Source organism: Oncorhynchus mykiss, chromosome 7, assembly GCF_057628025.1.
Source record: "Oncorhynchus mykiss isolate SJ-2025 chromosome 7, ASM5762802v1, whole genome shotgun sequence".
NCBI classification, from domain to species: domain Eukaryota; kingdom Metazoa; phylum Chordata; class Actinopteri; order Salmoniformes; family Salmonidae; genus Oncorhynchus; species Oncorhynchus mykiss.
In genome coordinates, this window is record NC_143028.1 from 76,524,501 (window position 1) to 76,596,589 (window position 72,089).

Sequence of the window (72,089 nt, forward strand, 5' to 3'; positions counted from 1 at the left end):
GTGAAAGGAAAGGACAGAAAGACACAACATGACAATACATGACAGTACCCCCCCACTCACCGAGCGCCTCCTGGCGCACTCGAGGAGGAAACCTGGCGGCAACGGAGGAAATCCTCGATCAGCGCACGGTCCAGCACATCCCGAGAGGGAACCCAACTCCTCTCCTCAGGACCATACCCCTCCCAATCAACGAGGTACTGGTGACCACGGCCCCGAGGACGCATGTCCAAAATCCTGCGGACCCTGTAGATGGGTGCGCCCTCGACAAGGATGGGGGGGGGGGGGGGGAAGACGAGCGGGGGCGCGAAGAACGGGCTTAATACAAGAGACATGGAAGACCGGGTGGACGCGACGAAGGTATCGCGGAAGAAGAAGTTGAACTGCGACAGGATTAATGACCCGAGAAATACGGAACGGACCAATGAACCGCGGGGTCAACTTGCGAGAAGCCGTCTTAAGGGGAAGGTTCTGAGTGGAGAGCCAAACTCTCTGACCGCGACAATATCTAGGACTCTTAGTTCTACGCTTATTAGCAGCCCTCACAGTCTGCGTCCTATAACGGCAAAGTGCAGACCTGACCCTCTTCCAGGTGCGCTCGCAACGTTGGACAAAAGCCTGAGCGGAGGGGACGCTGGACTCGGCGAACTGAGATGAGAACAGCGGAGGCTGGTACCCGAGGCTACTCTGAAAAGGAGATAGCCCGGTCGCAGACGAAGGAAGCGAGTTGTGGGCGTATTCTGCCCAGGGGAGCTGTTCTGACCAAGACGCAGGGTTGCGAAAAGAAAGACTGCGTAAGATGCGACCAATAGTCTGATTGGCCCGTTCTGCTTGACCGTTAGACTGGGGGTGAAAGCCGGAAGAGAGACTGACGGAAGCCCCAATCAAACGGCAAAACTCCCTCCAAAATTGAGACGTGAATTGCGGACCTCTGTCCGAAACGACGTCTGACGGAAGGCCATGAATTCTGAAAACATTCTCGATGATGATTTGTGCCGTCTCTTTAGCAGAAGGAAGCTTAGCAAGGGGAATGAAATGAGCCGCCTTAGAGAACCTATCGACAACCGTAAGAATAACAGTCTTCCCCGCTGACGAAGGCAGTCCGGTGACAAAATCTAAGGCGATGTGAGACCACGGTCGAGAGGGAATGGGAAGCGGCCTGAGACGGCCGGCAGGAGGGGAGTTACCGGACTTAGTCTGCGCGCAGACCGAACAAGCAGCCACGAAACGACGCGTGTCATGCTCCCGGGTGGGCCACCAAAAACGCTGGCGAATGGAAGCAAGCGTACCCCGAACGCCAGGGTGGCCGGCTAACTTGGCAGAGTGAGCCCACTGAAGAACGGCCAGACGAGTAGGAACGGGAACGAAAAGAAGGTTCCTAGGACAAGCGCGCGGCGACGGAGTGTGAGTGAGCGCTTGCTTTACCTGCCTCTCAATTCCCCAGACAGTCAACCCGACAACACGCCCCTCAGGGAGAATCCCCTCGGGGTCAGTGGAGGCTACTGAAGAACTGAAGAGACGAGATAAAGCATCAGGCTTGGTGTTCTTAGAGCCCGGACGATAAGAAATCACGAACTCGAAACGAGCGAAAAACAGCGCCCAACGCGCCTGACGCGCATTAAGTCGTTTGGCAGAACGGATGTACTCAAGGTTCCTATGGTCAGTCCAAACGACAAAAGGAACGGTCGCCCCCTCCAACCACTGTCGCCATTCGCCTAGGGCTAACCGGATGGCGAGCAGTTCGCGGTTTCCCACATCATAGTTACGTTCCGACGGGGACAGGCGATGAGAAAAATACGCGCATGGGTGGACCTTGTCGTCAGAGAGGGAGCGCTGAGAAAGAATGGCTCCCACGCCCACCTCTGACGCGTCAACCTCGACAACGAACTGTCTAGAGACGTCAGGTGTAACAAGGATAGGAGCGGATGTAAAACGATTCTTGAGGAGATCAAAAGCTCCCTGGGCGGAAACGGACCACTTAAAGCACGTCTTGACAGAAGTAAGGGCTGTGAGAGAAGCTGCCACCTGACCGAAATTACGGATGAAACGACGATAGAAGTTCGCGAAGCCGAGAAAGCGCTGCAGCTCGACGCGTGACTTAGGGGCGGGCCAATCAATGACAGCTTGGACCTTAGCGGGATCCATCTTAATGCCTTCAGCGGAAATAACAGAACCGAGAAATGTGACGGAGGAGGCATGAAAAGTGCACTTCTCAGCCTTCACAAAAAGACAATTCTCTAAAAGGCGCTGGAGGACGCGTCGAACGTGCTGAAGATGAATCTGGAGTGACGGTGAAAAAATCAGGATATCGTCAAGGTAAACGAAAACAAAGATGTTCAGCATGTCTCTCAGGACATCATTGACTAATGCCTGAAAGACAGCTGGAGCGTTAGCGAGGCCGAAAGGAAGAACCCGGTATTCAAAGTGCCCTAACGGAGTGTTAAACGCCGTCTTCCACTCGTCCCCCTCCCTGATGCGCACGAGATGGTAAGCGTTACGAAGGTCCAACTTAGTGAAAAACCTGGCTCCCTGCAGGATCTCGAAGGCTGAAGACATAAGAGGAAGCGGATAACGATTCTTAACTGTTATGTCATTCAGCCCTCGATAATCTATGCAGGGGCGCAGAGACCCGTCCTTCTTCTTGACAAAAAAAAACCCCGCTCCGGCGGGAGAGGAGGAGGGGACTATGGTACCGGCGTCAAGAGCTACAGACAAATAATCCTCGAGAGCCTTACGTTCGGGAGCCGACAGAGAGTATAGTCTACCCCGGGGGGGAGTGGTTCCCGGAAGGAGATCAATACTACAATCATACGACCGGTGTGGAGGAAGAGAGGTGGCCCTGGACCGACTGAACACCGTGCGCAGATCGTGATATTCCTCCGGCACCCCTGTCAAATCACCAGGCTCCTCCTGTGAAGAAGAGACAGAGGAAACAGGAGGGATAGCAGACATTAAACATTTCACATGACAAGAGACGTTCCAGGAGAGGATAGAATTACTAGACCAATTAATGGAAGGATTATGACAAACTAGCCAGGGATGGCCCAAAACAACAGGTGTAAAAGGTGAACGAAAAATCAAAAAAGAAATGGTTTCGCTATGATTACCAGAAACAGTGAGGGTTAAAGGTAGCGTCTCACGCTGAATCCTGGGGAGAGGACTACCATCCAGGGCGAACAAGGCCGTGGACTCCCTTAACTGTCTGAGAGGAATGACATGTTCCCGAGCCCAGGTCTCGTCCATAAAACAGCCCTCCGCCCCAGAGTCTATTAAGGCACTGCAGGAAGCTGACGAACCGGTCCAGCGTAGATGGACCGACAAGGTAGTGCAGGATCTTGAAGGAGAGACAGGAGTAGTAGCGCTCACCAGTAGCCCTCCGCTTACTGATGAGCTCTGGCTTTTACTGGACATGAAGTGACAAAATGACCAGCAGAACCGCAATAGAGACAGAGGCGGTTGGTGATTCTCCGTTCCCTCTCCTTAGTCGAGATGCGGATACCTCCCAGCTGCATAGGCTCAGCTCCCGAGCCGGCAGAGGAAGATGGTAGTGATGCGGAGAGGGGGGCAACGGAGAACGCGAGCTCCTTTCCACGAGCTCGGTGACGAAGATCAACCCGTCGCTCAATGCGAATAGCGAGTTCAATCAAGGAATCCACGCTGGAAGGAACCTCCCGGGAGAGAATCTCATCCTTTACCTCTGCGCGGAGACCCTCCAGAAGACGAGCGAGCAAAGCCGGCTCGTTCCAGCCACTGGAGGCAGCAAGAGTGCGAAACTCAATAGAGTAGTCTGTTATGGATCGATTGCCTTGACATAGGGAAGACAGGGCCCTGGAAGCCTCCTCCCCAAAAACAGATCGATCAAAAACCCGTATCATCTCCTCCTTAAAGTCCTGATACTGGTTAGTACACTCAGCCCTTGCCTCCCAGATTGCCGTGCCCCACTCACGAGCCCGTCCAGTAAGGAGAGATATGACGTAGGCGACACGAGCAGTGCTCCTGGCGTAAGTGTTGGGCTGGAGAGAAAACACAATATCACACTGGGTGAGGAACGAGCGGCATTCAGTGGGCTCCCCAGAGTAACACGGCGGGTTATTGATTCTGGGCTCCGGAGATTCGAAAGCCCTGGAAGTGGCCGGTGGATCGAGGCGGAGATGGTGAACCTGTTCTGTGAGGTTGGAGACTTGGGTGGCCAGGGTCTCAACGGCATGTCGAGCAGCAGACAATTCCTGCTCGTGTCTGCCTAGCATCGCTCCCTGGATCTCGACGGCTGAGTGGAGAGGATCCGAAGTCGCTGGGTCCATTCTTGGTCGGATTCTTCTGTTACGGTGAGTGAATGAGGACCCAAAAGCGAACTAACTTAAACAGAGCTTCTTTAATAACCAAACATAGGTAGGCTCAGATAGACCGGCAGATTCCGACAGGACAGGACAAGGTTACAGCAAACATGACGATAGTCTGGCTCAGGCATGAAACACAACAAACAAGAATCCGACAAGGACAGGAACAAAAACAGAGAGAGAAATAGGGGACTAATCAGAGGGAAAAAGGGAACAGGTGGGAAACGGGGTGACGAGGTAGTCAGGAGGAGACAAGGAACAGCTGGGGGAAAGCGGGGGAGAAAAGGTAACCTAATACGACCAGCAGAGGGAGACAGGGTGAAAGGAAAGGACAGAAAGACACAACATGACAATACATGACAACGATAACATGAATAGTGATGATGCTCTTATTCAGGTTTATAGATCCCATGAGTCATGACTACAAGATAACAGGAATAGTGATGCTGCTCTTATTCAGGTTTATAGATCCCATGAGTCATGACTACAAGATAACAGGAATAGTGATGCTGCTATTATTCAGGTTTATAGATCCCATGAGTCATGACTACAAGATAACAGGAATAGTGATGCTGCTATTATTCAGGTTTATAGATCCCATGAGTCATGACTACAAGATAACAGGAATAGTGATGTGGCTCTTATTCAGGTTTATAGATCCCATGAGTCATGACTACAAGATAACAGGAATAGTGATGCTGCTCTTATTCAGGTTTATAGATCCCATGAGTCATGACTACAAGATAACAGGAATAGTGATGTGGCTCTTATTCAGGTTTATAGATCCCATGAGTCATGACTACAAGATAACAGGAATAGTGATGCTGCTCTTATTCAGGTTTATTTCAGCAGTAGGTCAGGAAATGCATAGGTAACATTTAGAAAGTAATCATTAACCTCAAACAAACAAGAGAGAGGCATCAAATCCAAAGGAACTGAACAATATTAAGTAATGCTATAGATGGATAGAAAGTAGTGTAGAAATCTACAAAAAAACACTATAAGGCAACAACAAATTCAATCGTTTTAAGACAAATTATTGGAAAAAACATTTCATTGTAATAAAGGTGTAACTTGTCAGTAGAATGCCTTAACAGTATATTTAAACGTTCAGCTTCCCGATCAAATCTAAAAAAATGTCAAGCAGACAACCTAAGAAAATTTAAAACAATGACAAATGCAAAAACCTAAGAAATAAATTGAGAAACCTATCCAACCAAAAAACATAGAGACCCAGAAAACCTGAGTCTACGTCTTCACTAAAACAATACAGAAGTACACTATGGAAAAAGAAGGAACAGCACGTCAGAAATCAGCTCAATGTAAATGAAGAATCCATAGAATCCATATAATCTATAGAATCCATAGAATCCATAGAATCCATATAATCTATAGAATCCATAGAATCCATAGAATCCATAGAATCCATCTATAACAAAGAACAAACGTCAAAAACAGAAACATGATTAATTATACATCTTAGAATCAGCTATTAAAGACTACAAGAACCCACTGGATTATCAAATTACATTGAATTGAACTACAGGACAAAATACAAACCCACAATTAAATAAAATATACAGACCACAAATTCCAATTGGCTATAGTTAAACTCTTGAACATTATCCTCAGCTCTGGCATCTTCCCCAATATTTGGAACCAAGGACTGATCACCCCAATCCACAAGAGTGGAGACAAATTTGACACCAATAACTACCGTGGAATATGCGTCAACAGCAACCTTGAGAAAATCCTCTACATTATGATTAATAGCAGACTTGTACGTTTCCTCAGGGAAACAATGTACTGATGTACTGAGCAAAGGTCAAATTGTCTACCAAATTACTGTACAACAGACTACATATTCACGCTGCATACCCTAATTGACATACAAACAAACCAAAACAAAGGGCTAGGTCTTCTCATGCTTTGTTGATTTCAAAAAGGTTTTTGACTCAATTTGGCATGAGGGTCTGCTATACAAACTGATGGAAAGCGGTGTTGGGGGAAAACATACGATATGGTAATAATCCACAAACAACAAGTGTGCAGCTTGAGCCCTACCATCTTAAACCTACAGTATATCTCAACAAGTTGGCGACGGCACTAGGACAGTCTGCAGCACCCGGCCTCACTCTACTAGAATCTGAAGTCAAATGTCTACTGTTTGCTGATGATCTGGTGCTTCTGTCCCCAGCCAAGGAGGGCCTACAGCAGCACCTAGACATTCTGCACAGATTCTGTCAGACCTGGGCCCTGACAGTAAATCTCAGTAAGACCAAAATAATGGTGTTCCAAAAAGGTCCCGTTGCCAGGACCACGAATACAAATTCCATCTAGACACCATTTCCCTAGAGCAGGAATTCCCAAACTGCGTCAGGAGTACTCCAAATGGAAACATGATTCCCATTTTACATTTTTTTTTTATTTTTTATTCTTCACATTTTCAATCAGTCCATTTATTGGGACAATGCTGGGGGGGGGAGGCACAAAAAAATATATACAGACAATTCCTTCATCAAACAACACTGTTTCACAACGCATCAGTGACATGGCAGGAGATGTTTTGAAACAATTACTGCTTTGCATACAAGCCAGTGAATTATACAAACCACTGGAAACCAGGACAGGATTTTTTTTGAGTACTAGACAGCTTTGTGACATCAAATGGACTTTGGTAATCAAGATGTGTTGGTATCTGTAATGATGGAGCAAAAGCCATGACAGGGAGACATCGTGGAGTGGTAACGCGTGTGCAAGCAGTTGCTCCCGACAACATTTGGGTACACTGCAGCATCCACCGAGAGGCTCTTGGGTACACTGCAGCATCCACCGAGAGGCTCTTGGGTACACTGCAGCATCCACCGAGAGGCTCTTGGGTACACTGCAGCATCCACCGAGAGGCTCTTGGGTACACTGCAGCATCCACCGAGAGGCTCTTGGGTACACTGCAGCATCCACCGAGAGGCTCTTGCTGCCAAGGGAATGCCTGACAGTTTGAAAGATGTTTTGGACACTACAGTGAAAATGGTTAACTTTGCAAGGCCTGAACTCTTGTGCATTTTCTGCACTATGCCATGATATGAGCAGCGACCATTTAACACTTTTACAACATACAGAAGTGTGCTGGTTATCAAGGGGCAAAGTATTGAAGCGTTTTTTTTTAAATTGAGAGACGAGCTTAAAGTTTTCTTTGCTGACCATAATTTTCACTTGTCTGACCGCTTGTATGATGACGAGTTTCTCACACTTTCTGGACTATCTGGGTGATGTTTATTCTCGCCTGAATGATCTGCAACTAGGATTACAGGGACTCTCTGCAACTATATTCAATGTGCGGAACAAAATTGAGGCTGTGATTAAGAAGTTGGAGCTCGTCTCTGTCTGCATTAACAAGGACAACACACAGGTCTTTCCATCATTGTATTATTTTTTTGTGTGCAAATTAACTCAAGTTTACGGACAATGTCAAATGTGATATAGCGAAGCACCCAAGTGAGGAGGGTGCGCAATTACGCAGGTACTTTCCTGAAAAGGACGACACAAACAGTTGGAGTCATTATTCCTTTCATGCCCTGCCTCCAGTCCACTTACCAATATCTGAACAAGAGAGCCTCATTGATATTGCCACAAGCGGTTCTGTGAAAATTGAATTTAAATCAGAAGCCCCTGCCAGATTTCTGGATTGGGCTGCACTTAGAGTATCGGCAGGTAGCATAGTGGTTAGAACGTTGGGCCAGTAACCGAAAGGTTGCTAGATCGAATCCGTGGGCTGACAAGGTACAAATATGTCGCTCTGCCCCTGACAATTGTAGTTAACCCACTGTTCCTAGGCCATCGTTGTAAATAAGAATTTGTTCTTAACTGACTTGCCTAGTTAAATAAATAAAAAATCATGCCTTGGCAAATTGTGCTGTTAAGACACTGATTCCCTTTGTAACCACGTACCTATGAGTGGATTCTAGTCCCTCACAAGCATGAAAACTAAATACAGGCACAGACTGTGTGGGAAATGATTTAAGACTGAGATTCTCTCCAGTACAACCCAACATTGCAGAGTTATGTGCATCCTTTCAAGCACACCCTTCTCATTAACCTGTGGTGAGTTATTCACAATTTACGATGAACAAATTAAGTTTTAAATGTAAGATGGCTAAATAAAGAGCAAAATGATGTATTATAATATATTATTATAAGTGCCCTTCCCATGAGGCACATTTGTCACTTCCCATGAGCCGGGTTGTGACAAAAAGTCACACTCATTCTTATGTTTAATAAATGTATTGTATAGTGTGTGTGTGGCAGGCTTACAATGATGGCAAAAAAACAACATTTGAGAGTGCGCTGACCCTGGCCAGAGGGGGTACGCAGCTGGAGGTTCAATGTTTGAAGGGGTACGGGACTATAACAAGTTTGGGAACCACTGCCCTAGAACACACAAAAAACTATACCTACCTCAGCCTAAACATCAGCGCCACAGGTAACTTCCACAAGGCGGTGAACGATCTGATAGACAAGGTAAGAAGGGCCTTCTACGCCAACAAAAATAACATACAATTCGACATCCCAATTAGGATCTGGCTAAGAATACCTGAATCGGTTATGGAACCCATACCCCTTTATGATTGTGAGATCCGGGGTCCACTCACCAACCAAGAATTCACAAAATGGAACAAACATCAATTTTGCAAAAACATCCTCTATGTACAAAGTAAAACACCAAATAATGCATCCAAATCCAGAAAATAGCCGTTAAATTCTACAACCACCTAAAAGGAAGCGATTCCCAAACCTTCCATAACAAACCCATCTCCTACAGAGAGATGAACCTGGAGAAGAGTCCCCCAAGCAAGCTGGTCCTGGGGCTCTGTTCACAATCCCAAATAGACCCCACCTAGCCCTGGGACAACAACAGCAACAGAATTAGACCCAACCAAATCATGAGAAAACAAAAAGATAATTACTTTACACATTGGAAAGCATTTACCAAAAAAACAGAGCAAACTAGAATGCTATTTGGCCCTAAACAGAGAGTATACAGTGGCAGAATACCTGACCACTGTGACTGACCCAAACTTAAGGAAAGCTTTGACCATGTACAGACTCAGTGAGCATAGCCTTGCTATTGAGAAAGGCCGCCGCAGGCAGACATGGCTCTCAAGAGAAGACAGGCTATGTGCACACTGCCCACAAAATGAGGTGGAAACTGAGCTGCACTTCCTAACCTCCTGCCCAATGTATGACCATATTAGAGACACATATTTCCCTCAAATTACACAGATCCACAAAGAATTAGAAACAAATCCAATTTTGATAAACTCCCATATCTACGGGGTGAAATTCCATAGTGTGCCATCACAGCAGCAAGATGTGTGACCTGTTGCCACAAGAAAAGGGCAACCAGTGAAGAACAAACACCATTGTAAATACAACCCATATTTATGCTTTATATATTTATTTATTTTTTGTGTACTTTAACCATTTGTTCATTGTTACAACACTATATATATATATATAATATGACATTTGTAATGTCTTTATTGTTTTTAAAGTTCTGTATGTGTAATGTTTACTGTTAATTTTTATTGTTTATTTCACTTTTGTATATTATCTACCTCACTTGCTTTGGCAATGTTAACACGTTTCCCATGCCAATAAAGCCCCTTGAATTGAATTGAGTGGAGATGGAGGAAGAGGGAGAGAGCGTTGGAGAGAGAGAGAGAGAGAGAGAGAGAGAGAGAGAGAGAGAGAGAGAGAGAGAGAGAGAGAGAGAGAGAGAGAGGGAGAGGGAGAGAGCGTTGGAGAGAGAGAGAGAGAGAGAGAGAGAGAGAGATGAGTGATGAGTGATCTACATGGACTAACCCTCTAATGAGTGATCTACATGGACTAACACTGACTCTCTAATAAGTGATCTACATGGACTAACCCTCTAATAAGTGATCTACATGGACTAACACTGACTCTCTAATAAGTGATCTACATGGACTAACTAGCGTTAGCGCAATGACTGGAAGTCTATGGGTATGTGCTAGCATGCTAGTAGACTAGCATTAATAATTGACTTCCAGTCAATGCTAGTTAGCAATTGGCTCACGAGACTACCTCGTAACTTCTTTCATACTGGACGCAGAGACATAAAAATGGTGTCCATGTAGTTCATCTGCGTCTGGGGAAATAGATAAAGGGCTTAATTCCCCAAAATCCTGAAGTATCCCTTTAACCAGAACACAAGAACGAATGGGCGTGATGTCACAGAGGATGGCTACATGACACATACACATGTGCACTTTCAGTAGTCTTTCAGTAGTAACATGTAGTCTGTAACCCTTTGACAGCTCTTTGGTCTTGGCCATAGTGGAGTTTGGAGTGTGACTGTTTGAGGTTGTGGACAGGTGTCTTTTATACTGATAAAAAGTTAAAACAGGTGCCATTAATACAGGTAACGAGTGGAGGACAGAGGAGCCTCTTAAAGAAGAAGTTACAGGTCTGTGAGAGCCAGAAATCTTGCTTGTTTGTAGGTGACCAAATACTTATTTTCCACCATAATTTGCAAATAAATTCATTAAAAATCCTACAATGTGATTTTCATGATTTTTGTTTCTGATTTTGTCTGTCATTGTTGAAGTGTACCTAGGATGAAAATCACAGGCCTCTCTCATCTTTTTAAGTGGGAGAACTTGCACATATGGTGGCTGACTAAATACTTTTTTGCCCCACTGTGTATGTATGTATGTATATATATATATATATATATATATATATATATATATATATAACCTCTTTTATGAGCACACAAGAAAGAATGGAGAAGAAAATAATTGTGTATTTATAAAATGCATGTTATTAGCAATCTTACATATAATAAAATCTTATTTGTTATTTGTCACATGCTTCGTAAACAGCAGGTGTGGCCAATTGTAATCAGTGAGACATGACAATCCCAAGCTGTGGTTTTATAGTACAGACTCACTTCGGGGGGCTGCAATGCCCTCAAGGTAGTCTGGGCAAAAAATAACACACACACACACACACAGAAACACACACACACACACCGACTGCAACATTAAACTGTTGGTTTGGAAAGCTCAATATCATAACCATGAGTATGGAGACAGACTAGACACAGAGGAACGAAATACACCTACTACACCTACCAGTGGTGGCTCCTCAGCGGGGGAAAGGGGAGGACCATCCTCCTCAGTGAATTTGGCTATGACTATCCAACACTGGAGCTCTTCTAAGTCAAGGTAAGGTTTTGGTTTAATTAATTTAATGGCTCTGGGGCCCACCGGTGTAACTGCTAAACTGCTTGCTGAATTTACACTGTACTGCATGATGGTAGCGGGTTCACTAACGTGTTAGTTCTAGTAGCTATATTGACTAGCTACAGTTGAAGTTGGAAGTTTACATACACATTAGCCAAATACATTTAAACTCAGTTTTTCACAATTCCTGACATTTAATCCTAGTAAAAATTCCCTGTCTTTAGGTCAGTTAGGATCACCACTTTATTTTAAGAATGTGAAATGTTAGAAAAATAGTAGAGAGAATCATTTATTTAAGCTTTTATTTCTTTCATCACATTCCCAGTGGTTCAGAAGTTTACATACAATCAATTAGTATTTTGTAGCATTGCCTTTAAGTTGTTTGACTTGGTCAAATGTTTTGGGTAGCCTTCCACAAGCTTCCCACAATAAGTTAGGTGAAATTTGGCCCAATCCTCCTGACAGAACTGGTGTAACTGAGTCAGGTTTGTAGGCCTCCTTGCTGGCATATGCTTTTTCAGTTCTGCCCACAAATGTTCTATGGGATTGAGGTCAGGGCTTTGTGATGGCCACTCCAAAACCTTGACTTTGTTGTCCTTAAGCAATTGTGCCACAACTTTGGAAGTGTGCTTGGGGACATTGTCCATTTGGAAGACCAATTTGCGACCAAGCTTTAACTGATGTCTTGAGATGTTGCTTCAGTATATCCACGTAATTTTCCTCCCTCATGATGTCAACTGTTTTGTGAAGTGCACCAGTCCCTCCTGCAGCAAAGCACCCCCACAACATGATGCTGCCACCCCCGTGCTTCACGGTTAGGATGCTGCCACCCCCGTGCTTCACGGTTGGAATGGTGTTCTTCGGGTTATAAGCATCCCCCATTTTCCTCCAAACATAACGATTGTCATTATTGCCAAACAGTTATATTTTTTGTTTCATCAGACCAGAGGATATTTCTCCAAAAAGTATGATCTTTGTCCGAATGTGCAGTAGATTTCTTTAGATTTTCCCATAAATGTCAAGCAAAGAGGCACTGAGTTTGAAGGTAGGCCTTGAAATACATCCACAGGTACACCTCCAATTGACTCAAATTATGTCAATTAGCCTATCAGAAGCTTCTAATGCCATGACATCATTTTCTGGAATTCTCCAAGCTGTTTAAAGGCGCAGTCAACTAAGTGGATGTAAACTTCTGATCCACTGGAATTGTGATACAGTGAATTATAAGTGAAATAATATGTCTGTAAACAATTGTTGGAATAATGACTTGTGTCATGCACAAAGTAGATGTCCTAACCGACTTGCCAAAACTGTAGTTTGTTAACAAGAAATCTGTGGAGTGGTTGAAAAATTAGTTTTAATGACTCCAACCTAAGTGTATGGAAACTTCCGAATTCAACTGTATGACGTTAGCTAATAAGGTGACAATGACGTAGGCTGTGTGTAACGGTTAGCGGTTATGGTATTAAGGTTTGGCTTGGAAAGTTTTTTTTGCCTGGTCACAGACAGCTGATGTGTTGTGCACTGAAGGGAAAAGGTCAGAGGAGGAGAATGCATAGATGCGAGAAGGAATTATAAGAGCAAAGTGATCATGCTGTTTGTATGTGGCTGCTATGAAAATGAACTGTATTTACGTGTGAACATTCCACCGATTCTGTTGAAAAAAAAAAAAAAAACATTTAACAGAAGGAAATGGAACGGAGAAAAACATACCTGAATTTGTCCAATAGAAACCATCGTTTGCACCGGTTGGACCAATGATTACACCCTAGACGAGCTAGATGCCGGCAAGAGTGTGCAAGGAGGTATTGAATGTGTCACTGTCTTTTAACTTGATTACTCACGTCTCTGTCGACCTGTGCATGCACCTAAGTTGTAAACTTTCATTCACAGGCTAGGTTGTATCAACCTCATGATGGTCGTAGAGACAATGTTAGTAGTTATTATGTAGTGACCTAAGCCAATCACTGTTACATTGAACTGGGTGAATGGAATATGAATGACAGTCATCCAATATGCTGTAATAGAAATAAGGCCATTCTCATGAAAAAAATAAACATTGTCCTTCCTCGTCTTAAATGGCAGCGACTGCCACTGCCACCTAATACACAGACTAAACTCAATACTGTCATTAAAACCTAAAACTGTGTTGACGAGACAGCGCAATTATGTTAATGTTCCCTGTACGGCTGAATGTACCCCAATAATTACAACAGCATACACTCATGAGTTTATGAACACGATTAGCCTAATCATTATTCGTTCATTCACACAACATGTTCATTCAGAGATTATATTTCTAATGGCATTAAGTAGCATATATAGAGAGCTTGATAAACAAACAAAAGGGAAATGGGTAACAGCTTTATTTTCACATTAAAACACTCAACTGACTCTTGGGTTCAGTCCCAAATGGCACCCTAATCCCCTAATATAGTGCACTACTTTTGACCAGGGCCCAGAGTGGGATAGGGTGCTATTTGGGATGCAGGATTTCCAACCTACCTGGGACACTTGACATTTTGGTTGGTAAGTAGGTGAGAGAAAATAGCAGGTACTTCTGTTGTAATTTGGACAGAGGAACGATTTGATGAGCTGGTGAGACAGCCAGTGAGACAGCCAATGAGACAGACGATGAGACAGCCAATGACACAGCCAATGAGACAGCCAATGAGACAGCCAATGAGACAGCCAATGAGACAGCCAATAAGACAGCCAATGAGACAGCCAATGTCTAACATCAAGCTGTATCTCCAAAATGTCTGCCACTAAAGGTGAAACCTTGGATTTTTCTGGTGTCATCGTATCTAATGTCTAGCTGGGCTAGTTGTCTAGCTTCAGTCATTGTAGTATATCCCACTACCACATTACCAATGCTACTACACTAATACTACAGAACAGGAATAGTGATGTGGCTCTTATTCAGGTTTATAGATCCCATGAGTCATGACTACAAGATAACAGGAATAGTGATGCTGCTCTTATTCAGGTTTATAGATCCCATGAGTCATGACTACAAGATAACAGGAATAGTGATGCTGCTCTTATTCAGGTTTATTTCAGCAGTAGGTCAGGAAACACATCGGTAATATTTAGAAAGTAATCATTAACCTCAAACAAAGACAGAGGTTGTTTATTATCTACTTCACTTGCTTTGGCAATGTTAACATATGTTTCCCATGCCAATAAAGCCTTTGAATTTACTTGAGAGAGCAATAGAGAAATACAGCGAGAGAGAGAGAGCAAGAGAGGGAGAGAAATAGAGCGAGGGAGAGAAATAGAGCGAAAGAGCGAGCGAGAGAGCGAGCGAGAGAGCGAGCGAGAGAGAGAGCGAGAGAGCGAGAGAAAGAGAAATAGAGAGAGACAGAGAAATAGAGAGAGAGAGAGAGAAATAGAGAGAGAGAGAGAGACAGACAGAGAAAAAGAGAGCGAGACAGACACAGACAGACAGACAGACAGACAGACAGACAGACAGACACAGACAGTCAGACAGTCAGACAGATAGACAGAGAAAAAGAGAGCGAGAGAGCGAGAGACAGACAGACAGACAGACAGAGAAAAAGAGAGCGAGAGAGCGAGACAGACAGACAGACAGACAGACAGACAGTCAGACAGTCAGACAGAGAAAAAGAGCGAGACAGACAGACAGAGACAGACAGACAGACAGTTCTGGTCTCTATTGGACCTGTAAGATGTATCACTGCTGCAGTCATCTTTATTTGGCTAATTATCACCTAGATGAACAGATTATCAGCAGAATAAACACTGTTGCTGTAACACGAGCTTCTAGAAGAGTATTACGTGTTCTGCATGCATCGACATCACTGGAAGGAGAAGTGCTTGGAGGAATAATCTGCCATGAAGATCTGACCTTAACATCAGTTTGTAGCGGTATTGTTAGAGAGGTGAAGGTGACAGGCAGGGAAAGGAAAAGAGTTTAAGATAGAGGACCAACTTTTGGCGCATTTCGCAAACAAGTTTACGTCTGTTTGCTCAGTTTTATAGCCAGGCGCACCACCCAGGTTTACCAAGATGGTTCTGGCTCAGTGGAAGATAACCGAAAATTATCCATCCGTCCAAAACTGAAAAGAAACCACCAGAATCATGAGACATGAAGAAACGTATCAGCTCTTTCAAAATGGCACACACTTCCCTTTATAGCGCCCTACTTTTGACCAGGGCCTATCGGGCTCTGTTCAAAAGTGAGTGCACTTTGTAGGGAATAGTATGCCAGTTAGGAGCCAAACAAGATAACTCCGGGTTAATAGAGTTTGCTTCACACTCCAATGAAGTACACCTCTCCTTTAAGACCCTTCATCTCTGATAACAGACAGGAAGAAACGCCTTGAAAAGATGCTCTCTGGTCAAGCTCTACGCTGACAATCCTCCAGGAGAGAGAGAAAGAGAGAGAGAGAGAGCGAGAGAGAGAGAGAGAGAGAAAGAGATAATGTGTGCTCCTCTGGCCTAAAGATAAGATCGGGACACCTTCAGACAGTCCCCCTCTCTGCTCTGATTAGAAAGTACACTTAAAACACACACACATACACACACTCATATTCTCTCTCTCTCTCTCTCTCTCTCTCTCTCTCCCACACACACACACGGACACCCACACTCACCCTCTTAAAAATGAAAGCCCTATTTGATCCAGTTCTGCTGATTTATGGGACATGTCCACTTATTTGATAACGAATAAAACCCTCTACTTTTCTCACAATATCATTCTCCACACAGAGACAGAAACCAACCACTCAATCTCAACAGCACCTCATTGACCAATGACTGATATAAAAAATAAAATATAATGCATTTAACCTTTATTTAATTATGTTTACCAACCATTCTGATTTACTTTGACACACAGGCAGTACGCGAACACCGCTAACTAGCTAGCCGTTTCACATCCGTTACATCAGCACCACCGCTAACTAGCTAGCCGTTTCACATCTGTTACATCAGCACCACCGCTAACTAGCTAGCCGTTTCACATCCGTTACATTAGCACCACCGCTAACTAGCTAGCCGTTTCACATCCGTTACATCAGCACCACCGCTAACTAGCTAGCCGTTTCACATCCGTTACATAGGTACCAGGCTTACCTCACTTGAACTAGCTGGGTTCCATTTATTCTTCCCATGATGATATTTATACAGAGACAAAAGAGGCTGGCGAAAGCTCTCATGCTCAAAATCCCACCTCTGACACCAATGTAGCAAAGTCCAAAGGCATCCAAATATGTGGCACATACACGCAACAGTGTTGCTAAAGGATATCTCCAACAATCCATACGATTAGGCACTTGAATCTCTACTCTAACCAGATGTTCCTCACACACTTATCTCAAATGAAGTGGTGGACCAAAATTAGGACCATGCATTACAATCTGGTCTCAGAGCATTTCGTATTATTCTGTATGTACAGTGCCTTGCGAAAGTATTCGGCCCCCTTGAACTTTGCGACCTTTTGCCACATTTCAGGCTTCAAACATAAAGATATAAAACTGTATTTTTTTTGTGAAGAATCAACAACAAGTGGGACACAATCATGAAGTGGAACGACATTTATTGGATATTTCAAACTTTTTTAACAAATCAAAAACTGAAAAATTGGGCGTGCAAAATTATTCAGCCCCTTTACTTTCAGTGCAGCAAACTCTCTCCAGAAGTTCAGTGAGGATCTCTGAATGATCCAATGTTGAACTAAATGACTAATGATGATAAATACAATCCACTTGTGTGTAATCAAGTCTCCGTATAAATGCACCTGCACTGTGATAGTCTCAGAGGTCCGTCAAAAGCGCAGAGAGCATCATGAAGAACAAGGAACACACCAGGCAGGTCCGAGATACTGTTGTGAAGAAGTTTAAAGCCGGATTTGGATACAAAAAGATTTCCCAAGCTTTAAACATCCCAAGGAGCACTGTGCAAGCGATAATATTGAAATGGAAGGAGTATCAGACCACTGCAAATCTACCAAGACCTGGCCGTCCCTCTAAACTTTCAGCTCATACAAGGAGAAGACTGATCAGAGATGCAGCCAAGAGGCCCATGATCACTCTGGATGAACTGCAGAGATCTACAGCTGAGGTGGGAGACTCTGTCCATAGGACAACAATCAGTCGTATATTGCACAAATCTGGCCTTTATGGAAGAGTGGCAAGAAGAAAGCCATTTCTTAAAGATATCCATAAAAAGTGTTGTTTAAAGTTTGCCACAAGCCACCTGGGAGACACACCAAACATGTGGAAGAAGGTGCTCTGGTCAGATGAAACCAAAATTGAACTTTTTGGCAACAATGCAAAACGTTATGTTTGGCGTAAAAGCAACACAGCTGAACACACCATCCCCACTGTCAAACACGGTGGTGGCAGCATCATGGTTTGGGCCTGCTTTTCTTCAGCAGGGACAGGGAAGATGGTTAAAATTGATGGGAAGATGGATGGAGCCAAATACAGGACCATTCTGGAAGAAAACCTGATGGAGTCTGCAAAAGACCTGAGACTGGGACGGAGATTTGTCTTCCAACAAGACAATGATCCAAAACATAAAGCAAAATCTACAATGGAATGGTTCAAAAATAAACATATCCAGGTGTTAGAATGGCCAAGTCAAAGTCCAGACCTGAATCCAATCGAGAATCTGTGGAAAGAACTGAAAACTGCTGTTCACAAATCCTCTCCATCCAACCTCACTGAGCTCGAGCTGTTTTGCAAGGAGGAATGGGAAAAAAATTCAGTCTCTCGATGTGCAAAACTGATAGAGACATACCCCAAGCGACTTACAGCTGTAATCGCAGCAAAAGGTGGCACTACAAAGTATTAACTTAAGGGGGCTGAATAATTTTGCACACCCAATTTTTCAGTTTTTGATTTGTTAAAAAAGTTTGAAATATCCAATAAATGTCGTTCCACTTCATGATTGTGTCCCCCTTGTTGTTGATTCTTCACAAAAAAATACAGTTTTATATCTTTATGTTTGAAACCTGAAATGTGGCAAAAGGTCGCAAAGTTCAAAGGGGCCGAATACTTTCGCAAGGCACTGTAAATACATATGACATGTTACTAACTTGCTAAAAATTGTAAATATATGTTATGAATTTTCAAAACGTACAATATGTTATGAATTACAATTTGCTGTGGCTAACGTTAGCTATGTGGCTAGGTGGCGAACACTTAGGTTAGGAGTTACGTTAAAGGGTTTTAAGGTTAGTAAGAACATGTCAAGTAGTAGCAAGGTATTGGAAATGTGTATGTAGTTGAAATGTTGCTAATTAGTTAAAATGCTAAAGTTGTCAATGATGAGATTCGAACATACAAACATTGGGTCGGTAGAGCTTCACCACCAACCAACCCTCCTTTCGTTTTTATCTTTAAGTAACAGTCTGTCTCATGTAACCACACCAAACGTAACATTTACTAATTTGAGTATCCCGGATTTACGTTTAGTATGTTACATCTAGTCTATGAGACCAGGTTGTGGATAATGACAAGTTACACATCCTAAAAAGAGTCATTTATTCTGCAAAGTCGATTGGACACACACACCACACAAACCTGACCCAAACCTGATAACGGAACTACACAATCTGTGAACCCAAGGCTAGGCTACAGAAGCTGTCATAATCAATAAGAATCCTAATCAATAAAATACGGTCCAGGCATCGGCCTGCTTGTGACAAACACAACTGTAGCGCGGAAGAAAATCACAATGACACGTGCTTAAAGCAGCGCTTAGCTCTGTGTCAAGAAACTGAGAAGTGGCTCTTTTACGTACAGCTTTATGTCAACCAGGTTCGACATCAAACTACACAGCCCCTGATTCCATTTAGATATTGTGTATAATATCTAGGATGAGAGGATCAAGGAAATGTCACACTCACACACTGAACATCACCTCAAGTGAAACAGACTATTTTCTTTAGATAATAAAAAACCTTTGTCATACCTTCTTCATGCATTCTCTGCAGACATAAAGTCAGGCTTCTTCTCCAACCCGGCATGTCGGTACAGATGACTCCGGTCTGTGAAAAGGATGATGATGTTGTAGTAAGGCAAACAAACGATGTTGACGGAGGAGAATGGTCATAAACTGGTACTTCTCTTCTGTTTAGCCTATAGACAGCAGCGTGCGATGCAATAAGCGTCCTATTCATTCCCTCTGCGGCACTTCAATGGAAAAAAAAACAAGTGCGAGTGAGTCCCGGGAAGTGTTAGAAAACGATTTTTTCATTTATTTATTTTTCGACCGTTGGACGTTGGTAGATTTTGGAGAGGTAGTCCGTTACTCGTTGCACAAACACACACCGCTTGGGAAGCAGAGAGACTGAGAGCATGACTCAAAGGTTACGCTCTCTCGGTCACTAATGTGTTTGGCAAAGTGTATGATTCGCGCTGCTGCCTGCATGCCTCGGAACGGGAACACTCCGGAACAGAGTCGCTGCCGGTAGGCTATTCGGTTTGACATCTCACTGGCATCAGCAGTGCGTAGAGGCAGAATCCACACACACAAACACAGTGAGACACGCACTCGTACACACACACGTATAGGCCTCTATAGCTATGATAACCTGTTTAGCAGTGTCCCATCTTCAAATATGACTTCAGTAGCATTTCCATCACTTTTCTCTCAGAGAACAGGACGATACGGGTGATGATGAAGTTGATTTAGTGTACCAGAGACATGACTCACTCTAAAGGTCCTGGGGAAAGTAAAGCAAAATGATCATGTTCTTGCAGAGTAGTCTACCCCCTGTGGATAGGCCATCTGCAGGTGGCCTCAGGGGTACTAGTGCCCCACATTAAAGAAACAATATTCTAAACCAACACATAGTACCAGTGTGGGAAGCCCAAACACAAATAGGAATGAAAGTGAGTTATGCTTATGAATGTGTTATGAATTGGTCATAAAGTCTTTATGTAGGTAGTACATCATAATTCCATTCTCCTGGCCAACCACCACACACCTCTCACTCACACATGCGCTATTGGTCATCAACCAATCATTGCATGCCTACTCGGTACCCTTCAATAGTCTTTCCTTAAATGCGGTCATATCTACTTCCCAGAGAACATAAGACAAGTTCCCTCCCTGGCACTCTGTACTGTCTCTTCATTCTCATCACACCCCATGCCCGTGTCTGCTTCTGCTGCTTGGAGCGCAGCCACCAGGTGTTTCCTTCTCATCACACCCCATGCCAGTGTCTGCTTCTGCTGCTTGGAGCACAGCCGCCAGGTGTTTCATTCTCATCACACCCCATGCCAGTGTCTGCTTCTGCTGCTTGGAGCACAGCCGCCAGGTGTTTCATTCTCATCACACCCCATGCCAGTGTCTGCTTCTGCTGCTTGGAGCACAGCCGCCAGGTGTTTCATTCTCATCACACCCCATGCCAGTGTCTGCTTCTGCTGCTTGGAGCACAGCCGCCAGGTGTTTCATTCTCATCACACCCCATGCCAGTGTCTGCTTCTGCTGCTTGGAGCGCAGCCACCAGGTGTTTCATTCTCATCACACCCCATGCCAGTGTCTGCTTCTGCTGCTTGGAGCACAGCCACCAGGTGTTTCCTTCTCATCACACCCCATGCCAGTGTCTGCTTCTGCTGCTTGGAGCACAGCCGCCAGGTGTTTCATTCTCATCACACCCCATGCCAGTGTCTGCTTCTGCTGCTTGGAGCACAGCCGCCAGGTGTTTCCTTCTCATCACACCCCATGCCAGTGTCTGCTTCTGCTGCTTGGAGCGCAGCCACCAGGTGTTTCCTTCTCATCACACCCCATGCCAGTGTCTGCTTCTGCTGCTTGGAGCGCAGCCGCCAGGTGTTTCCTTCTCATCACACCCCATGCCAGTATCTGCTTCTGCTGCTTGGAGCGCAGCCGCCAGGTGTTTCCTTCTCCCTCTCTTCGGGTTTACCTTGAGGTTTTCCCACAGGTCGATGTTGCTGGCCTTGACTGACCATATGATGCAGGGCTGGATGGACAACTCCTGTCCTCGGGCCTAATTGGCGTCACGGTTTCCCCAGCCCAAGCTAACACACCTGATTAAACTAATCATATTCTAAACTGGAGACCATGATTTGTTGATTATTAGCGTCAGGTCTGTGAGCAGCAGCATCACCAAACAGACACCTGAGGACTGGGGTTGCCCCTCCCTGACCGATCCCGAGGACTGGAGTTGCCCCTCCCTGACCGATCCCGAGGACTGGAGTTGCCCCTCCCTGACCGATCCCGAGGCCTGGAGTTGCCCCTCCCTGACCGATCCCGAGGACTGGAGTTGCCCCTCCTGACTGATCCCGAGGACTGGAGTTGCCCCTCCCTGACCGATCCCGAGGACTGGAGTTGCCCCTCCCTGACCGATCCCGAGGACTGGAGTTGCCCCTCCCTGACCGATCCCGAGGACTGGAGTTGCCCCTCTCTGACCGATCCCGAGGACTGGAGTTGCCCCTCCCTGACCGATCCCGAGGACTGGAGTTGCCCCTCCCTGACCGATCTCGAGGACTGGAGTTGCCCCTCCCTGACCGATCCCGAGGACTGGAGTTGCCCCTCCCTGACCGATCCCGAGGACTGGAGTTGCCCCTCCCTGACCGATCCCGAGGACTGGAGTTGCCCCTCCCTGACCGATCCCGAGGACTGGAGTTGCCCCTCCCTGACCGATCCCGAGGACTGGAGTTGCCCCTCCCTGACCGATCCCGAGGACTGGAGTTGCCCCTCCCTGACCGATCCCGAGGACTGGAGTTGCCCCTCCCTGACAGATCCCGAGGACTGGAGTTGCCCCTCCCTGACCGATCCCGAGGACTGGAGTTGCCCCTCCCTGACTGATCCCGAGGACTGGAGTTGCCCCTCTCTGACCGATCCCGAGGACTGGAGTTGCCCCTCCCTGACTGATCCCGAGGACTGGAGTTGCCCCTCCCTGACCGATCCCGAGGACTGGAGTTGCCCCTCCCTGACTGATCCCGAGGACTGGAGTTGCCCCTCCCTGACCGATCCCGAGGACTGGAGTTGCCCCTCCCTGACCGATCCCGAGGACTGGAGTTGCCCCTCCCTGACCGATCCCGAGGACTGGAGTTGCCCCTCCCTGACCGATCCCGAGGACTGGAGTTGCCCCTCCCTGACTGATCCCGAGGACTGGAGTTGCCCCTCCTGACTGATCCCGAGGACTGGAGTTGCCCCTCCCTGACCGATCCCGAGGACTGGAGTTGCCCCTCCCTGACCGATCCCGAGGACTGGAGTTGCCCCTCCCTGACCAATCCCGAGGACTGGAGTTGCCCCTCCCTGACCGATCCCGAGGACTGGAGTTGCCCCTCTCTGACCGATCCCGAGGACTGGAGTTGCCCCTCCCTGACTGATCCCGAGGGACTGGAGTTGCCCCTCCCTGACCGATCCCGAGGACTGGAGTTGCCCCTCCCTGACCGATCCCGAGGACTGGAGTTGCCCCTCCCTGACCGATCCCGAGGACTGGAGTTGCCCCTCCCTGACCGATCCCGAGGACTGGAGTTGCCCCTCCCTGACTGATCCCGAGGACTGGAGTTGCCCCTCCCTGACTGATCCCGAGGACTGGAGTTGCCCCTCCCTGACCGATCCCGAGGACTGGAGTTGCCCCTCCCTGACTGATCCCGAGGACTGGAGTTGCCACTCCCTGACCGATCCCGAGGACTGGAGTTGCCCCTCCCTGACCGATCCCGAGGACTGGAGTTGCCCCTCCCTGACCGATCCCGAGGACTGGAGTTGCCCCTCCCTGACTGATCCCGAGGACTGGAGTTGCCCCTCCCTGACTGATCCCGAGGACTGGAGTTGCCCCTCCCTGACCGATCCCGAGGACTGGAGTTGCCCCTCCCTGACTGATCCCGAGGACTGGAGTTGCCCCTCCCTGACAGATCGATCATAGAAGAAATATCTGAGCTTTTGGGGAAACAACTTTTCCTTGAAGTTCTTTTTAATTATTTGAAATATGAAAACATAACATTCTTGTTTCTAACAATCAATTGGAAGAAAATATTTCACAAAAACAGTTTCAAATTTGACAGAACATTGTTTTGTAATCTATGGATGTTTTGAGCAGGTTTTAATTAAGGTTTTAATTAAGGTTTTAATTAAGGTAGTTTCCCTCAATGGTAACCATTTAAATCTGGATCATCGTAAACTGAACGATGAAACCTCAATCGGTCTTTAGAGAAATTTCATCATGAAATATGGTCTTAAAGTCTGTTAGAGAAAGAGAGAGAGGGGCCACTATAGAGTTTAACAGGTGGTAGTTAGCCCAGATCTGGGACTAGGATAGATGGTAGAAGTGTCTCTGGAGTAGTAGCCCATTCATTCTCTGTGGGGGTAGGAGGAGGAGTGGAATGTCCTTCTGTGCCTGGATCACTGCTCGTTCGTCGCTCCGTCTGCGATGGACGATACGGCTCCCTGGCCTTTGTTGACGTCGCTGATACAGGCCCACTGGCCGTCTGCCGACTCCTTCCACAACGTCACCTGGAGACAGCCGACAACAATATAAATCAGAAAACAACACTGGCAGTCTTTCCAACTCCATCCACAACGTCACCTGGACAAGAAGGACAGGGAACCAAGGGGATCATTTGTGACGGAACTGATGTATAAACTCGCTGTACTTTCAGACGCTTTGCATAAAGTATCTGCTAAGTGGTATAAATGATACGTTGCTGAGGATCAAGTTTATTCAGCTGCCTAGTAAAAGAGTCACCACTGACCGTGTGTGTGCGCGTGTGTGTGTGTCCGTGTATGAATGTGTGTACTGACCTTGTGTGTGCGCGTGTGTGTGTGTGTGCACGTGTATGTATGTATGTGTGTGTGTGTGTGCGTGTATATGTGTGTGTGCGTGTATGTGTGTACTGACCGTGTGTGTGCGTGTAATGTGTGTGCGTATGCGTGTGTGCGTGTAATGTGTATGCATGTGTATGTGTGTACTGACTGTGTGTGTGCGTGTAATATGTATGTATGTGTATGTGTGTGCGTGTACTGACCTTGTTATCCCCCCCGGACACGGCCAGGATGTTTCCAGTGACGGACCAGCTGACATGCCACACCACGTCGTTGAACTTGTGGAGGAGTTTAGCCGTCCACGTGTTGCCCGAAGGGTCGTCACACGTCCAGATGAAGACCCTGCCGTCCTGCACGCAGACAGCAAAAGAGATTTTGTGTTCGGTGTTTTTGTTCTGAGGTAAAGGTCATAAATACTCACTGGCAGACCAGAAAATGACAAACTGTGCCAACACACTTTAAAAAGATGATAACAGTCCAATTTCAATTCACGAGTGCCTTTTACTTTCAATGAGAATGAAAACATCCCAATTGTTAAATAAACTGACACTTTTAGAATTATTTGAATTCCAACAATCAAAATGGAATTGACCATGAGCAGTTTGTTGGTTATATGAAATGAGCCAAAATCACAAACAATGTAGGATCCTGTGGACCCCAGGAACAATAGCTGGTTCATTCCACCAATAGGTGCCTTTTGGACAGGCAAACCTTTAAGAAATTAACGTTCAACTCTCTCTTCTTTCAACATTCAATTGCCTGGAGGATATGTTTAGCCTACGGAAAAACACATTTTCCCATCTCAGGCATTAAAATCCTATGAACTAAGAGCATTTTATCTGCATTTTCAGGTCTCTCCAGAGATGTTAGATCAGGTTCAAGTCCGGGCTCTGGCTGGGCCACTCAAGGACATTGCGAGACTTGTCCCCGAAACCACTCCTGCGTTGTCTTAGTTCGACAACGACCCTAAGCACACAGCTGTCTATCGCCCCCGTTACAGACAATTATGTACAATGCATTCGGAAAGTATTCAGACCCCTTGACTTTCCACATTGTTACATTACAGCCTTATTCTAAAACATTTTTCCCCCTCAATCTACACACAATAATACCCCCATCATGACAAAGCAAAAACAGGTTTAAATTTTTTATAAAATAAACGAATATCACATATACATAAGTATTCAGACCCGTTACTCAGTACTTTGTTGAAGCCCCTTTGGCAGCAATATCATTAGATTAGAGCCTCAAGTGTTCTTGGTTATGATGCTACAAGCTTGGCACACCTGTATTTGGGGAGTTTCTCACAATCTTCTCAAGCTCTGTCAGGTTGGATGGGGAGCATCGCTGCGCAGCTATTTTCAGGTCTCTCCAGAGATGTTCGATCAGGTTCAAGTCCGGGCTCTGGCTGGGCCACTCAAGGACATTGCGAGACTTGTCCCCGAAACCACTCCTGCGTTGTCTTAGCTGTGTGCTTAGGGTCGTTGTCGAATTGGAAGGTGAACCTTCGCCCCAGTCTGAGGTCCTGAGAGCTCTGGAGCAGGTTTTCATCAAGGATCTCTATGTACTTTGCTCCATTCATCTTTCCCTCAACCCGACTAGTCTCCCAGTCCCTGCAGCTGAAAAACATCCACATAGCTGCCACCACCATTCTTCACCGTAGGGATGGTGCCGGGTTTCTGCCAAACGTGATGCTTTGCATTCAGGCCAAAGAGTTCAATCTTGGGTTTCATCAGACCAGAGAATCTTGTTTCACATGGTTGAGAAACAATGGTTGTCCTTCTGGAAGGTCCTCCCATCTCCATAGAGGAACTCTCGAGCTCTGTCAGTGACCATCGGGTTCTTGGTCACCTCCACGACCAAGGCCCTTCTGCCCCGATTGCTCAGCATTTTGGCTGGGCGGCCAGCTCTAGGAAAATTCGTTGGTTCCAAACTTCTTCCATTTAAGAATGATGGTGGCCACTGTGTTCTTGGGGACCTTCAATGCTGCAGAAATGTTTTGGTACCCTTCCCAAAATCTGTGCCGACACACAATCCTGTCTCGGAGCTCTACGGACAATTCCTTCGACCTCATCTTAGTTTTTTCTCTGACATGCACAGTCTACTGTGGGATCTTATAAAGACAGGTGTGTGCCTTTCCAAATCAAGTCCAATCAATAGAATGTACCACAGGTGGACTCCAATCAAGTTGTAGAAACATCAAGGATCATCAATGGAAACAGGATGCACCTGAGCTCAATTTCAAGTCTCATAGCAATGGGTCTGAATAATTATGTAAATAAAGGTATTTCTGCTTTTATCTTGAATACATTTGCAAAAAAAATCTAAAAACCTGTTTTCGCTTTGTCATTATGGGGATGTGGATTGATGAGAATCAATTTTAGAATAAGGCTGTAACTTAACAAAACGGGGGAAAAGTCAAGGGGTCTGAATACTTTCTGAATGCAGTGCAACTGTCTACCAACTTAAATAAAAGCATGTTTGAGATTAATCTAATATTTTCTCATTGATAAAGTATCCTTGTACAAATAAACGTCATATCAAACCTAAAACCTCAACCCTGTTAGAGGCCCAACTAACTTCATCTGTGAAGATCAGCCATTACTCCTCATGTGGTCCCATGCTCTTCACCACACGGTGTTCATGAAATTAGGAATTACACATATGTTCCACACAAAATGAAAGTTAAATTTGATTTAAGGTTTCCTAACATTAACTGAGCGAACAGGGTTGACATGTTGAGCTTTACCACAGTCAAAGATGATGAAACAATTATAAAATTAGAGCACCATGCTGTTCAGAGGACCCAAACAACGCTGTGAATCATTTCATCTGGTGGAATGGCCCATTATTTGAAAGGGGTTAATTGTTTAACCACACTTGGGTAGGGGACAGTATTTTGACATCATGATGAAAAGCGTGCACATAGTAAACTGCCTGATACTCAGGCCCAGAAGCTAGGATGTGCATAACAATTGTAGATTTGGATAGAAAACACTTTAAAGTTTATAAAACTGTTAACATTATGTCTATGTGTATAACAGAACTGCTATGGCAGGCAAAACCCAGAGGACAATCCCCCCCCCCCCCACCCCCAAAAAAATCATTGGCTATCACTTTTATTATAAGGCCAAGTCATCCCAGATAGCAGTTCCTAGGGCTTCCATCTATAAAAAAATAGTTTTAGGCTGGTTTTTGGAAAAATGAGTCAGAAATTGTAGTTTTTCTAAGTGGCTCCCATTTTGTCTGTAGTGTTTCCAAGCACGTGGTAGAGAGCGCGTTCTTTGGTATTTTTCTCAGGTAAAGACAATAATGATTTTCCGCCTTAAATTTTATTGTTTAGGGTACCTATGGTTTTTTTGTTGAATTTTTACCCCTTTTTCTCCCCAATTTCGTGGTATCCAATTGTTTAGTAGCTACTATTTTGTCTCATCGCTACAACTCCCGTACGGGCTCGGGAGAGACGAAGGTTGAAAGTCATGCGTCCTCCGATACACAACCCAACCAAGCCGCACTGCTTCTTAACACAGCGCGCATCCAACCCGGAAGCCAGCCGCACCAATGTGTCGGAGGAAACACCGTGCACCCGTGCAACCTTGGTTAGCGTGCACTACGCTGGTGAGCGATGAGACAAGGATATCCCTACCGGCCAAGCCCTCCATAACCCGGACGACGGACCTCCCGGTCGCGGCCGGGAGACAGAGCCTGGGCGCGAAGCCAGGGTCTCTGGTGGCACAGCTGGCGCTGCAGTACAGCACCCTTAACCACTGCACCACCCGGGAGGCCCAGGGTACCTAAAGGTTTGATTATAAATGTTGTTTGACTTGTTTGGAAAAGTTTATTAGTAACGTTTGGGATTAATTTTGTATGTATTTTGATGGAGGGAAACTGAGTGGATTACTGACTGAAGCACGCCAGCTAAACTGAGTTTTTATGGATATAAAAAAGGACATTATCGAACAAAAGGACCATTTGTGATGTAACTGGGACCTTTTGGAGTGCCAACAGAAGATGATCAAAGGTAAGGCATTTTTTATAGAGGTATTTCTGACTTTCGTGTCACACCTGCCTGGTTGAAATATGTTTTTCATGTGTTTGTATGCGGCGCCCTGTTCTCAGATAAATCGCATGGTGTGCTTTCGCCGTAAAGCCTTTTTGAAATCTAACACAGCGGCTGGACTAACAAGAAGTTAAGCTTTATTTTGATGTATTACACTTGTGACTTTATGAAAGTTTATTATTTATAATACTGTAGTTTGAATTTCGCGCTTTGCAATTTCACCGGTTGTTGAATTTCACCGGCTGTTGCAATTTTTGACCGGACGCTACAGTCCTACCACACCATAAGAAGATAAGTTTGACATTAAAACGAGGGACAAACAAAGGCATTTGCTAATCACATTCATATAAATAGTGATCTTCAGAAACGATTCAAAGCAGAAAAATAACTAGGCCTTTACAACGATGGTGAAACTTGGGAGACATTTTTAGATAAAAGTGTGTTCAAATCTTCCTGGAAGTGACACAGGGTTGAAGGAGGGAAATGTCAAAATGCTGAATTTTAGCATTTTAAAAAGCCTTCATTCATACATGAATAAAATGAATTTATTGAATTCTGTGTGGTCTATATTAAAGTGCACTTCATTTTTTTTTTTTTCAATATGGTTGCATAATTTATACTTAACATTTTTGTGGAACGACCACACTTCTGCTTGTTCAACAACTAATTGGGATCCAAATAAAAGATCTTAATTTGAGACAGTTTGCTAAAGTAGAAAAAAAAAATCCTGCAGCAACAGGAAATGTGAATTACTATGTTGATTAAAATTCACAAGACCTATTTGTAGGGGAAGATACATTTTTAAGAAAGGGAAAATGAAGTCTGAAATGTAAAAGTGGAAATTACAAACATCCAAAAAAAACATTTTAAACCTCAAATACACTACACATTTATTCCATGAAAGTTAACCTGCAACAGGGTAAGCAAATAAAATATCCTACATCTGTAAAAGCCATTCAATGTTTTTTTTCCTCTAACGGTAGGTTACCTGAGAGCAGCTGGCGATGGTGCTGGTGGGTAGTCCTATGGAGGGAGCCCAGCCTACATCTCTGACCCAATCACTGTGAGCCTCCAGCTTCTGGTCCTCCTTCCATTGGCCATCCTCCTCTCTAAGAAAGAAGACGTACAAACCTGTCTGGAAGCCATTTTATTCAAACTCCTCACTTGCCATAGGAACCTATTTGGTAACACCTTACATAAAAGTTGTTCACACAGTTATAACTATATCAAGTTGTTATTACAAAGAGAAAAGATGTTACTGCAAGTAAGTAAATGGTAAATATTTGGAGTGATTTCATGGAACTATACGTCACTGTACCCCTTGACTTGTGTTGATTTTTTCTCTCACCCATCTACACACATAATAACAAAGTGAAAACATGTTCTTAGAAATGTTTGCACATTTATTTAAAATGAAATATAGAAATATCTAATTTACATAGAGTACCAGTCAAAAGCTTGACCTACTCATTCAAGGATTTCTCATTATAGAATAGTGAAGACATCAAAACTATGAAATAACACATGGAATCATGTAGTACCCAAAAAGTGTTAAATCAAAATATATTTTATATTTGAGATTCTTCAAAGTAGCCACCCTTTGCCTTGATGATAGCTTTGCACACTTGGCATTCTCTCAACCAGCTTCATGAGATAGTCACTTGGAATGCATTTCTATTAACAGGTGTGGAATTTTTTTCAAATCAAATTGTCACATGCACTGAATATGCTTACTTTCTTTCCTTCTTACTGCGTTTGAGTCAATCTGTTGTGTTATGACAAGGTAGGGAGGTATAGAAGGTAGGGCTCCCAAGTGGCACAGCGGTCTAAGGCACTGCATCTCAGTGCAAGAGGTGTCACTACAGTCCCTGGTCCGAATCCATGCAGTAACACATCCGACCGTGATTGGGAGTCCCATAGGGTGGAGCACAATTGGCCCAGCGTCGTCCAGGTTTGGCCGGGGTAGGCCGTCATTGTAAATAAGAATTTGTTCTTAACTGACTTTCCTAGTTAAATAAAAAAATTAAAAATACAGAAGATAGCATAGTATTTGATAAATACCATGTCATTATTCTGGCATGAACAGCTCAAATAAGCAAAGAGAAATGACAGTCCATCATTACTCTAAGACATGCAGGTCAGTCAATACAGAAAATTAAGAACGTTGAAAGTTTCTTCAAGCCAGTCGCAAAAACCACCAAGCACTATGACGAAACTGGCTCTCGTGAGGACCGCCAGAGGAAAGGAAGAACCAGAGTTACCTCTGCTGCAGAGGATAAGTTCATTAGAGTTACCAGCCTCAGAGATTGCAGCCAAAATAAATGCTTCACAGAGTTCAAGTAACAGACACATCTCAACATCAAATGTTCAGAGGAGAATCAGTGTGAATCAGGCCTTCATGGTCGAATTGCTGCAAATAAACCACTACTAAAGGACACCGACAATAAGAGGAGACTTGCTTGAACCAAGAAACACGAGTAAGGGACATTAGACCGTTGGACATCTGCCCTTTGGTCTGATGAGTCCAAATTTGAGATTTTTGGTTCCAACCGCTGTCTTTGTGAGACGCAGAGAAGGTGAACAGATGATCTCTGCATGTGTGGTTCGAACCATTAAGCATGTAGGAGGTGGTGTGATGGTGCTTTGCTGGTGACACTGATTTATTTAGAATTCAAGGCACACTTAACCAGCATGGCTACCACAGCATTCTGTAATGATACACCATCCCATCTGGTTTGTGCTTAGTGGGACGATCATTTGTTTTTCAACAGGACAATGACCCAACACACCTCCAGGCTGTGTATGGGCTATTTTACCAAGGAGAGTGATGGAGTGCTGCATCAGATGACCTGGCCTCCACAATCACCCGATTGAGATGGTTTGGGATGAGTTGGACTACAGAGTGAAGGACAAGCAGCCAACAAGTGCTCAGCATACGTGGGAACTCCTTCAAGACTGCTGGAAAAGCATTCCAGGTGAAGCTGGTTAAGAGAATGCCAAGAGAGTGCAAAGCTGGCATCAAGGCAAATGATGGCTACTTTGAAGAATCTAAAATACATTCCGATTTATAACTTTTTTTGATTACTACATGATTCCATGTGTGTTATTTCATAGTTGTGAGGTCTTCACTATTATTCTACATGTTAGAAAGGAGTAAAAAAAAAGAAATATAGAAAAACCCTTGAATGAGTAGGTGTCCAAACTTTTGTCTGTAACCAAGTATTCATACCCATTTGCTATGACATTTCAAGTTGAGCTCAGGTGCATCCTGTTTCCTTTGATCATCCTTGAGCTGTCATTACAACTTGATTGGAGTCCACCTGTGGCCAATTCAGTTGTTTGGACACGATTTAAAAAGTAAACACACCTGTCTATATAAAGTCCCACAGTTGACAGGGCATGTCAGAGCAGAACCTATACCCTGAAGTCCAAGGAACTGTCAATAGATCTCAGAGACAGAATTGTGATGAGGCATATATCTGGGGAAGGGTAAAAACATATCTGGGGAAGGGTATGAAACAATCTGTGTGTGTAGAAAGTGTCCAAGAGCAGTGGTCTCCATCATTGGGAAAAATACAGAACTACCCAGACTGTGCCTAGAGCTGGCTGTCCAACCAAACTGAGCAATCGGTCAATAAGGACATGACCAAGAACCCAATGACCTGCCAGAAGAGAGAAGTCTCTACAGCAATTCACCATTCTGAGCTTAATGGCAGAGTGGCCATGCAGAAGATAAGACACCCTCCAAACGTTTGCTACTTACTTCCAGAGTTTGACCAGGTTGTCGCAGCCTCCTGAGACAAACCTCTTGATGAAGTTGGGTTTCTGACCCGAGGGCTGGTCTATCAGACTACCTGGCACCACAGATGGAGCCCAGCTCACTGCGTTACAGCCAATCTAACAGGACAGAGGAGAAGGTTACAAAACACAGTCACATGTACAGACCAAGGACATGAATTCATATATACTCAATTAGGACTATGACAACTTACCACAGAAGGACTGTCACAACAGACAGTCGATTTAATGTTAGTCTTTAGGTTTACTCATATTAACCCAGCCCTTAGAGAAAATACTTAATGTTGGTTTACAAATGAAAGTGAAAACAGTAGTTCATTACTCACTGTGTGTGCATTGCTGATCTTCTTAATGTCCCACTGTTGATCCCCAGAGCAGGTGACCAATGAGATGGCTCCATCCGAGCTGCCACAGGCCAGGATCAGACCAAAGTCATAGGGACCCCAGCACACTGAATTCACTGAAGCCACAAGGAAGCCAGGAAGTACTCATTAATATACACTAAAAACACAGAGCTTTTGGCAACGCCTAATTGCAGTGTTATTCATCCCCGGTTCTGAATAGGGCTTTGATCGGAAGTGAAACTAAACACGTTGCATACCCAGTGGGTCCCAAGCACCAGGTTTAAAGAACTCCATTTGAACATTTTCAATAAGATCATTGAAAATATTCAAACCATATATACCCAACTCTATGAACTCACTGTACAGTATGTCGCTCTGGATAAGAACATCTGCGAAATGACGTAAAATATGAATTGAATTTGTGAGTGATTTACCTGAAGAGTCATGTCCAGTGTACTCGTACATCTTATCCCAGGTTCCGTTCTCTTCCTTCCATATGATCACCTTCCTGTCATAGGAACAGGAGGCCAGGATGTTGCCGTACATGGGGTGAGCCCAGGCCACCTGCCACACAGGACCCTCATGGCTGCAGAGAGAGGAGATCGAGGCAGACAGTAAAAAGAGTGTCTGGATACAGCACTTCACAGGTAATGGAGAGGGGAGATGAAACAGGGACATGGCAGTTCAATCTGTGTGGGCTGGAAAATAAGTGTTGCATGTCGATCATTGCAATATCTGTGGTGCTGCTCATGGCAACTTCCTTTCGATGAGTCAACCTTTAAAGCTCTAATCAAGCAGAGACACATCTTACCCTCTCAGATCTGCCACTAGGATTTGTCCTCCGTTTTTAACATCGAAGATCTTGACAGACCTGTCAGAAGAGCAGGTGGCCAGTCTGGTGCCATAATAATCCATCTGGGCATCATGCTTAAAACACAAGAGCATGTCATAAGAGGTCAAAGGTTGCAATTATTACGTTAGATTAGTCAAAATAGAGTGAGTTAGATAGCTACTAAAATTCGATTAAATCGGGGATAAATAAAGTACATTCAGTTGATATATAGTAATTTGCTACAGCTGGTTGAATTTACGGGACATTGAATTAACAATCCATTCAAACTCAAATCAGCTAGATAAATGACAGTAGCTAGCTAACGTTAGCTAGTAGCTGTCACAAGAAAACTACTTACGATCATGTCCTCGTGGGAGGTGTCCACCGTGTTGATGACGGAAACCTATAATTCATGAAACACAAGAAGTTAGAGATTTGATAGAACGCCAGTCTAAAAAGCTAACGTTGCGTTAGTTAGCTAAATCTAACTTTGCTAGTTACAAACTAGCTAACGTTAGCTAGCTACTTAACTGGCTAGATAGAAGCTTGAACTAATCGCAGAGATGCCGTTAATGCATAAAACAGCATTACACGATCTTGTAACATACATTACTCTTTAATAGTCTATTTAGTAGTAAACAATAAGTAACTACAACCTAATAAAAATACACGTATTCAGCTTAGCAACTTGACACGTTAGCTATCTAACGTTAACAGTTACCTTGCTAACCGGCTAACAACTGCAGTCAGAAATACCAGAAATGATGTTACTTACCATGATTGAAGATTATCGTAATGACTTTGTACCTAAACAGAGAAATTGCACTGCCAGACGTGTAACCCTGTTATCAATATATTTCGGTTTTACGATGTATCAAGAACGACGTGGCAACAACTTCACAACCACTGAAAAAAACAACTTCCGTGTGCGTGCACCAAGGTTCCGGTTGAAACAAGCATTTCGCTTACAAATTGTACCGTGAAAGATAAGTTCCTATGTGATGAGCATTAGTTCCACCTGGTGGCAGTAGAAGCGACAAATTAATTTTACTCATAACACAATGGTGCCTATTTATAAAGCACCGTGCAAGTGTCATGTTTCCAAGTTTGTTCTTGGCCTAAGTTATATTCCAACTAGGGGCTCCCGGGTGGCACAGTGACACTGCATTTCAGTGCAAGAGTCGTCATTGCAGTACCTGGTTCAAATCCAGGCTGCATCACATCTGGCTGTGATTGGGAGTCCCATAGGACGGCACACAGTTGGTCCAGGTTTGACCGGGATAGGCTGTCATTGTAAATAAGGATTTCTTCTGAACTGAATTGCCTAGTTTAAAAGATATTGCCATGTTCTCTGACTGAAACTTCTGCTCCACTATTTCAGAGTTTTTATCCATAACTTTTATCATATTTAAATTGACTGTAACTGGTAGTCAAGGTGTCGAATATCTCATAAAACATCTCCAATCAATTGGAGAAAATGACATCACTGACAAAGATTTTCGGTAAGAAAGCAGACTGCTTTGCAATGCAAGTTTGAGTGTGGAATGACACAGTAATAATGTATCAACAATGACTGTCATTTATTCCTTTGTCGGTCACTAAGTATGTTTGCCTACTTTTATGATAATTTATCAGTGGCTTTAAAAGTAGTCCAGAACCTTTCTCACCTATTATGGTAATAAAATAATAGAATGTAATAGAATAATAAAATAATAGAATGTAATAGAATAATAGAATAATAGAATGTAATAGAATAATAGAATGTAATAGAATAATAGAATAATAGAATGTAATAGAATAATAGAATAATAGAATGTAATAGAATAATAGAATGTAATAGAATAATAGAATGTAATAGAATAATAAAATAATAGAATGTAATAGAATAATAGAATAATAGAATGTAATAGAATAATAGAATGTAATAGAATAATAGAATGTAATAGAATAATAGAATGTAATAGAATAATAGAATAATAGAATGCAATAGAATAATAGAAAGTAATGTCATAATATAATAATAGAATGTGATAGAATCATAGAATGTAATGTCATAATATAATAATAGAATGTAATGTCATAATATAATAATAGAATGTAATGTCATAATATAATAATAGAATGTAATAGAATCATAGAATGTAATGTCATAATATAATAATAGAATGTAATAGAATCATAGAATGTAATGTCATAATATAATAATAGAATGTGATAGAATCATAGAATGTAATGTCATAATATAATAACAGAATGTAATAGAATGATAGAATGGAATGGAATAATATAATTATAGAATGCCATGTAATAAAAGACTATTAGAATGTAATGTCATAATATAATAATAGAATGTAATGTCATAATATAATAACAGGATGTAATAGAATCATAGAATGTAATGTCATAATATAATAACAGAATGTAATAGAATGATAGAATGGAATGGAATAATATAATTATAGAATGCCATGTAATAAAAGACTATTAGAATGTAATGTCATAATATAATAATAGAATGTAATGTCATAATATAATAACAGAATGTAATAGAATCATAGAATGTAATGTCATAATATAATAACAGAATGTAATAGAATGATAGAATGGAATGGAATAATATAATTATAGAATGCCATGTAATAAAAGACTATTAGAATGTAATAGACTATTAGAATGTAATAGACTATTAGAATGTAATAGACTATTAGAATGTAATAGAATAATATGTCATAGAATAATAGAATGTAACAGCATAATGTAATAATAGAATGTAATAGAATCATAGAATGTAATGTAACAATATAATTATACAATGTAATGTAATAATATACTATTAGAATGTAATAGAATAATATGTCATAGAATAATACAATGTAATAGCATAATATTATAATATATGTTAGTGTCAATGTTTTAGATTCACAATCTCTCTGTTGTTGCCCAGGGAACAGAGGGAAATGATGTACAGTAACTAACTACCTCTGGTGCAATACAGATGTTGTGAATGGACCCTGACATATACATTAACAAGGTCTGACATGCAATATGTTTGATGTCGCAGACATGAGTATGATCACTGTTAATAGGACAGTGGGCGTTGGGTTGATTATTCAGTTTGACACAGCGAGTTGTTGCAGTTAGGCAATGATTCTCCCAATACTGATACTAGGCTATACAAACTGCTTTGAAGTTGAATGATATTTCATTTCAGTTGGGATATCATGCTGAAGAGCTATGTGGTAAGAGCATTACCACATCACACACACACGGGGGGGGGGGGGGGGGCTCCCGAGTGGCGCAGCGTTCTAAGGCACTGCATCTCAGTGCTAAAGGCGTCATTACAGACCCCGGTTTAGTTCCAGGCTGTATCTCAACTGCGACGTTAGGCTTTGGCTGGTGTTGGCCATCATTGTAAATAAGAATTTGTTCTTAACTGACTTGCCTAGTTAAATAAAGGTTAAGTACAATTTTGAAAGTATTTTGTTAAAAAAAAAAAATGAATCTCCCATCCTGTTGTATGGAATTGCACCAGCAGAGGGCATAATTGTATCAGTCAATCCATAGCCATACATAGAGAATATTACACTGAACAAAAAAGTGTTGGTCCCATGTTTCAAGAGCTGAAATAACATTTCCCCAAAATGTTCCATATGCACAAAAATCTTATTTATCTCAAATGCTGTGCAAAAACGTGTTTACATCCCTATTAGTGAGCAATTCTCCTTTGCTAAAATAATCCATCCACCTGACAAGGTGTGGCATATCAAAAAGCTGATTATCAGTGTGATCATTACAAAGGTGCACCTTGTGCTGGGGACAATAAAATGCCACTAAAATAGTTTTTCCACGCAACATAATGCCACAGATGTCTCAAGTTTTGAGGGAGTGTTCAATTGGCATGCTGACTGCAGGAATGTCCATCAGAGATGCTGCCCAATAATTTTATGTTAATTTCTTAAACCAACGTTGTTTCAGAGAATTTGGCAGTACGTCCAACCATAACCGCAGACCACGTTTAAGGTACCGTGTGGGTGAGCGGTTTGCTGATGTCAACATTGTGAACAGAGTTCCCAATGGTGCCGGTGGGGTTATGGTATGGGCAGGTATAAGGCAATGGACAACGAAAAAAAATGCGATTGGAATACACAGAAATACTCTGACGAGATCCTGATGCCCATTGTGAGGTATCTGTGACCAACATATACATACATATGTGTATTCCCAGTCATGTGAAATCCATAGATTCGGACCTACTGGATTCATTTCCATTGACTGCTTTCCTCATATGAGGAAATCTCAGAAATTGTTGCATGTTGCGTTTCTGTTTAGTGTATGAAGGATGTTTGTTGTTCCCAGTGAACACCTAGAGAAGATCATGGTGCTGAAGTTCTGCAGTGTGGAGGAGGATGAACTCAGGGACTAGTGCTTCCAGACCTTTGACGCTTTTCACAGCAGGTAAAACTCTCTAGTGAAAGTCTCTCTGTCTCTCTCTCTCGCTCTCTTGTGTGTCTGTCTCTCTCGATATCTCTTTCGATCACTCTCTGTCTTAAGATTTCAACCATTACTTGTTGCCCAGAGGCCCGCACTCATGTGAGATTTGGTTCTGGGTTGCTGAGATTAGACATAATTGAACTACAGAACCGTAACTACAGAGCCATAACTACAGACCTATAACTACAGTCATAACTACAGTCACAACTACAGACCTATAACTACAGAGCCATAACTACAGTCATAACTAGTCACAACTACAGACCTATAACTACAGTCATAACTACAGACCTATAACTACAGACCTATAACTACAGACCTATAACTACAGAGCCATAACTACAGACCTATAACTACAGTCATAACTACAGAGCCATAACTACAGACCTATAACTACAGTCATAACTACAGAGCCATAACTACAGACCTATACAGTCACAACTACAGACCTATAACTACAGTCATAACTACAGAGCCATAACTACAGACCTATACAGTCACAACTACAGACCTATAACTACAGTCATAACTACAGAGCCATAACTACAGACCTATAACTACAGTCATAACTACAGTCACAACTACAGACCTATAACTACAGTCATAACTACAGTCATAACTACAGACCTATAACTACAGAGCCATAACTACAGACCTATAACTACAGTCATAACTACAGTCACAACTACAGACCTATAACTACAGTCACAACTACAGACCTATAACTACAGAGCCATAACTACAGACCTATAACTACAGTCATAACTACAGAGCCATAACTACAGACCTATAACTACAGTCATAACTACAGACCTATATTTTATACCTTACCTGTTCTTTTTTTCATAATAGATGCCCTAAGGAGATGTCCCCTCAGTGATCAAGCTGTGTCTGAGGTACATCACCTATGACCTCCACTAGAACTACGATGTGGATGAGAACGGGGATGAGCATGGATTCACAGGCCAGAGAGTTTAAGGAACCAAGGTGTTGTTGTGAATGTCTTTATTTCCAAAGATATACAGTAGCAAAGCCACATTTTTTCTCAAGTGATTGCAGCAACAACTTTATAAAACAGTGATATACACTGTTTATTTGTTTATTTAATTGTTCACGTACACTGTTAAAATGTGCAATGTTTAAAAATATGAAACCAAGCTGCCATCATTTTGTAGGAGTTCGAATGTGCTTTCCAAAGATTTTTGCTTTTCACACGCTGCCCTGCCCCCTGTAGTCAGGTGACGAGTACAGTGACGATATGAGCTGGAAGGAGCGGAGAGACCTGCTCGTGGAGCTATGGTACAGTGGCTCCAGCCCTGCTGCCTCGGTTTAAAGGGAGGGAGGAGAACGTCAAGACGGATATATTCGTCGCCTCTGTCGCTTTCTTTAAACAGACCAGGCCCTCTGAGGGACTCATCGCAGCAGAACCCGGAGGCAAAGAAGACCCAGCTATCACTCTGCTTAAGAAGACCCAGCTATCACTCTGCTTAAGAAGAACCAGCTATCACTCTGCTTAAGAAGAACCAGCTATCACTCTGTTTAAGAAGAACCAGCTATCACTCTGTTTAAGAAGAACCAGCTATCACTCTGCTTAAGAAGAACCAGCTATCACTCTGCTTAAGAAGAACCAGCTATCACTCTGCTTAAGAAGAACCAGCTATCACTCTGTTTAAGAAGAACCAGCTATCACTCTGTTTAAGAAGAACCAGCTACCACTCTGCTTAAGAAGAACCAGCTACCACTCTGCTTAAGAAACAGCTATCACTCTGCTTAAGAAGACCCAACTATCACTCTGCTTAAGAAGAAACAGCTATCACTCTGTTTAAGAAGAACCAGCTATCACTCTGCTTAAGAAGAACCAGCTATCACTCTGCTTAAGAAGAACCAGCTATCACTCTGCTTAAGAAGAACCAGCTATCACTCTGTTTAAGAAGAACCAGCTATCACTCTGTTTAAGAAGAACCAGCTATCACTCTGTTTAAGAAGAACCAGCTACCACTCTGCTTAAGAAACAGCTATCACTCTGCTTAAGAAGACCCAACTATCACTCTGCTTAAGAAGAAACAGCTATCACTCTGTTTAAGAAGACCCAGCTATCACTCTGCTTAAGAAGAAACAGCTATCACTCTGCTTAAGAAGAACCAGCTACCACTCTGCTTAAGAAACAGCTATCACTCTGCGTAAGAAGACCCAGCTATCACTCTGCTTAAGAAGAAACAGCTATCACTCTGCTTAAGAAGAACCAGCTATCACTCTGCTTAAGAAACAGCTATCACTCTGCGTAAGAAGACCCAGCTATCACTCTGCTTAAGAAGGTAGCTTGTTGTTTTTGCTGCTGTTAAACCATTTTTTATCCAGGCTAGTCTCATTGAGATAAAAATGCATTTTAAAGTGAGTCCTAATCAAAGACAACAGCCGGGCTTGTCCTTGTAAGTTTTATCTGAACTTTCCCTCAGTGGTGGGATTTTCAAAAGATTTGTTTGTTTTTTCCCCAGGTCCCCACAGTAGTGAAGGCTCTCCACAAGCAGCTGAAAGAGAAGAGCATGGAGTCTAGACAGGGCTGGCCAACGTACTGCATACAACATACCAGTCTCACATCAGGTAACTTCACTTAGATATTAATTTACTGCATTCTGGCAGGTAGCCTAGTGGTTAGAGTGTTGGGCCAGGAACCAAAAGGTTGCTAGATTGAATGACAAGGTAAAAATCTGTCTTTCTGCCCCTGAACAAGGTAGTTAACCCACTGTTCCTAGGCTGTCATTGTAAATAAGAATTTGTTCTTAACTGACTTGCCAACTTAAAGGTAAAATTGTTTATTTCTTGGGCCAGCGGTTTTTCCTAGACAAACTCTGGGCCTACTGTAGTGATAGGCTACAACAATTGTTAATTTCTTCTCTGTACTTAAATCAGGACTACTTCCTGTCCCTAGATAGTTACCCACAGTAACTTAAAAAGAAAATAGTGTTGCAATGTCTATTGGTACAATGCCAAGAAGTCAACTTGACATTCATATTAACCTCTCGCTTTATCATTTACTCAGAGAAGTCTACCTCGTCCAACATGAAGATCAATGCCCTCTATGTCCTAATGTGCATCCACCCTCCTTACGTCTTCCAGCCTCACATGAAGGTAATTCTGCCCACGGTGATGCAGCGTGTGGAGGACCCCTTCTATAAGATCACCTCAGAGACCCTACTGGTCACTCAGCAGATGGTTAAGATCAGACACCCATTAGGTGTTAAGAAGCCCAGAGGTTAGAGAGGTGGACCAGGAAAAGAAAGGTTGTGGTTCACCTCAGGTGAGGAGAAAGTGGAGACTGAATTGGCAACTGGATAGCTGCTGGTGTCAGATCATTACTGACCCTACCATGGTGCCCTTGAGCAAGGCACTTAACCCCCAGAACAGCTCTCCATCCATGGATGCTGCGCTGTATCCGACCCTCTCAAAGTGTTTGTCCCGATTTCTGTTATAGCCAAATGGACAATAAAGTATCAATTATCTTCTATTCTAGACAAACTACCTGCTTCTTCATTTGACGTCAAGCCCTACGTGAAGGACTTGTTCGCTGGCACCCTGAAGAGGCTGCAGTCAAAGACCATGAAGTGAAGAAGAGGGCAATTTCTTGTATGGGTCATGTGTCACCTAGGATACCTAGATTTTCCTGGAGGCTGAAGAACAAGATCACCAGGTAGGCAGGGTAGAGGCGGACCCTCAGTATCCAAGGTAACATCTTCTGCTGATGTACCTTGACCCCTGAACTGCTCCATCCCTTCAACACTGTGCCGCTTCCCTGGATGGAGAGCTATTTTGGGGGGTTAAGTGCCTTGCTCAAGGGCACCAAGGTAGTATCTTCTCTACTCTTCCCAGGTTGACAGCGGTGAAGACCCTGACTCTCATCGCTGCAATGCCCCTTAGGATTGACTTCCGACCTTTAATCACGAGGGCATCCCCATCCTGGGCTCCTTCCTCGAAGAACCAACGAGCCTTCAAGCTAACCGGTCTCAACATGACCATGACGAGCAACAGCCTGAAGCCACCCATGATCGAGGCCGTGCTCAACGAGCTACCTTGCTTTGATCGAGGAGAGCAATAAGCACATATCCCAGGTGGCAGTGATACTCCTCACCTGTATGGCTAAGGTGTGTCCCTCCTCCCTGTCCCAAGATCGGGAACACTGTCCTACCTGGTGTGTTTCATCTGGTTCATTCCCCAGTTGCTCCAATGAGGGTTTCGCTCTGTCATCCTAGAGTTCTTCCAAGCACTGGTGGTCACTAAGGCTGGGAACAACGACCTCCTGAAAGCTCTCACAGGCCCCTTTCACAGATCGGGGAAGGCTACAGACCCTTACACCCTGGACTTTTCCTGGTTAAATAAAACAGACAGTCCTACTACTCTGTAACCAGGTAGTTGTAGTTTTGGATAGATGCCTTTGCATGGCTGTCATAGGCCATACTCACTGCCTCAGAAATGATTCCTATTCTGCCTTGAAAGTTGATAGTTGGAAACATGCCTTTGACATATATATATGTATGATATTCAAAGGACTTTGAAAAATATATTTAGTGCCACTTGTTACCTTGAAAATCACTGTTGAGTTGAAAACGTGCCTTCTTGACATTCAGGTAATACTTTGTTAAAAATGACTTTTCAAAGCCGGTGGTATTCGCCGCCATTTTGTAGAGCTGTGATGTCGATACAGTATTCCCAACAAATACATTGCAAATAAACAAATGTTCAGTTAATTTGTTAACTGTGCACCATCTAGTGTGTGAAACTTAAGACTTTCATCAATACCCTAAAGCATTGATGAACGGGCAAACAAGATGGTAAATACTATTTACACGTATAGATCATTTATTGAACGAACAATAAACAGATAACAGGTGGGTCAGGGTCACTCGTGTTCCTCGCTGCGTAGCCTGGCGTTGGGGTTGGTGATCTTAATAGCAAGCTGAGCTGCCCTCTCCACGATCAACTTCCTGTTCTTTGACGACACATTGTGGGCTATCTCTGCAGCATGGGTCCTGTGGAGAACAAGGGAAAGGTTATAGTAACAGACATAAGAGGGGAAACAAGGAAACGACTGTCATCAGGGTTAGGGTCAATTACGTTTTAATTCAGGAAGTATACAAAAATTATAATGGTTCAAATGCTTTTTAACAAAGATACTGTATATAAATGATAAGATGGTCTCGTCTCCTCCCTAACCATGGGAGTCGTTGTCCCGAAGGCGGGAAGGCAAGGCGGTCTGCTTATCATGGACAGATTGAGTCAGATGACCCAGCAGAGGGGCAGAGGCGGAGTCAGATGACCCAGAGGAGGAGTCAGACGCTACTCTATCTCCAGGGGAATAGATACCCACGCAGGACACCACTTTACACCCATAGCCTGGTCAAGCAGACAGACCCACATAGCCTGGTCAAGCAGACAGACCCACATAGCCTGGTCAAGCAGACAGACCCACATAGCCTGGTCAAGCAGAGATTGCTACGTTCACATTTTGATTCAGGATATGAGCTATTGAGAGATCAGGCTGGTTCTACCAGGCTAGGACACAAACAAGGATCTATTGAGAGATCAGGCTGGTTCTACCAGGCTAGGACACAAACAAGGATCTATTGAGAGATCAGGCTGGTTCTACCAGGCTAGGACACACAAACAAGGATCTATTGAGAGATCAGGCTGGTTCTACCAGGCTAGGACACACAAACAAGGATCTATAGAGAGATCAGGCTGGTTCTACCAGGCTAGGACACAAACAAGGATCTATAGAGATCAGGCTGGTTCTACCAGGCTAGGACACACAAACAAGGATCTATAGAGATCAGGCTGGTTCCACCAGGCTAGGACACGCAAACAAGGATCTATAGAGATCAGGCTGGTTCCACCAGGCTAGGACACACAAACAAGGATCTATAGAGATCAGGCTGGTTCCACCAGGCTAGGACACACAAACAAGGATCTATAGAGATCAGGCTGGTTCCACCAGGCTAGGACACACAAACAAGGATCTATAGAGATCAGGCTGGTTCTACCAGGCTAGGACACACAAACAAGGATCTATAGAGATCAGGCTGGTTCCACCAGGCTAGGACACACAAACAAGGATCTATAGAGAGATCAGGCTGGTTCCACCAGGCTAGGACACACAAACAAGGATCTATAGAGAGATCAGGCTGGTTCCACCAGGCTAGGACACACAAACAAGGATCTATAGAGATCAGGCTGGTTCCACCAGGCTAGGACACACAAACAAGGATCTATAGAGAGATCAGGCTGGTTCCACCAGGCTAGGACACACAAACAAGGATCTATAGAGATCAGGCTGGTTCCACCAGGCTAGGACACACAAACAAGGATCTATAGAGATCAGGCTGGTTCTACCAGGCTAGGACACACAAACAAGGATCTATAGAGATCAGGCTGGTTCTACCAGGCTAGGACACACAAACAAGGATCTATAGAGATCAGGCTGGTTCTACCAGGCTAGGACACACAAACAAGGATCTATAGAGATCAGGCTGGTTCTACCAGGCTAGGACACAAACAAGGATCCAGATTAAAGTCCGGAGCGTCGCATGACATGAACATTGTTTTTTTGAGACACAGCCTATGAACTCGTTGTGTCCTACAAACTAACATTTTGTTTATTATAAAAGCTAAAATGTTAAAACGAATACCAGTCATTGAAATTACAAAGTCATGTGGAACAAAAGGTATCGACATTGTGTAAAAGCACTAGTTTTCCTCTGAGATGCGTTACATTGAAATAAAAATGGTACACTGTCTCTAAAAATAAATCAGGTCTGTGATGATGACATGCAAAAGAGATGTCATTCATTCATTGGTCTCCTGAAGAAGCTATCCCTTTTCTGTGACCCCAAATGTTTGGCTATACTGGTACAGTTACCAGGTTGTTAGCTAGCTAGCCAATGAGGTACGATGACTGAACAAAGTGTAAACAAAGGGTTAACACTGCGAGTCATTTTAGAACCATGTTGCATATGGATTATGAATGCAAAATGCGCTCCCAGCGATTCGCTACAGGAAGATAAAAATGTTGCACCGGTAATATAGGTCAGTAATACGGGTCTGATCTTTTGGGCTAGAAGCAAGCAAGCTCTTTTTGCTGTAGTAATGGTGCTACCATGATGCTAACAAATCTGCACTCGCTTTTTTTCCCTCTAGGGAACTCTGAAACACTGCTACAGCGAAGCTTGACCATTACAATTATTATCTGGGAGAATTCTCTCCTTGGCACACAATGCACAAACAAACAAACTAAGATAACATTTTAGTAAAATCTGTTGTCGCACTTTTAGAGCCCTGCCATATGAAATATTGCACGTGAATGAACACATACAATCCAAACGAAACACTGTAAATGGACGGGAAAAAACAGGGAAAGTCCAAAAAAAAGATGTAATTCACATGAAATATTGACTCAAGTCAACCAAAACAAACATAACATTGCACCATATGCTGCATCATGAGCCTGACATCTGGGCTGTGTTCAATAGGAAAACGTTGTGAAACATTACCAATAAGTCACGACTAAAGCCAACATGACTCCTCATTCTACATGTAGGAGACACGTTTGTTCCGTACATAGCAGGCATCTAATTGAACATTCCTCAAGTTTACGCCATCTGAACGCAGCACCAGGCCAGATACAGCCAGCAGTGGCCTGTCCTACGTTACAGAGCGTTCAGATAGTATGTTCTACTCTTGGGTATTTCTGTCTCATGCAGAATAGGGAATCATATCATGTCAGGTCTATTCATTACATTTCTATCTGCAAAACAACATTTCACCTGTTGGATTCTATCTTGAAATATACTTATTTATGTTACCATACTGATTACTTTAGATGCATAAGGAATGTATATATTAGGGGTCAAGGAAGGGTCAAGAGGAACTTGGTGTGTGGGAAGTGTTATGGAAAATGAATGATTGAGAGAAAAAAAAGTACAGAAAGTTAATATTCTGTTCAAATATATTATTGTAGAATGTGAATGCCTCTCTCCTTAGGAACAAAGGGCAAGAGTTTCAGTTATTGGTGAGGCAGGCCAGTGGCTGCAGAACCAGGACCATGAGGGATGTGGAACTCAACTCCAGACAAGGTCAAAAGATGGATAAGATATTGCTTGGAAGGGGGGGGGGGGGGGGGGGGGCACGTCGAAGAACATCTCACACATACATCCTCGCTTCCAGGCCCATGAGGTTCCTAGAGACAGACAGGGCCGTGACAATACCAGCAAGAAGAACCTACTGTGTTTCTGTCTAACACCAGAGAAGGATTGGTTATCTTAGACATGCAAGGAGGTGACTCCTCCTGGTCAGAAGGCATAAAGACGTGCTTGTGTGATGTCATGTATGTTGTCTTTGCAACTGTATGACCCAGTGGGGTGGAGGAAAAAAAAAGACTAGGGATAAAAAAAGCTCAAACCAAGTTATGAGTTTTTACTCTGTTTGTTCAGAACCTAAAATGTCACTAAAATAGACACCTGTGGTTGGGATCTTACTTGTTGCTCATCATGAGGACCTCCAGCTCCTTGATGTTGTGCACCAGGAACTTCCTGAAGCCGGAGGGCAGCATGTGTTTGGTCTTCTTGTTGCTGCCGTAGCCGATGTTGGGCATCAGCATCTGGCCCTTGAAGCGCCGCCGCACCCTGTTGTCGATTCCTCTGGGTTTACGCCAGTTTTGCTACAAAAGGAGAAGATAGATACGGATTAAGGCCGTATGCTTTAAATAAAGGAACCAGCTATTACATTTAACTAAGGCTGCGTTCACACAGACAGCACCATTCTTGGCAAAAAAAAAGATGCTCCCGATTGGTCAAAAGATGGAAACTGAAGGGAGTCGTCATCAGATTATGTTTTGTTATTTTTTTTACCTTTATTTAATTAGACAAGTCCGTTAAGAACAAATTCTTATTTTCAATGACGGCCTAGGAACAGTGGGTTAACTGCCTGAAGAACCTACCTTGTCAGCTCGGGGGTTTGAACTTGCAACCTTCCGGTTACTAGTCCAACGCTCTAACCACTAGGCTACCCTGCCGCCCCGTGATGAAGGGAGTACCTGAACTTGTCCAAGAAGGAACACTACTTTTCCGTGCATCCTAATAAAATGTGAATCTGGTTCAGCACATCTAATGTAACAAAAGGGTTGAAATACCGTTGCTCTAACTCAGGTAATTGTGATCTGAAGCGTACCTTGACTTTCACATAGCGGTCTGACTGATGTCTGATGAACTTCTTCACCCTCTTCTTGACAATCTTAGGCCTTTTCAGAGGCCTGAGAGCTGCCATGTTGCCTGGAGGTACAGAAAACAGGAGTCTGTTAGCAGTAGTCTGGAGAAACAAGCAGTCTCCTCATCTTTCCAATTGGATTTACAGCCCTTTATTAGCTAGCTTCACCCACCTTGTTCAGGGCTCTATACTGACATTTTAGATTTAATTTCGGAGTGCAATTAAAAATATTCTAAGTATTAATGATAAGAATGTCCAGCAATTACAAAATACAGGGTTAAGGAGCTCATCTCCTGAATAACCTATTTTCTTTCTGTGCTACTAAATGGTGTATGGGTGATTTTTCTTCCTAGGGGCACTGGTGCTCACAAATACAATTCTAGGTAGCACAGCAAAAATATTTAGGAGCATATGCGACCAAAATGATAGCACTGTAGAGCCCGGGGGTTGTTAGCTACCTAACTGGTTTGAGACCAGTTACCACTCACACATTCTACTTTTTTATTTTAATTAAACTTTTTTTTATTTCACCTTTATTTAGCCAGTTAGGCTAGTTGAGAACACCTTTATTTAACCAGGTAGGCCAGTTGAGAACACCTTTATTTAACCAGGTAGGCCAGTTGAGAACACCTTTATTTAACCAGGTAGGCCAGTTGAGAACACCTTTATTTAACCAGGTAGGCCAGTTGAGAACACCTTTATTTAGCCAGGTAGGCCAGTTGAGAACACCTTTATTTAACCAGGTAGGCCAGTTGAGAACACCTTTATTTAACCAGGTAGGCCAGTTGAGAACACCTTTATTTAGCCAGTTAGGCTAGTTGAGAACACCTTTATTTAACCAGGTAGGCTAGTTGAGAACACCTTTATTTAACCAGTTAGGCCAATTGAGAACACCTTTATTTAGCCAGGTAGGCCAGTTGAGAACAAGTTCTCATTTACAACTGCAACCTGGCCAAGATAAAGCAAAGCAGTGTGACAGAATCAACACAGAGTTACACATAAACAAACATACAGACAATAACACAATAGAAAAATCTGTATACAGTGTGTGCAAATGAAGTAAGGAGGTAAGGCAATAAATAGGCCATAGTGGCGAAGTAATTACAATTTACACTGGAGTGATATAAATTCAGATGAGGATGTGCAAGTAGAGATACTGGTGTGCAAAAGAGCAGAAAAACAAATATGGGGATGAGGTAGGTAATAAGAATTTGTTCTTAACTGACTTAACAGTTAAAAACAAATTCTTATTTACAATGATGGCCCACCCCGGCAAATCCCAGATGACGCTGGGCCAATTGTGCCCCGCCCTATGGGACTCCCAATCACGGCCGGTTGTGATTCAGCCTTGAAATTGAACCTGGGTCTGCAGTGCCTTAGACCGCTGCGCTACTCGGGAGCCCCAACCACTTGTCGTGTGTGTTGGTTTAGCTACTGGTTATATGAAACGACTGAATGATTGGCATCTTGATAACCAACTACACTTTTATACCTCAATGGAGTTTACTGTGGGCATCTAAAGTGGGTGGACTAGAGCTCCGACATATAAAAATGAAGTTTATAAAAAAAAAATGTCCTGTTGCTATTCTCTGGGTGCTGAAATCTGTAGTTAAAAAAAAATAATAATAATAATTGAGAGACATCGGATCTATTGTCCACTCACACTAGTCAGTGCACAACTCCGTTGATGTGAAGTACACAGCGGATTTGAGCTTAGTGGGCTATTCTCTTGGACGCAAAGTCATCCAGCTAAATAATATGTACTGAACAAAAATATAAAATGCAACATACATGTCCCCAGCACAAGGCAGACCTGTGTATTGATCACGCTGTTTAAGCCGCATCTTGATATGCCACACCTGTCAATTGGATGGATTATCTTGGCAAAGGAGAAATGCTCACTAACACGGATGTAAACAACTGTGTACACAAATTGAGCAAAATACGCTTTTTGTAGGTATCTTTTATTTCAGCTCATTAAACATGGGACCAACATTTTACATATTGCGTTTATATTCGTTTAGTGTCGCTAGCTTGCTAGCCTAGCCAACACACTGCATTGAGATGATTTTACAAGTGTGAAGAATACGACAGTAGCTTCGTTTGCTACGCTAACTAACTTAGCAGCTCTATTTCCCCACAGCTTGCTTGCTTGATGTGCCTGCATCATTTTTTTGAAGATGTGTTCATTTGATGTTTAACGTTTGGTACTGTACGACTTGTCAATGTGTCAGAAGTAATGTATTGGACGCTACTGTGATACAATGTATCAACGTGATGTGTAGCCACGTCACTCCACTACTAGATATCTTGTCCCGAAAACTGTGAACCGACCCGTTCTCCAGCTTTTCCCTATCGTTAGATCAGTGGGCATACATGAGCATTATATTCTGTGTCCAGAACTGGACGGATCTCCTCAGCTGTTAGCGAGCAGATTTGAATAACACTAGGTTAGCCAACCATCTTTTGATTCGACATTTCAGTGCCCGTTTTTCTTGAAACAAAAGTGACACATATCTACAAAGTTCAGCAACAATAACAAAATGTGTATAACGTTTGATTGAATATGTAATGAATGCCGTTGTTTTTTTATGAATTAGAGTCATTCATTTATAAAGATGGTGACAGATGTACATTCTTACTTACCGTTTGGGCTGAATGCTGCCTACAGGTAGCTGAGGCCAGGGAGAAGGGGAGGAGATTGGAACGGAATTCTGGGTAATAAAGAGAAAGAATGACATAGAATCAGAGCGATAGACTAGAAAAGAACAACTCCAGGAGAACATATAAAACGTAGAAAATAATCAGACAAAAAATCAGGCTTACAAAAGTTTATTTTAATCACTCAAAATTTGACTGGTTACAATAGCATGGCTGACTTTGGAAGCCGATAAGTACTAGGAGTCCGGGATTTGTGTTGCCACCGTTCTGTGTTGTCATGCTACGTTGATGTCTTTAGGTCTCTCTATATGTTGTGGTGTCTCTCTTGTCGTAATGTGTTTTGTACTATTTAAAATAAAATAAAAGTGTATCCCAGCCCCCGTCCCCACAGGAGGCCTTTTGCCTTTTGGTAGGCCGTCGTTGTAAATAAGAATGTGTTCTTAACTGACTTGCCTAGTTAAATAAAGGTTCATTTAAATTGTTTTTTTTTTAATCGCTTTTCAAAAGTAAAAGTTCAGAAATCGCTGGAGGACGTCTTGCATTTGGAGGACATTGCATTTTCCATTTTAACGCATATGAAGACGATACAAAATAAAAGAGAAAATTGCTTTACGTTGAGGTTTAATTGAATGAAATCAAGTCATATTTCTGTGTTGCAGCACAATCAAAATGCATGTATCCTTTTCATAAAGACAACAGCATGTATCTCATTCATAAAGAGAATATCACTTTGAGGTTTACTTCTATGAAATCAAAAAGTCGTATTTGTGATAGTGTTGGAGCACAATCCTTTTTTTACAACAAATGTATTCACACATTAACTATAGCAATTGGTTTCTGCACTTTTCCCGACTGCTCAGTGTTTCACCAAGACAACTCTTGGTGAGTGTTTATATGACACAGAGGTTTGTCAACCTGACCGAGTCCTTTTAGTAGGAAATTCAGTGATTAGCTTTGGCGATTAACTACTATCAAATGTATTCAGTAGAAGAATATCAAACATTCCGATCTGTGTTGACATAGGCTTAATTACACAACCTCTAGGGCAGGGCTCTCCATCCCTGTTACTGGAGAACTACCCTCCTGTTGGTTTTCACTCCAACCCTGTAACTGGAGAGCTACCGTCCTGTAGGTTTTCACTCCAACCCTGTTACTGGAGAGCCACCCTCCTGTAGGTTTTCACTCCAACCCTGTTACTGGAGAGCTACCCTCCTGTAGGTTTTCACTCCAACCCTGTTCCTGGAGAGCCACCCTCCTGTAGGTTTTCACTCCAACCCTGTTACTGGAGAGCTACCCTCCTGTAGGTTTTCACTCCAACCCTGTTCCTGGAGAGCTACCCTCCTGTAGGTTTTCACTCCAACCCTGTTACTGGAGAGCTACCCTCCTGTAGGTTTTCACTCCAACCCTGTTACAGGAGAGCTACCCTCCTGTAGGTTTTCACTCCAACCCTGTTACTGGAGAGCCACCCTCCTGTAGGTTTTCACTCCAACCCTGTTACTGGAGAGCTACTCTCCTGTAGGTTTTCACTCCAACCCTGTTACTGGAGAGCTACCCTCCTGTAGGTTTTCACTCCAACCCTGTTACAGGAGAGCTACCCTCCTGTAGGTTTTCACTCCAACCCTGTTACTGGAGAGCCACCCTCCTGTAGGTTTTCACTCCAACCCTGTTACTGGAGAGCCACCCTCCTGTAGGTTTTCACTCCAACCCTGTTACTGGAGAGCTACTCTCCTGTAGGTTTTCACTCCAACCCTGTTACTGGAGAGCTACCCTCCTGTAGGTTTTCACTCCAACCCTGTTACTGGAGAGCTACCCTCCTGTTGGTTTTCACTCCAACCCTGTAACTGGAGAGCTACCGTCCTGTAGGTTTTCACTCCAACCCTGTTACTGGAGAGCCACCCTCCTGTAGGTTTTCACTCCAACCCTGTTACTGGAGAGCTACCCTCCTGTAGGTTTTCACTCCAACCCTGTTCCTGGAGAGCTACCCTCCTGTAGGTTTTCACTCCAACCCTGTTACTGGAGAGCTACCCTCCTGTAGGTTTTCACTCCAACCCTGTTCCTGGAGAGCTACCCTCCTGTAGGTTTTCACTCCAACCCTGTTACTGGAGAGCTACCCTCCTGTAGGTTTTCACTCCAACCCTGTTACAGGAGAGCTACCCTCCTGTAGGTTTTCACTCCAACCCTGTTACTGGAGAGCCACCCTCCTGTAGGTTTTCACTCCAACCCTGTTACTGGAGAGCTACTCTCCTGTAGGTTTTCACTCCAACCCTGTTACTGGAGAGCTACCCTCCTGTAGGTTTTCACTCCAACCCTGTTACTGGAGAGCTACCCTCCTGTAGGTTTTCGCTCCAACCCTGTTACTGGAGAACTACCTTCCTGTAGGTTTTCACTCCAACCCTGTTACTGGAGAGCCACCCTCCTGTAGGTTTTCGCTCCAACCCTGTTACTGGAGAGCTACCCTCCTGTAGGTTTTCGCTCCAACCCTGTTACTGGAGAGCTACCCTCCTGTAGGTTTTCACTCCAACCCTGTTACTGGAGAGCTACCCTCTTGTATGTTTTCACTCCAACCCTGTTACTGGAGAGCTACCCTCTTGTAGGTTTTCACTCCAACCCTGTTACTGGAGAGCCACCCTCCTGTAAGTATTCGCTCCAACCCTAGTGGTACCTAACCTGATTTAGCTTAACCTGATTCAGGTAACTATTAGAATCAGGTGCGCTGGATTAGGGTTGGAGTGAAAACATGCTGGACGGTAGCTGTCCGTTAGAACGAATGCTTCAATCTACTTGAAGTCAGTAAAGTTAGTTCCCTTCCGTCTCCGTTTCTCTCACACAGCAAAGACGTTTTAGGGACTGGGGAGAAAATGCAATATGCCTGACAAAAAAACGAAAAACGTTAATATTTTCCATGCAACATTTCCAAATGACATCAGTTTGACCCGTTTTAGGGAAATAAAAAGCTGCTAAAACAACCCATTTTTTCAGTTCGTGTCACGTTCTGACCTTTTGTTATGTCTTTGTTTTAGTATGGTCAGGGCGTGAGTTGGGTGGGTTGTCTATGTTTTTTTTTTCTATGAGTTGGTATTTCTGTGTTTGGCCTGGTACGTTCTCAATCAGAGGCAGCTGTCAATCGTTGTCCCTGATTGAGAACCATTCTTAGGCAGCCTGTTTTCAGCCTTGATTTGTGGGTGATTATTTTCTGTGTGTTCCACACGGAACTGTTTAGGTTTTTGTTATGTCACGGTGTTCTATAGTATTTTCTGTGTTCTATAGTATTTTTCTGTGTTCTATTAAAATGATAATGAACACTTACCACCCTGCACATTGGTCCTCCGATCCTTCCTACTACTCCTCGTCAGAGGAGGAAGAAGACTGTTACAGTTCGGCTTGGATGCATATTTTATGTGGTTGAAATACAATCAGCTTTTGGTGTTTCTTTGAAAATATGGGCCTGACTGACATGAAAAATACATTACCGAGAAATGATCCAGAGACAGAGAGACTGACTATCTTTAATTATAATTGACACAAGTTGTTAAGACAATGGATCCAGAGCTGTATAGGTTAATTTATAATACAAGACATATTCACTGCGATTAGAATAAAATGTTGGTCTTTGTGCAAATTTTACACAAAATCAAAATGAACAATAATATTTACAGTGATATACAGTCGTAAAATAATGCACAGTAACGTAACTTGGGAAATAAATACAAATCAAACGAGTCCAAACAATGGACGTGGTTTGGACTATTGTTTGATTTGTACTTATTTCCTAGGTACGGTTACTGTGCATTCTTTTACATTACTGTATATCACTGTAGATATGAATGTTTATAGATTTTAGAAATAGATTTTCAGCTCCTATTTATTTCTGTGTGCGTGTGTGTGAGTCACTCCCTCTTTTCCACCATCCATATCTGCTTTTCAGTCTCAAGGAAGGTAGACTGTTGGAGCTCCCTCCAATGTCCTGTGCCAGCTACAAGGAAAACACTTTAGCTAGGCAGTAGTTCTCTTCCTGCCACTCCAGGAAAGCCGGTATGTGTGTGAGGGCTGCTTGGGCCTCGTGTCAGCGGCTGGTGGCAGAACCTGTAGACGGCGGGAGGGATTTCTGTTTCGTCTGTTCGCTCCTTCCTCACTACCCTTCTCTGCTTCGACACGCCTACAGCTCCCATTGAAAGAAGACAGCGGCAGCAAAATACGCAAATGGCTTTGTTTCAGTGTCGAGGCTTTATGTTGTGCAAGTGACAGGGGACCTGTTTTGTTGTGGAAGGAGCTGGTGCCGAAGGGGAACAGGACAGCCTGTAGGGAGAACCACTGTTAGAGCTGGTACCAAAGGGGAACGGGACAGCCTGTAGGGAGAACCACTGTTAGAGCTGGTGCCAAAGGGGAACAGGACAGCCTGTAGGGAGAACCACTGTTACAGCTGGTACCAAAGGGTAACGGAACAGGACAGCCTGTAGGGAGAACCACTGTTAGAGCTGGTACCAAAGGGGAACGGAACAGGACAGCCTGTAGGGAGAACCACTATTAGAGCTAGTACCAAAGGGGAACGGAACAGGACAGCCTGTAGGGAGAATCACTGTCATTCCTCTCCTGAGATAGAGGTCCTATTAACTTACATTTGAATAATCATAAAGCTAAACTATGTGAGTGAGCGTAGTGTGTGACTGAGAGGTGGAGAGTTAACTGTGTGACTGAGAGGTGGAGAGTGAACTGTGTGACTGAGAGATGGAGAGTGAACTGTGTGACTGAGAGATGGAGCGTGAACTGTGTGACTGAGAGGTGGAGAGTGAACTGTGTGACTGAGAGGTGGAGAGTGAACTGTGTGACTGAGAGGTGGAGAGTGAACTGTGTGACTGAGAGATGGAGCGTGAACTGTGTGACTGAGAGGTGGAGAGTGAACTGTGTGACTGAGAGGTGGAGAGTGAACTGTGTGACTGAGAGGTGGAGCGTGAACTGTGTGACTGAGAGGTGGAGAGTGAACTGTGTGACTGAGAGGTGGAGAGTTAACTGTGTGACTGAGAGGTGGAGAGTGAACTGTGTGACTGAGAGATGGAGAGTGAACTGTGTGACTGAGAGGTGGAGAGTGAACTGTGTGACTGAGAGATGGTGCGTGAACTGTGTGACTGAGAGATGGAGCGTGAACTATGTGACTGAGAGATGGAGCGTGAACTGTGTGACTGAGAGGTGGAGAGTTAACTGTGTGACTGAGAGGTGGAGAGTGAACTGTGTGACTGAGAGATGGTGCGTGAACTGTGTGACTGAGAGGTGGAGAGTGAACTGTGTGACTGAGAGGTGGAGAGTGAACTGTGTGACTGAGAGATGGTGCGTGAACTGTGTGACAGAGAAGGAGAGTGAACTGTGTGACTGAGAGGTGGAGAGTGAACTGTGTGACTGAGAGGTGGAGAGTGAACTGTGTGACTGAGAGGTGGAGAGTGAACTGTGTGACTGAGAGATGGTGCGTGAACTGTGTGACAGAGAAGGAGAGTGAACTGTGTGACTGAGAGGTGGAGAGTGAACTGTGTGACTGAGAGGTGGAGAGTGAACTGTGTGACTGAGAGGTGGAGAGTGAACTGTGTGACTGAGAGATGGTGCGTGAACTGTGTGACAGAGAAGGAGAGTGAACTGTGTGACTGAGAGGTGGAGAGTGAACTGTGTGACTGAGAGATGGTGCGTGAACTGTGTGACAGAGAAGGAGAGTGAACTGTGTGACTGAGAGGTGGAGAGTGAACTGTGTGACTGAGAGGTGGAGAGTGAACTGTGTGACTGAGAGATGGTGCGTGAACTGTGTGACAGAGAAGGAGAGTGAACTGTGTGACTGAGAGATGGAGAGTGAACTGTGTGACTAAGAGGTGGAGAGTGAACTGTGTGACTGAGAGATGGTGCGTGAACTGTGTGACAGAGAAGGAGAGTGAACTGTGTGACTGAGAGATGGAGAGTGAACTGTGTGACTGAGAGATGGTGCGTGAACTGTGTGACAGAGAAGGAGAGTGAACTGTGTGACTGAGAGATGGAGAGTGAACTGTGTAATCATGTCGCTGTGCTGATTCTTTTTTGTTGCGTTCAGCCACTAAATGCACAGTATGAGCTTTTCCCGACTGCTCAGTGTTTCACCATGACAACCCCTGGTGAGTGTTTATATGACACAGAGGTTTGTCAACCTGACCGAGTCCTTTTAGTAGGAAATTCAGTGATTAGCTTTGGCGATTAACTACTATCAAATGTATTCAGTAGAAGAATATCAAACATTCCGATCTGTGTTGACATAGGCTTAATTACACAACCTCTAGGGCAGGGCTCTCCATCCCTGTTACTGGAGACCTACCCTCCTGTAGGTTTTCACTCCATCCCTGTTACTGGAGAGCTACCCTCCTGTAGGTTTTCACTCCAACCCTGTTCTTGGAGAGCTACCCTCCTGTAGGTTTTCACTCCAACATTGTTACTGGAGAGCTACCCTCCTGTAGGTTTTCGCTCCAACCTTGTTACTGGAGAGCCACCCTCCTGTAGGTTTTCGCTCTAACCCTGTTACTGGAGAGCTACCCTCCTGTAGGTTTTCACTCCAACATTGTTACTGGAGAGCTACCCTCCTGTAGGTTTTCGCTCCAACCCTGTTACTGGAGAGCCACCCTCCTGTAGGTTTTCGCTCTAACCCTGTTACTGGAGAGCTACCCTCCTGTAGGTTTTCACTTCAACCCTGTTACTGGAGAGCTACCCTCCTGTAGGTTTTCACTCCAACCCTGTTACTGGAGAGCCACCCTCCTGTAGGTATTCGCTCCAACCCTAGTGGAACCTAACCTGATTTAGCTTAACCTGATTCAGGTAACTATTAGAATCAGGTGCACTGGATTAGGGTTGGAGTGAAAACTTGCTGGACGGTAGCTGTCCAGGAACAGGGTTGGAGTGAAAACATGCTTGACGGTAGCTTTCCAGGAACAGGGTTGGAGTGAAAACATGCTGGACGGTAGCTGTGCAGGAACAGGGTTGGAGTGAAAACTTGCTGGACGGTAGCTGTCCAGGAACAGGGTTGGAGTGAAAACATGCTGGACGGTAGCTGTCCAGGAACAGGGTTGGAATGAAAACTTGCTGGACGGTAGCTGTCCAGGAACAGGGTTGGAGTGAAAACTTGCTGGACGGTAGCTGTCCAGGAACAGGGTTGGAGTGAAAACTTGCTGGATGGTAGCTGTCCAGGAACAGGGTTGGAGTGAAAACTTGCTGGACGGTAGCTGTCCAGGAACAGGGTTGGAGTGAAAACTTGCTGGACGGTAGCTGTCCAGGAACAGGGTTGGAGTGAAAACATGCTGGACTGTAGCTGTCCAGGAACAGGGTTGGAGTGAAAACATGCTGGACGGTAGCTGTCCAGGAACAGGGTTGGAGTGCAAACATGCTGGACGGTAGCTGTCCAGGAACAGGGTTGGAGTGAAAACATGCTGGACGGTAGCTGTCCAGGAACAGGGTTGGAGTGAAAACATGCTGGACGGTAGCTGTCCAGGAACAGGGTTGGAGTGAAAACATGCTGGACGGTAGCTGTCCAGGAACAGGGTTGGAGTGAAAACATGCTGGACGGTAGCTGTCCAGGAACAGGGTTGGAGTGAAAACATGCTGGACGGTAGCTGTCCAGGAACAGGGTTGGAGTGAAAACATGCTGGACGTAGCTGTCCAGGAACAGGGTTGGAACGAAAACATGCTGGACGGTAGCTGTCCGATGGAACGAATGCTTCAATCTACTTGAAGTCAGTAAAGTTAGTTCCCTTCCGTCTCCGTTTCTCTCACACAGCAAAGACGTTTTAGGGACTGGGGAGAAAATGCAATATGCCTGACAAAAAAACGAAAAACGTTAATATTTTCCATGCAACATTTCCAAATGACATCAGTTTGACCCGTTTTAGGGAAATAAAAAGCTGCTAAAACAACCAATTTTTTTCAGTTCGTGTCACGTTCTGACCTTTTGTTATGTCTTTGTTTTAGTATGGTCAGGGCGTGAGTTGGGTGGGTTGTCTATGTTTGTTTTTCTATGAGTTGGTATTTCTGTGTTTGGCCTGGTACAGTTCTCAATCAGAGGCAGCTGTCAATCGTTGTCCCTGATTGAGAACCATTCTTAGGCAGCCTGTTTTCAGCCTTGATTCGTGGGTGATTATTTTCTGTGTCTGTGTGTTCACACGGAACTGTTTTGGGTTTTGTTATGTCACGGTGTTATTTAGTATTTTTCCGTGTTCTATTAAAATGATCATGAACACTTACCACCCTGCGCATTGGTCCTCCGATCCTTCCTACTACTCATCGTCAGAGGAGGAAGAAGACCGTTACAGTTCGGCTTGGATGCATATTTTATGTGGTTGAAATATTATCAGCTTTTGGTGTTTCTTTGAAAATATGGGCCTGGCTGACATGAAAAATACATTATCAAGAAATGATCCAGAGACAGAGAGACTGACTATCTTTAATTATAATTGACACAAGTTGTTAAGACAATGAATTCAGAGATGTATAGGTTAATTGTAGACTTTAAATTAACAGGCAGTTCGCAGGTAGAGGGTGGCCAGGTGGGATTGGTCCAGACACGCCCAGGTGTCAGGCCAGTGTGTCCTAAATTGCAGTCCAAGAGCCCCAGGCCCATCGGAAGGTCAGAGAAAGTGAAAAGGGGAAGGTTAGTAAGAGCATGGTTAAGACCATAGTACACCACGAGCACTGGGGGTTGAGAATAATTAATAGTGTTTGCTGTGGACACTGGATAATCTGACTAATAAACACACACACACCTGTTTGACCTCACTGTGATACTGTAGGACTACTTATCTTACTTTCCTGTGTTGATTCAGGTAGCATTCAATATCCTGCTTTTGTGTTAACCATGGCAACCGTTTGTGTTAACCATGGCAACCGTTTGTGTTAACCATGGCAACCGTTGTGTTAACCATGGCAGCCGTTTGTGTTAACCATGGCAGCAGTTTGTGGTAACCATGGCAGCAGTTTGTGGTAACCACGGCAGCAGTTTGTGTTAACCACGGCAGCAGTTTGTGGTAACCACGGAAGCAGTTTGTGGTAACCATGGCAGCAGCTTGTGGTAACCATGGCAGCCAGCTTTGTAAATTAATAGATGTGCTGTGTCCTTTCCCTGTTTATGTATTTTTCATGTCACCCAGACCCATCTTTTCATAGAACCACTATTTATTTCAATCACTAGTTGAGTAAAATAGTCTATTGCTTCAGTCCTTGTTTCGTTTTAACATCTTATTACCTGGTAAATAACCAACAACCATCAATGACCCCTTCTGACCCCATCTAAGATGATGTTTCCCTGTTTACTACTCAAATATATTTTATGAATTAAGCCAAAGATTAAATTAACTGCAATGCAATGGTCTCAAATATATTAGCATAAATAGTCCACACACAACAACAGCGGATCTGTAACGCCTGCTTCCAACCCACACCCTCAAACACCTAGATCCCCTGAACACAGCTCACTACCCAGATCCCAATCACCTGAATTCTGATCACCTGTTCACACACCTGTAGGTCATTATCACACACTATTTAGTTCAGTTCTTTGTACCCTGTCCATGTGAGGTATTGTTTGTTTTGTGACACTTCCTTTGGAGCACTGGTGTGCCTTCTCCTGTGTATGATAGTTTTTGCCTGCCTCACTAACGATGCCTTTTTGCCTATTCCCTGCCTGTACTTAAGCTGGATTTCCTGTTATCAACCTATTGCCTGATCTCCTGGACTACGTTACTATTTCTATTTCACCTTTATTTAACCAGGTAGGCTAGTTGAGAACAAGTTCTCATTTACAACTGTGACCTGGTCAAGATAAAGCATAGCAGTTCGACACATACAACAACACAGAGTTACACATGGAATAAACAAACAGAATCAATAACACAGTAGAAAAGTCTATATACAGTGAGTGTAAACGAGGTAGGATAAGAGAGGTAAGGCAATAAATAGGCTATGGTGGCTAATTAATTACAATATAGCAATTAAACACTGGAATGGTAGGATGTCCAGAAGATGAATGTGCAAGTTGAGATACCGGGGTGCAAAGGAGCAAGATAAAAATGGGATGAGGAAGATTGGATGGCCTATTTACAGATGAGCTATGTACAGGTGCAGTGATCTGTGAGCTGCTCTGACAGCTGGTGCTTAAAGCTAGTGAGGAAGGTAAGTGTCCAGCTTCAGAGATTTTTGCAGTTCATTCCAGTCATTGGCAGCAGAAAACTGGAAGGAAAGGCGGCCAAAGGGAGAATTGGCTTTGGGGGTGACCAGTGAGATATACCTGCTGGAGCGCGTGCTACAGGTGGGTGCTGCTATGGTGAGCAGTGAGCTGAGATAAGGCGGGGCTTTACATAGCAGAGACTTGTAGATGACCTGGAGTCAGTGGGTTTGGCGATGAATATGAAGCAAGGGCCAGCCAACGAGATCATACAGGTCACAGTGGTGGGTAGTATATGGGGCTTTGGTGACAAAACGGATGGCACTGTGATAGACTGCAGCCAATTTGTTGAGTAGAGTGTTGGAGGCTATTTTGTAAATGACATCGCCGAAGTCAAGGATTGGTAGGTTGGTCAGTTGTACGAACGCATGTTTGGCAGCATGAGTGAAGCATGCTTTGTTGCGAAATAGGAAGCCGATTCTAGATTTAATTTTGGATTGGAGAATGTGAGTCTGGAAGGAGAGTTTACAGTCTAACCAGACACCTAGGTATTTGTAGTTGTCCACATATTCTAAGTCAGAACCGTCCAGAGTAGTGATGCTGGACAGGCGAGCAGGTGATGGCAGCGATCGGTTGAAGAGCATGCATTTAGTTTTACTTGCATTTAAGAGCAGTTGGAGGCCATGGAAGGAGGGTTGTATGGCATTGAAGCTCTTCTGGAGGTTAGTTAACACACTGTCCAACGAAGGGCCAGAGGTATACAGAACGGTGTCGTCTGCGTAGAGGTGGATCAAAGAATCACCAGCAGCGAAAGCGACATCATTGAGGTATACAGAGAAGAGAGTCGGCCCGAGAATTGAACCCTGTGGCACCCCCATAGAGACTGCCAGAGGTCCGGACAACAGGCCCTCCGATTTGACATACTGAACTCTATCGGAGAAGTAGTTGGTGAACCAAGCGAGGGAATCATCTGAGAAACCAAGGCTGTTGAGTCTGCCAATAAGAATGTTGTGATTTGACAGATTAACAAGCCTTAGCCAGGTCGATGAATACGGCTGCACAGTAATGTCTCTTATCGATGACGGTTATGATATCGTTTAGGACCTTGAGCGTGGCTGAGGTGCACCCATGACCAGTTCTGAAAACAGATTGCATAGCGGAGAAGGTACGGTGAAATTCTCAATTATTGTAGATTTATCATAGTAGTGACAGTGTTTCCTAGCCTCAGTGCAGTGGGCAGCTGGGAAGAGGTGCTCTTATTCTCCATAGACCAGAAAAAGTTGCTTTTTTAAAAATATGTCGCTAGAGGGGTCTGGATATATGCTAAATATGGCGACAAAGACGCTAAGTTGGCAACACTGAACCAAATGTGTGCCGTGATAATTTAAAACAATAATAATACAGACATGTGACCTTTTAAAATATGTTCCGTAGGTCAGGTCTGACATTATTGTATCTTGTCTCAACCTGTCCTGCTGATCTGTTGTGATTAGCACAGCTTTATTTTTCTAAGAAGTTAATATTGCTTTAAATTTCAATATATTCTTTGGTAGGTTTATTCTAATCAACAGTAGCCTTTCCGTTTCAACACATACTATACATGAGTAGGCTATCCATTTCAACAGTCATTTCAGTCCAAAATAAAATGTGGAACGTTGTCAATGCTATGACCTGCCTACCCTACAACAGAATGGGGAAGGTTTGGTTCAAATACATTTTTGGCACCTTTAAGAGCTCTTATGAGTCAACCAAATGTGTGACGTGATTAAAAAAATAAACCATTCTATACAATTGTGTGACCTTTTAAAATATGTGCCGTAGGCCAGGTCTGACATTATTGTATCTTGTCTCAGCCTGTCCTGCTGATCCCTTGTGATTAGCACAGCTTTATTTTTCTTGGAAGAAAATATTGCTTTAAATTTCAATATATTCTTTGGTAGCTTTATTCTATTCAACAGTAGCCTTTCCGTTTCAACACCTACTATACATGAGTAGGCTATCCATTTCAACAGTCATTTCAGTCCAAAATAACATTTGGAACGTTGCCAATGCCATGACCCGCCTACCCTACAACGGTATGGGACATGACGTTTGGCACCACTTCAGCGTGTTGGGGAAAAGCTTTAAGAGCTCTGGTGTAGGCGGTATTAAAGGGAGGGTAGACAGTCTGGCGATAGTGGAGCCGCTACAATTCTATCATCTCGTTCATTTCATTTCTTAAGATGCTCAATCCTCACGAGGGCCAAGGTAAGTGTTTAAAATGTATATGTCTAAAATGTAGTATTTATAACAACAACAAAAAATGCTTTGGATGAGTAGGGTGCGTGCGGATTGTCTATTACTAAAGCACACACTGCAGACCAACATTCCGGAGTTAGAGGAAGTGTCATATTTCAAAGGCTTGGAAGAGCGAAATCGGTGAAGACTCTACAACTCCTTGAATTCATGTATTTATTTATAAGGGCCCAACCAACCAGTCTATGCTTTTAGAAATACAAAAAATGCTTTGGATGAGTAGGGTGCGTGCGGATTGTCTATTACTAAAGCACACACTGCAGACCAAAATTCCGAAGTTAGAGGAAGTGTCACATTTCAAAGGCTTGGAAGAGCGAAATCGGTATTTTTTGTTGTTGACTACTCCATAGTGCTGAGAGACTAGTGCTATTTGAGTCTGTTTCCGTTTATATATGTATCATGGTTTCCGTTTTTCCCCCCCAGTAAAAGTAGGCTTGCATTATGTGAGTTGAGTGCTGTAACACAGAATAAAACAATTAATACACTACCATATGATGGTAGTGACTGCCCATTACTGCTTATCGTTTATTATTTTTTATTGTATTTTATTTACACTTTTACTGATTTATAAACTGGGTGGTTCGAGTCCTGAATTCTGAAAGCCGTGATATATTTAAGCAGTAAGGACGAGGGGTTGCGGTATTTGGCAGTGGTGTAAAAAGTACTCAATTCTCATACTTAAGTAAAAGTAAAGATACCTTACTAGAAAATGACTCAAGTAAAAGTGAATTGCTAAAATATCAAAAGTAAAAGTATAAATCATTTGAAATTCCTCATATTAAACAAACCAGATGGCACATTTTTTCTTGTTTTGTTTGATTGACGGATAGCCAGAGGCACACCAACACTCAGACATCATTTAGAAACGAAGCATTTGTGTTCGATGAGTCCGCCAGATCATAAGCAGTAGGGATGACCCGGGATATTATCTTGATAACTGTGTGAATTGGACCATTTTCCTGTCAAAACCTTTGGGTGTCATGGAAAATGTATGGGGTAAAAATTATAATATTGTCTTACATTTTCCCTGACACCCCAAAGTACTCGATACATTTTGAATGTTTAGCAGGACTGGAAAATGGTCCAATTCACGCACTTATCAAGAGAACATCCCTGGTCATCCCTACTGCCTCTGATCTGGCGGACTTACTAAACACAAATGTATCGTTTGTAATAATGTCTGAGTGTTGGAGTGTGCCCCTGGCTATCCATACATTTTAAAAACAAGAAAATGGTGCCGACTGCTTTGCTTAATACAAGGAATTTGAAATGATTTATACTCTTACTTTTGGTACTTAAGAATATTTTAGCAATTACTTTTACATTTGATACTTAAGTATATTTAGAAGCAAATACTTTTAGATTTTTACTCAAGTAGTATTTTACTGGGTGAATTTCTATTAAGGGATCTATACTTTTACTCAATTATGATAAATTGGGTACTTTTCCCACCACTGAAAATAAATCATACATCACTGAAAAACTGGGATCATACACTTTTCAAGTATTACCATCACAACTGTTGTATTTTCCCAAGATTGCATTTAGGAATGTTGCGCAGTGACTGGGCTTAATTACAGCACAGTTCTTTCTGCACAGTAATCAGCTGTGTGATACGTTTCACGCTCCTGCCACCTGACTGTTGTAATTCAACAGGTAATTGAACGACGAAGCTCATGAACAGCTTCTGTAATTCATCTGGTTTTTAAACAATGATCTAGGCCTAGACCTCAGAATATAATTATTACAATATTCATTTTTTTAATTTAACCAACAAGTGATTCGTGTAAATAATGTTCATGGCTTAACAAGAAAGCAGCATAGTGTATGATTTCTTTGCTAATAACTACATCGCTATGTAGTCTGATATGGAAAAAATACAGTCCATATGAAAGCTTGATTAACTGGGCTGGTGAGCTCGGCAGTTGTTGTCGGGCCAGCAGAAGGCCCTAAATGTCGAGCCCTGTAGTCAGTCTCTTTAGCTAATCCACTCCCTGTAACGTTACTCATGTGCCAAAGAAATATCTCCACTTACTGGAGTAGACAGACTTTGGGCCTGGTTATCCCTCTGGCTTCACCTCTTCCTATCTGGTGTGACTCACAAATGTCAGGTAATGACTGTAGCTCTCGCCTTGGGCCAACCAGTGCAATTTTGCAAATAACATATTTCTATGGCAAGTTTCGTTAAGATCGGGCCTGTGCTGTCTGAGATATTTCATGTGACTTAACACTATAGACCAAAGTTCTGAAGTTAGAGAAAGGGAAGGGATTTCATCATTGGGGACAATATGAGTCAAATTAAAACTTAAAAAAGTTTTCTCCCTTCTGTTATTCGTTTCCACCATAGACCGTATAAACAGTTTTCCACCCGCACCTCGACCCCTTCCACTCTACAGTATCATGTCACTGGCAGTTGAAAAATATCAAATTCCATGACCGTGACAGCTGCACATGGAAGCTGCGGCCCTACGGATCACGATCCAGCGAGCTGTTTTTATTACGGTCACTCAGAGCATCTATGCATATCTATACCATGCAGTATTGCCTTCAGAAAGTATTCACACCCCTTTACTTTTTCCACATTTTGTTGTGTTACAGCCTGAATTTAAAGTTGATTAAATAGAGATCTTTTCTGTCACTGGCGTACACACAATACCCCATAATGCCAAAGTGGAATTATGTTTTTCGACATTTTTACAAATTAATAAAAAATTAAAAGATGCAACGTCTTGAGTGAATACGTTTTCAACCCCTTTGTTATGGCAAACCTGAATAAGTTTAGGAGTAAAAAGGTGCTTAACAAGTCATCCAATAACTTGAATGGACTCTCTCTGTGTGCAATAATAGTGTTAAGTGTGATTTTTGAATGACCTCATCTCTGTACCCCACACATACAATTATCTGTAAGGTCCCTCATTAGAGCAGGGAATTTCAACCACAAAGATCAGGGAGGTTTTCAAATGCCTCCCAAAGAAGGGCACCTGTTGGTAAGCAGACATTGAATATCTCTGTTAGCATGGTCAAGTTATTAATTACACTTTGGATGGTGTATCAATACACCTAATCATTACAAAGATACAGGCATCCTTCCTAACTCAGTTGCCGGAGAAGAAGGAAACCGCTCAGGGATTTCATCATTCTTTTTATTTAACCAGGAAAAGCCTATTGAGACCAAGAGTCTCTTTTTCAAGGGGGACCTGGTCAAGAAGGCAGCAACAATCAATACATTACAGAATTAAAACATACAACATGATCCAGCCTAAAATAAGCATTTACACTCCTGAGTCTCCCATCAAAAATGGTAGTAACTCCGCAATACTAACCTAATTGACAAAGGGAAATAATGAGGAAGACTGTACAGAATGAAAATATCCCAAAACATGCATCCTGTTTTCAACACGGCACTAAAGTAATAATGCAACAAAAAAATGTGGCAAAGCAAATCACTTTTTGTCCTAAATACAAAGTGTAATGTTTGGGGCAAATCTAATACAACACCTTACTGAGTATCACTCTCCAAACATAGTGGTGGCTGCATCTTGTTATGGGTATTCTTGTAATCGTTCAAGACTGGGGAGTTTTTCAGGATAAAAAAGAAACTGAATGGAGCTAAGCACAGGCAAAATACTAGAGGAAAACCTGGTTCAGTCTGTTTTCCACCTTGCAATTATGAGATTAATTTACCTTTCAGCAGGACAATAACCTAAAACACAAGGCCAAATCTACACTGGAGTTGCTTTGGGGTATGAATACTTATGTAAATGATATATTTCTGTATTTCATTTAGTGATCAAATTAGGATCCTACATTTGTAGCATCGTATCAATGTTAGGGTCAGTTTCTGGGACATGGAGCAGTAGCCTAGTCTACCATATGGAACTATTGCTGTGTCAACAATGCTCTATCAATTTTCCAATGTGGTTCAGTGGAGAAGATAAACGTCAGCTAAAGACCGTAACTATAGACCATATAACCCCCTATAGAAACGTTCTGAAGCAATAAACAGTTCATGGTCTGCCTTGATTAAATCAGGTAATTGACTGTTGCTCTGTCTCTGTCCATTAGTACTGTAAGCCTTACTTTTGATGTGACTTTTATTTTTGCGTAATGTATTGAGGCACTGTTATTGCTTGTACCCTGGCAACTTTTATTGTGAAAGCAGTAGTTTTCTCAGAGTTACCTGCGAGTGACTAGAGTAAAGATGCAGAGTGGATGTTTGTGACTCCTTAGCTGTATCTGTTGGACCGGGAGAAATTCTATGACAAGTAATAGTGTTCCTTTGTAACCAACGATGTATACAACCCCTGGATTGCTGATGTAATGTTTTGGCCAGGCTTTGAAGCCACCGGTCGGCCATATTGGCACCCCCCAGTAGGAGCAGTCCTCTACAGGAATGTATGGAGTTCTACAGTATTTCCATTAAATGTTTCAAGGGCAAAATTACATGTATTTAAGTATTTTTTTGTTGTAGTGGGGACAGTGACATTAGCACTCTCAAAAAATATACTTTAAGGAAAATGTTTATATATTTCTTCATTTTTTTATTTGAATGTTCAGCTCACATAATATGATTTTAAAAGTATACATTAAGTTGTCTGTAATAGAATAAATGTAAATAGCTTCCCAAAACATGTTTTCCAATGGAGGGAGGAGTACCAGACCTGAACCCCATTGAAAACCTCTGGAATGTGATCAAGAGGAAGATGGATGGTCACAAGCCATCAAACAAAGCCGAGCTACCTGAATTTCTGCTCCAGGAGTGGCATAAAGTCCCCCAACATCAATGTGAAAGACTGGTGGAGAGCATGCCAAGACGCATGAAAGCTGTGATTGAAAATCAGGGTCATTCCACCAAATATTGATTTCTGAACTCCTCCTAAGTTAAAACATTAGTATTGTGTTGTTTAAAAATGAACATGAACTTATTCTCTTTGCATTATTCGAGGTCTGACAACACTGGATCTTTTTTGTTATTTTGACCAGTTGTCATTTTTTGCAAATAAATGCTCTAAATGACAATATTCTTATTTGGAATTTGGGAGAAATGTTGTCAGCAGTTTATAGAATAAAACTAAAATGTTCATTTTACCCAAACACATACCTATAAACAGTAAAACCAGAGAAACTGGTCATTTTGCAGTAGTCTCTTCATTTTTTTCCAGAGCTGTATATATGTGCCCATCTCAGTGAACTAATCCATTGCAGCCGAAAATGTTGTCAGAGGCTTCATATGGAGCTTGTGACGCAATTGCAGAGCCTCCAGAGGCATGCAGAGTACTGCTCCGTGTTTCACATAAATTTGCATATGAAAACTGTAACTGGCACGTAGATCGGTAGCATTCCACATGAGGCATTCCACATGAGAAAGGTTGCCAACTCCTCGTGTAGCCGATTACCGACAACTTCAGGAGAGTAAGGGCAGAATCTGCAGGAGTGGGAGGAGAATAATTGGACCAGGTTGAGTTTTTTTTCTTCTGGTTATCTAGATCTCTGGCGCCCTCTTGAGGCATTTGTCTTATTTCATCAAACCGTAAGCTCAATGCGTATAGTTAATTTATTAAAACACATAGAGGGTGTCTATATATGGAAAAATACACATTTAAGAAATTGACCAATCACTTGGTCGAAAGAACAGATGACTTTCGGTCAACCAAGATTTATTTTTTGTCGGGGACAGCCCTACTTTCCACTATATTTACAGTTAATGAAGTACAGACAACTTCTGATAATGCATTGGACTGTTGTCCCAGGATGACAGTATGTGTGTCTTTTTACATTGTCTCCTTAACTAAAACTAAAGCTTCTTTCAATCAAGTACTGGTGACTTCTCACTCCTGATAAATGCATGGACTGTTGTGAATGAAGGAATGTTTACCAAAACAGAGGATAAAAACCAAACTAAGGCTGTTTTTCTATCTTTCAGCGCTCTATGCCCCCACAGTGCCCTCCCCAGGCCCCATGGTTCCCCCAGCTAGCATGTTTGGCAATGTACCAGGGTACGAGGACACTTTAGCTGGCGGAGGAGGTAGGTGTTATCATCAGAACCCTCTAAAGATACTCAATATCATCATATCGTCATGGACATTTCATAATGTCTAAGATTCTTGAAAACATTTGGGGTGTTATTATGAATTTGAGTGAAGTCAGTCTTGTATTATAATGTTATGACCATTGACTGTTTTAGAGACGAGCAAAATGTTTTAAAAAAAAAACCCTATGAAGTCATCAAGTAGGATCCCTGAGATCATTCATACCAGGTGATATAGAGTGTCAGTGTGCTCCATTTTAATATTCAATCATTGATGAAAGTATGTGTGAACTACCTAATGCCTTTGTGTCTCAATAGGTGGATATCTCCCCCCACCGATGCCCTTACACCCGAATCGCGATCCAGAGCCTGCACCCGTACCACAAGACTGGAAGTATGGACCCATCACTGACATTACATTATGACATGGACGTTAGGTTTAGATTGATGTTACACACACACACACACACACAGAGAGACACACACACACACACACACAGAGAGACACAGAGAGACACACACACACACACACACACACAGAGAGACACACACACACAGAGAGAGACACACACACAGACACACACACATACACACACACACACACACACACACGGAGACACACACACACACAGAGTATTGATTGATTGATTGATGTGTTCCTTGTTGAATGTGGAGGTAATGTATTGGATGCTCTTTAGCAGATGCTTTTATCCAAAGCGACTTACAGTAAGGCACAGTGAGTTCATACATGTTCGATCCCTGTGTGAATCTAACCTTTGGATTTCTTGCACCACGGCGCAGGGTGACGTTGCCCCTAGATGCTTTGCGATTTCCCAACTAGTGGTTAAGGTTAGAATTGAGGGGAAGCTGATCCTGGATCAGTAAAACTCCTCCCCCCCCCCCCCCCCCCAGGCTCGTGAAACCAGACTGAATGCTCTCTTCGTTTGTGAGATCATTCTGCTTCAAAAAGGCTAACATAATTTTGGAACAAAATTCTCTCAGGCCCAGGAGTGAAGTTTCTCATAGGTACAGATCTAGAATCAGCTTCCTCTCTCTAATCCTAACCTTGAATATTAGTGGGGGAAATGCTAAAATTGACCCAAGATCATTCTCTTAGACAATGTTGAGTGTTTTGCTTTGTCATCATGGCCTACTAGTCTGGACGACCATTTCTTTGTTCATTGATTAAATCTGTAGAGGACAGGGCACCATTAAGGGCTTTCCACCATTAAGGGCTTTCCAACATTAAGGGCTTTCCAGACACGAAGTGGTGGTGGATTGATTTTCAATAGAAAATCGGATAGCATTCTTGACCAGTAACTTGGGGTACTACAACATGAGGTGTTGTCATGCACTGGCTAAGGGTGTCAACAATGCATTGACCAGCCAACCCTGTTCTGCGGTGTCATCTTGAGGAGGCTCATATTCTCTCATATTGTCTAGCATCCCCTCCATCACTGAAGATGTGGCGCGGGAGCGTTTTATAATGTACGCGTCTGGTAAATGCTGCTATAACAACGCCCCTGCCAAGGATGGAGTCATCACTAACATGCAGGCGTTCAACACCTATCGGGTAACACACCGTCCATCTTTTCTCTGCTCCCCTTCTCTCTTTAAAAAAACCCATCTAAACATGAATGATGTACAATACATGTATTATTATAATGACTTAATATTTTTGTAGAATTAAGTACATTAAAACAATGTGTTGTTTCTTTTTCATGTTTAAAGAGGACAATATGTCAGATGAAGCTACTGTTTTGCTCTCATCGCTAATAAAAACCCCCACAATGATACGGAAAATAAACTGATGCCTCACAACCACTGATCTTATGTGCTTATTGTGTTTTTACTGTCCACAGTACCGTTTGGAGACATTCACAGAGTCTAGATCTACAGAGTGGGCCACCAAGCCTTATGAAGGTAAACTACACTATCCATTATGCTCCCTACGAGTTCTTGGTTCATCCTCAGACCTTGGTTCTTTCAGATACTTTGAGCGTTTGATTGAGTTGACAGGGAGTGTCAGATGGTCGGGGTTTGCACTTCTGGGACTATGCCATTGATACCATTGAGCCAGGAAAGCTCAGTCAAGTGCAGGGAAAACTATTTGAAAGAAAACCAATATTATTTGAACCCAGGTCTGCTTATAGTCATTACCATCTGCCCTTATATTCTTTCCCATTCAGGATCTCATCAGTCCTTATGGATCCATTCAGGTTCTCATCAGTCATTATGGATCCATTCAGGTTCTCATCAGTCCTTATGGATCCATTCAGGTTCTCATCAGTCATTATGGATCCATTCAGGTTCTCATCAGTCATTATGGATCCATTCAGGATCTCATCAGTCCTTATGGATCCATTCAGGTTCTCATCAGTCATTATGGATCCATTCAGGTTCTCATCAGTCATTATGGATCCATTCAGGTTCTCATCAGTCATTATGGATCCATTCAGGTTCTCATCAGTCATTATGGATCCATTCAGGATCTCATCAGTCCTTATGGATCCATTTAGGTTCTCATCAGTCCTTATGGATCCATGCAGGTTCTCATCAGTCATTATGGATCCATTCAGGTTCTCATCAGTCATTATGGATCCATTCAGGTTCTCATCAGTCCTTATGGATCCATTCAGGTTCTCATCAGTCATTATGGATCCATTCAGGTTCTCATCAGTCCTTATGGATCCATTCAGATCTTATGGATCCATTCAGGATCTCATCAGTCCTTATGGATCCATTCAGGTTCTCATCAGTCATTATGGATCCATTCAGGTTCTCATCAGTCATTATGGATCCATTCAGGTTCTCATCAGTCCTTATGGATCCATTCAGGTTCTCATCAGTCCTTATGGATCCATTCAGGTTCTCATCAGTCATTATGGATCCATTCAGGTTCTCATCAGTCATTATGGATCCATTCAGGTTCTCCTCAGTCATTATGGATCCATTCAGGTTCTCATCAGTCATTATGGATCCATTCAGGTTCTTATCAGTCCTTATGGATCCATTCAGGATCTTATCAGTCCTTATGGATCCATTCAGGTTCTCATCAGTCCTTATGGATCCATTCAGGTTCTCATCAGTCCTTATGGATCCATTCAGGATCTCATCAGTCCTTATGGATCCATTCAGATCTTATGGATCCATTCAGGTTCTCATCAGTCATTATGGATCCATTCAGGTTCTCATCAGTCCTTATGGATCCATTCAGGTTCTCATCAGTCCTTATGGATCCATTCAGGTTCTCATCAGTCATTATGGATCCATTCAGGTTCTCATCAGTCCTTATGGATCCGTTCAGGTTCTCATCAGTCCTTATGGATCCATTCAGGTTCTCATCAGTCCTTATGGATCCATTCAGGATCTCATCAGTCCTTATGGATCCATTCAGGTTCTCATCAGTCCTTATGGATCTAACCGTAACTTGTGTTTCCTGTACCTGACAGGTGAACTGGCAGACTTCTACACGCAGACTGCCCCACGGCCGTGGGAAATCCCAGTGACCGGTCCCTCCCTGTTTCAAAACCACGAGGAGAACATAAAAGTCCCGTACACTTCATCTAACAAGGTGTTTGTCTGTCTGTTTGAATCACAAAGGGTTATTTTCTATTGTGGCTGTATTCCAGGTTAGACTATAATTGGCCAGGAAAGGACAGATTAATCATACTTTATCTTTTAGGACTTTAGGTCTAAGAATAGATCAACAAGTAAGCTACAAGAGAAGGTAAGATGTATGAGTGAGGTTTGGTTTGATGACGCTGCCTCTGTTTGTGCAGCCCTGCCACACTTGTAGTGCCTCTGGAAA

General features: G+C 43.2%; 3 protein-coding genes and 1 long non-coding RNA gene across 5 annotated transcripts in view; 2 read left to right on the forward strand and 2 right to left on the reverse strand.

Annotated features, from left to right (window-relative positions):
* Window positions 1–23,501: 23,501 nt before the first annotated feature.
* sec13 (SEC13 homolog, nuclear pore and COPII coat complex component) lies at window positions 23,502–34,419 on the reverse strand. Its single transcript, XM_021610740.3, has 9 exons — window positions 34,177–34,419; window positions 33,760–33,804; window positions 33,381–33,496; window positions 33,004–33,155; window positions 32,552–32,685; window positions 32,191–32,324; window positions 29,416–29,536; window positions 24,571–24,717; window positions 23,502–24,058 (listed from the first exon to the last, which is right to left on the reverse strand). The coding sequence occupies exons 1-9, from the start codon at window positions 34,177–34,179 to the stop codon at window positions 23,948–23,950; spliced, it is 963 nt and encodes a 320-aa protein (XP_021466415.3). The 5' UTR covers window positions 34,180–34,419; the 3' UTR covers window positions 23,502–23,947.
* Window positions 34,420–40,075: 5,656 nt separating this feature from the next.
* Window positions 40,076–41,559, forward strand: LOC118965324 (uncharacterized). The gene is made up of 3 exons (XR_005052681.2): window positions 40,076–40,207; window positions 40,388–40,493; window positions 40,933–41,559. It is a non-coding gene; the product is annotated as an uncharacterized LOC118965324 (long non-coding RNA).
* A 1,169-nt stretch (window positions 41,560–42,728) lies between these two features.
* Window positions 42,729–49,902, reverse strand: LOC110528607 (large ribosomal subunit protein eL32). Its single transcript, XM_021610741.3, has 4 exons — window positions 49,791–49,902; window positions 47,109–47,209; window positions 46,418–46,599; window positions 42,729–42,916 (listed from the first exon to the last, which is right to left on the reverse strand). The coding sequence occupies exons 2-4, from the start codon at window positions 47,202–47,204 to the stop codon at window positions 42,787–42,789; spliced, it is 408 nt and encodes a 135-aa protein (XP_021466416.1). The 5' UTR covers window positions 47,205–47,209; window positions 49,791–49,902; the 3' UTR covers window positions 42,729–42,786.
* A 12,106-nt stretch (window positions 49,903–62,008) lies between these two features.
* The window catches only part of LOC110529047 (protein SSUH2 homolog), a 13,395-nt gene continuing 3,314 nt past the window's right edge, over window positions 62,009–72,089 (forward strand). The window contains exons 1-7 of one of the 2 annotated variants that reach the window (XM_036984221.2): window positions 62,009–62,202; window positions 68,174–68,275; window positions 68,597–68,672; window positions 69,722–69,851; window positions 70,141–70,201; window positions 71,731–71,852; window positions 72,061–72,089. The exon at window positions 72,061–72,089 is cut by the window's right edge and continues 34 nt beyond it. In XM_036984221.2, the coding sequence (XP_036840116.1) occupies window positions 62,178–62,202; window positions 68,174–68,275; window positions 68,597–68,672; window positions 69,722–69,851; window positions 70,141–70,201; window positions 71,731–71,852; window positions 72,061–72,089 (545 nt within the window). In that variant the 5' untranslated portion in view covers window positions 62,009–62,177. Of the gene's footprint in view, window positions 62,203–68,094; window positions 68,276–68,596; window positions 68,673–69,721; window positions 69,852–70,140; window positions 70,202–71,730; window positions 71,853–72,060 lie in introns of those variants that run through there. The other variant, XM_090242003.1, reaches the window with a different exon arrangement.

Bases quoted from the DNA above. Each gene is read 5' to 3' on its own strand.
- sec13 (XM_021610740.3), bottom strand. The intron at 33,497-33,759 runs GTAAGTAGTTTT...TTGTGTTTTAAG, and splicing joins CCTCCCACGAGGACATGATC to CATGATGCCCAGATGGATTA. The intron at 32,686-33,003 runs GTAAATCACTCA...TTGTGGCTTCAG, and splicing joins CACTGGACATGACTCTTCAG to TGAATTCAGTGTGCTGGGGT.
- LOC110528607 (XM_021610741.3), bottom strand. From the start codon at position 47,204: ATGGCAGCTCTCAGGCCTCTGAAAAGGCCTAAGATTGTCAAGAAGAGG. The intron at 46,600-47,108 runs GTACGCTTCAGA...CTCCTTTTGTAG, and splicing joins ACCGCTATGTGAAAGTCAAG to CAAAACTGGCGTAAACCCAG. The intron at 42,917-46,417 runs GTAAGATCCCAA...TGTTCTCCACAG, and splicing joins GTCCTCATGATGAGCAACAA to GACCCATGCTGCAGAGATAG.